We start from the raw sequence: 63,987 nt of genomic DNA, 5'->3' as shown, positions 1-63,987 counted from the left end.
TTTTTACACCCACATCATGGGGACTTGTCTTCGTTATGGGACAAAAAATGAAGTTCACCGTAATATAAATGATTACATTTTAAGAAGACAAAAAATATCTATCTATCTATCTATCTATCTATCTATCTATCTATCTATCTATCTATCTATCTATCTATCTATCTATCTATCAGTGAAGTGGTTTGGGTTTGGATTTGAAACACTGGCCTTAACAGGACCAGGAGTCCTCATGGAGACCAAAACCTGGTCCATATGAGGCCGTTCTGAAGAACTGGTTAACTGTTTACTGGTTATTGTAAACATTAGGGATAATGCATTGTTTAGGCTGTTTAAATTAATGGAAGTCAATGCAGTGTCCTTAAAAAGACAGCTGTGCATACACATGTGTGCGTGTTTGTGTGTGTGGTACTGGTCTTACTCATGTTGCGGGGACCTAAAATTGTTTTTACGCCCACATCATGGGGACTTGTCTTCGTTATGGGACAAAAAATGAAGTTCACCATAATATAAATGATTATATTTTAAGGAGACAAAAAATAATTTATAAAAACTGTGGTACATGTACCACCAGTGGTACGCAAGCTTCCTCTGGTGGCACTTGGAGGAAAATCAGAAATACTGTTCTACTGTTTATAACGGGGATTGTGATCAGAGTGGAGCTGAGGAATTTTGACCGTTTAACGATATATATAATGAAATTTTTCTCGGGCGGTTCTTGGTGTAAAAAGTTTGCGAACCAGTTTGCGGTTTTAGTCCATAAAGGAGAAGAAAAACATTAGCATCACCAATGGTTTTTCCCTCTTTATTTCCTCTGCTGTAAAGTGCAACATAAACTCAGTCTTGCAGTGGCTTTTGCTTTTGCTCGTGAGTGTAATTGCTCTCTTCCTCTGTTGCCAGGGTTTTTCTGCAAAAACAGAAGTTTGTCATCTCTCTCTCTCTCTCTGCTGCAGTAATCATGTTCCTCTGCTGTTGAGAAATTACAGTTTCCGAAATTGTCTCAAATATCTTCCCTTTCATGTCAGACTCTCTCTCTCTTTGCTCGTTCCCCTGTTTCCTCACAGCAGCTCAGGGACAAAACCTTCTGTGACCCCGCCCTTTTTTTTTTTGCTTTTGGGAGGCGGCTTGGTTGGGTGTGGGGGGGGGGGGGGGGAGGGGCGGGGCTGTGGGGAACGGATCCTGATGAGGGAACACAGCTCCGTATTCTGTAAACAAAGGCTGTGTGCAAAGTTGTTTCCATGTGGAACTTGAAAACCCAAAAAGCAGTGAAGAGACTGTTTCCACTCTGTTACTTCTTCCACATGTACAGAGAATGATACACACCACCACCACCCCCCAGTGCAGGATTTTTCTTTAAAGGAGCTGTACGTAAGAACGTTCTTTTGAGAGATCTTATCAATTTACTGAAGGAACGTCCGTCCATCTGTGTCCATATTTGTCTCTTAATCACATAACTGTCCAACAGTTGACTTGACAGGCTTCTTCTTCTTCTTCATCTTCTTCTTCTTCCTCCAATCATTTTGAGCAGTTAAAAGTTTGTATACCGTATTTTCCGCACTATAAGGCGCACTTAAAAGCCTTTAATTTTCTCAAAAAACGACAGTGCGCCTTATAATCCGGAGCGTCTCATATATGGATCAATTAGTTTGACTTTATCTGTTTTGTTGACATTCCCTTTAGCACAGCTCCATCTAGTGGATGCATAACGCAACCCCAGTCAAACGATTGACTGCAATATCTTCTATTCTATGCGCCTTATAAGCCGGTGCGCCTACATCGCAGTTCATAGTTAATCAATACCTTTTTTTCGCCATCTTCTTCCAATAAGGTATGGTAGTGGCCGAAAGCATGTTTGCAGGAATAAGACAGGAAGAATGAAATTAAGATTTTTGAACTGTAGAGGGCAACACAAATTATTATTATTATTATTAGAAGAAGAAGAAGGAAAAGCAGGTATTCCAACCAATCTCTATTCTATTTCCATCTTATTTTTAGAGCCAATCAGTCCACAGTGATTGCCCCACCTACTGGCAACAGCAAGTATGTCTACATTTGCTATGGGCAACACGATGCTTTTTGTTTATCTATAGAATTTCAGGACTTTCTTGCATTTATTTGTCCCAAGGGGAAAAAAAAAAAGTATAGTCCCTATTTATAAATACATCTCGCATATAAAAGTCTTAAGAAAAAGGTAGAGATAGTGCATAGAATGCAGAGTCCGAACAGAGTGTATAAATGAGTTTTACACACGCGGATGTGGATCATATTATGTGGTTTCCTGGGAGCAGTGCTTATAAAACAGTCGGCAGCAGCAGCAGCAAAAGCCTTGGACTCAGTCTGGCTGGACTTCAGACACTGTCCAGTGCTGCGATGGTGTCCTGCAGTCCTGAGGGTGAGACTGCAAACACATTTTTAGGCGTTAGCTCTTTCCGTATTCAAATTAGAGTCCAAAAAAATGTATTTATTTATTTATCAAACTGATTATAATTTAGATTTTGTGCTCGGATTAAATATATGAATTTTGATATTGAATTGCGAGCCAGAATTTGTTGTTTCTGTGTGATTTTTGATGTGCAAAGACTGCAGAAGATTCTGTGTACAGCAACACTTTAGATGCAAAAGACAACAAAATAAAATGAATAAAAGTCACATTTTAATTGGAAATAACCTTCAGAGTAATCAGTTTATTCCCTTGCAAATATTGAGCATCAACTGACGGCTCTAATGTGAAATTAAGTTCATATCAAAAACAACTAAAATCCCTTAAATTACAGTACAAAAAGTACAGAGAAGAAAATTTAAACAAAAACATTTTTGGGAGTTTTCTGTGTCACGTTAATGAATAAAATAATGAAATCACTTTTTCCATCCATTTTTTCTTCCTTCCCTTCTTCTTCACATTATTTGGCCGTTTATTTGAATATGGAAAAGAACAAATGATGCACGGAGCGGCGTCCATTAACGTGAGATAAAAGAATTATCTGGACAATGTTACTCTGGGTAAACAAGAGACAAATACGAGAGCGACAGGACGGCAGAGAGAGAAGAGAGAGAGAGAGCGAGAGAGAGGAGCAGTGCTGACCAGATGGGTCAGTGACGATGTCCAGACCAGGTTCTGGTCCACGGTTAATTCAATTGATGTGTGCTACAGGCCTGTCTGAAAGTGTGTGTGTGTGTGTGTGTGCGCGTTCTGTTTGGCCCCTGGCCCTGTGTCTCTGGCCCTAGAAATAAAAGTTAACTGAATTTAAGATGTAATTGATGGATCCTCTCTCTCTTTCTCTGTGTGTGTGCGTGTGTGTATATGTATGTGTGTACGAGTGTGTGTGTGTGTGTGAGAACCTTGGAGGTACAGATGTACACTAACAGATGTTGAAGTTCCGACTGATTGTCTCTCACCGTCTTTGTCTCTCAGAGTTCAGGACGGTGGGTTTTTTTCCGCGGGCAAAAAAAAAGTGCATCTATTATTCTAAAGCTAAAGCTGCAGTATGTAACTTCTGTTGTCGTTATTATTATTATTATTTCTGCTGCCGCTTGGTTTTTGTGAACCGACGTGAAGTCACGTTATTTGTTTGCTGCGTACTCCGTGTGATTTAAAAAGGCTCCGTCAAGCAAAACTATCAGACCTGACTGAGGGATAGATAGATAGATAGATAGATAGATAGATAGATAGATAGATAGATAGATAGATAGATAGATAGATAGATAGATAGATAGATAGATAGATAGATAGATCTGATCCAATCCAGTCCAGCTTTAGCTATATTTTTTAGGACTTAGAATTAAAGTAGAAATAATTAAATAATTAAAATAATTAAAAAGAAAAGCTAAAAAAAAAATACTGCATAATATTGGAAATTATTATACATGAAGTTAGAGTTGCAACTAATGCTGAAATGCATTAATTTGAATGGGGGGCCATTTGTGGCCCACGGGCCGCGAGTTTGAGGCCCCTGGCAAAGATAGATCGTAGATATATATTGACATACTTCATTAAATTCACTATATTGGCGAGTGTTACCTTCTCAAAAACTAATTTCAACCACCACCAAAAATGCTCATATTACTAATTCTGCATGTGCTTATGTCTACGATATCCTCAAAATGTGTTCCCCACTGGAGCTGCTGGTCTACCGCTGCCTCGTGTGGTCAACTTTTGTCACTGCGGTGCTTTTCGAAACCGCATCGTTGACCCACTGCTGCCTCCATCACTGATGTAAAAATGGTTGTTTTTCTCTATGGGATTTAGTGTGGCAAAGTAAATGGTTTAAGTAAACATCTTTTTCAGATTTTATTAGTTAACTCTGTTTAAATTAACTTTTTTTTTTACTAATTAAAGTTATTTTTTTAATCTTAACTAACTGAACTATCCCTTTAAAGCAGTAGTATCGGTTTGGTTAGCAGCTGCGTGCAGGAAGCAGCAGCAGCAGCAGCAGCAGCAGCAGTGCTGGTGGTTGTTGTATGTGTGAGCAGTGGCCAGATCAGAGCGGGGGAGGAGGGGACGTCTGGTCTGCAGTAGCAGCAGCAGAGCTGTTGTCCTACGTGACATCATAATGCAGCAGTGGCGGCGGCGATGGGGGGGTGGCGGGGGGCGGGGGGGTCCACAGTTTGTGCTGCCCTCTGCTGGTCAGAGAGCAGATCCGGCAACATGTGTACGACGACCTCTCCACATGAAGCCAGGAGGTTAAAAAAAAAAAAAAAAAAGACGATCCGTCTTCATGAGGCCTGAGCTAAATGTCCTCTAATGTCCCGCCAGCACCTGTGGACACATAATATGATGTTTTAGGCCTTTTTTTTTTTACGGACGGGAAAACAAACAATAATTGTTTTAATTGTGACCTGATGAGTTTATAATTAATCACCACATTAGTGGCTAATTATTATTAGTAATATTGTAATTACAGGTGCACGTTTGGGAGAAGGTTAGAATATTACAGGAACTGGTTAATTTAACCACAATAATTTGACGTATAGTTTATTCTTTGCGTATAATTGTCGGATGGTTTTTCTGGGGTTAACCCTTAACACTGAAATGAGAAGGTAAACACACGGAACAGTCAAACATTTAAATGTATTAATAGATATACTTATAGTACCTTGAAATTAAAGTATATTATTTATTTATTACCCTAATTTGAATGAGTTTTTTTGCAGATGATACAAAACAATACGTCAAATGTGTTCCAAAAAAAGGGGAATTAAATTTTTAAAATAGGAGCATCTTTGTGACTTTTTCAGTCCAGTAGTGTATTTTTATAATTGTAGTTAATTTTACCACATGAATTAACTTTTTTCTTCATATAATGTTGATTTTTGTCTCTTTAAAAACACACTTGTACATTTCCAGTGGTTACATTTCTAAACCTAAAGGTAAATCTATCCAATCTAATCCACTTTATGATAATATATGTCCTAAATTAAAGCGGTACGTTTTTGATAAATTACCAAAATGGACTTTTAATAATGGTTTAAGAATTGTTTTTTGGGATTTTATATATATATAAAGGTACTGTGTAGCCCTGTGTTTAAATAGTAATGGTTAATTAATTGAATAATTGTATATAACTAAGTATAAAGTAGATCATTTATTTGAGTTTATTATATATTTTTAAAGAAAACTATTGTACCAATATCTCAACTTATCTTATCTCAAGATTAATGAATCTCAGCATAAATTTACAAAGAAAACAACACAAATACACACACACACACACACACAGGGGAATTCTTAATTTAATTTGTGATATAAACTCATTGTTTTTACACAATTAATTTACAGTTTCAATGTAATCTGGGATTATTTTAAAAAAAAAATCCCAGATTACATCAACAAAAAGTGAACTTTTAAAAGGTTAATATTTTTATTTACTTTACTTTTCACCATTCTACAGTGTTGGCAGACACACATTAAATAAATGCATAGTGCATATAAACAAACAGAACATGCATTAATCTGGCAGATTATTTAGAATTATATCCGAATGAATGAATGAATCTAACAAACTCATATATATATATATACATTATTATATGTATATATATTTATATATGTGAATATGTATATATATGTATTTATATTTTTATAAATATATATATTTATATTATATATATATATATATAAACTCTGCAGAGCGAGACAGATGTGAGACACTAAGGAGACGTCGTCCAACATCGTGAAACACAATCCGTCTTTGTTTCTGCGTCACATTCACAAAATCATTACACAGATTTTACGCGTCTGCACTTTATCATATTCCGCATTACATGCACGTACTCGTGAGTCGCGTATATACACAGTATTACGAAGTAGTCTGTATATTATACAGACAGATTGTAGTATCTTTTCATTTTTTTTTGAAAACACCGTTTGTTATATTTCTTCATATAGCTTTGTAAAAATGAGGCTTTTATTGTGAAAATATCTGAAGAATTGATGAATACGTACTATACGTTGATTAATTAAATCCTCTGCTTTTATGGGTTGTTGTTGTTTTTTAGTGATGTTTGGTTTAGTCACTGCAGAGTCCTGAGAAGAGCAGTTATGTAAACGCGTGTGTGTGTGTGCGCACGATCTTGTATGTGTATCTTTGTGAGGACCAACTTATAAACCATATGGAGTGAGGACATTTTTGATAGCCCCTTGAAATTGCTTTTTTTTTTTTTTTTTAGGGTAAAGACCTGGTTTTAAGGTCCTCACAATGACTGGTGCTGAAACGTGTGTGTGTGTGTGTGTTCCTGTATTTGGGGACCAAAAATCTTATTTTTGTCTGGTCCTAAAGGTTAGGGACAGGCACTTAGGCCACCTTTAAAGGGCTTCTTTGAGGGTGAAGACCTGGTTTAAGGGTTAGATTCAGGGTTTTAGTTGTGATGGTTAAGGTTACGGTAAAGTGTGTGTGTGTGGGGGGGGGGGGGGGGTGTGTTAATGTGAGCAGGAATTCAGAGAGAGAGAGGAAGATCTATACTGCAGTCTGTTTTCTGTCAGTCTGTGGCACACTAATTTTTTTTCCCAAGGCCAAGAGGATATCCTTTACACACACACACACACACACACACACACACACGAACATGAAACACTGAAACGAAACACAAGCTGAGGGGAAACAGTGTGACCAGATATCAGCAGCAGCAGCTTCAGTCTGGCTCATTATTCCAGATTGTTAATCCTCACTCGCTGTTATTCCCAGTGAGAGCAGATTATTATCGTACAGTAGCTTCCTCTTCTCCGTTTACACGATCTGTTTTCTTTTTGTTTTAACCACGTTTTATGTTAAATCACTTCATAATCGTGGCTGTTTTGTTCTGGACTGTGTTATAGAATCACTTATGAACTGAGTGAATTTGTTTATGATATATTTGAGTTGCTGGAGCCAGTTAGTTCATTATGTACCTGTTTGTATGTATTTTATGTGTTTATTATTATTTTTGTTTGAATTTTCAGGTGTGGGATTGAGGCGCGGAATCCCTCAATTCAGTAAATGTTGGGGGTGGGGCAATTGTGAATGGGCGGGGCCAATGAATGGGCCAAAATAAGTCTATATTGTTATATTTTTCAAAAGATTATTTATATATGTATATGTTTATATATAATATATATTCAGAATTTCTTTATATATAGTCAGACTTTACATATACTCAGACTTTTGCTATATATATTCAGACTTGCATTATATATTTATATATGTATACATATTCAGACTTTCATTATATATATATTCAGACTTTCATTCAATATATTCTTAAATTAATTTCCTAATATATATATATATATATATACATGTACACATATATAACGTATAAATATATACATACATATATATGTATATATTTATATATGTGTACATATGTATATATGTGTACATATGTATATATGTGTATATGTATATACTTATACATATATGTATATATGTGTATATGTATTTATTTATACATATGTGTATATGTATATATTTATACATATATGTATATATGTATATATTATACATATATGTATATATGTGTCGATATATATATATATATTTATACATATATGTATATATGTGTCGATATATATATATATTTATACATATATGTGTATATATATATATTTATACATATATGTATATATATGTATATGCATGTGTGTGTATATCGATACATATATGTATATATGTGTATATATATTTATACATATATAGCCTATGTGTCTATATATATTTATACATATATATGTATATATGTGTGTATATATGTGTATATATATGTATACATTTATACATATGTATATGTGTGTGTATATATATGTATATGAGATTTCTCATGAAGAGTTAGTGACACACGTCTGTGAGGAATAAACAGAATGTGACTTTTATTGGCCGTGTGCTTCAGTGCAGACACACATGGAATTTCAATGTGATATATTCAGTGTTTACACACATATAAAAAAAACAAAGGATGTAAAACTGAAAACTGAACAAATAAGTTCAATCATTGGACAGAAGGTTCAGATTCTGCTCGGATGTTTATATTCATTTTATTGCCATTTTCTTATGTATTTTATTTGAGTCCTTTTTGATGATGTCATTATTTATTACCTTTACCTTCACTGTCTTTGCTGCTGTGACATTGAAAATGTACATGGACAAATAAAGGGACTGTATCTTATCTTATATATACTCTACATATATATACAGTACATACACATGAATAAGAACTGTGTGTGTGTAGTGTAGTAGTAGTAGTAGTGTGTGTGTGTTTAAACAATGACGGATGACTAAACAAACCCCAGAATCAGTGTGTGTTACAGTGTATTTTACATGAGTGGAGACTGTGACTCGTGTGTGTGTGTGTGTGTGTGTGTGTGTGTGTGTGTGTGTGTGTGTGTGTGTGTGTGTGTGTGTGTGTGTGTGTGTGTGTGTGTGTGTGTGTGTGTGTGTGTGTGTGTGTGTGTGTGTGTGTGTGTGTGTGTGTGTGTGTGTGTGTGTGTGTGTGTGTGTGTGTGTGTGTGTGTGTGTGTGTGTGTGTGTGTGTGTGTGTGTGTGTGTGTGTGTGTGTGTGTGTGTGTCAGTTTCTCCAGACTTCTCTCTCTCTCTATCAAAAGTTGAGCTCTGGCTCCAGCACTGACTCAGTCTCAGGACAAGAAAAAAGAAGGTAAGGCCCATTTAAAAGAAAAAGAAAAACAATATATTTTCACTTTTAAATCTAAAATGATAATAAAAAAAACACAATTTATTAAAAACAGACACACAAACATTAGTATTAATTTAGCATGGAATTAATATATGATTTGGCTGCTTGTTTCCCATTTTCTCCTCCTGTTAGTTAATATTATTTTCATCATTTCATTCATCCTCACTCACATCTTCAGCTTTCACACACACACACACACACACACATACAGAGGGAAGTGGTGACGTGATGAATAACAGCTAAAAGTGACTTAATAACTAAATCGCAGCGATTACTTTTAAACGTCCGCGGCTCGTGAACGCGTCGCCGCGCGTGGAGCCGAGTGGACACGCGGCAGAGCTGCTTCACGGATCCACGCGCGTTTAAAACACTGGTGTCTGCGCATCAGCCCTGAAACAAGGCGTTAAATAGTGGATTTAATTCAAAATCAATTTTTAAAAAAAGAAACAAAAACATCTGTTCTGTATTTTCGAATATATATATTATTATTCAAAGAAAACAGGGGAAAATATTTTTGATCATATGTCGAAAACTTGACAGAAATCTTTCATTTATTTTACCGATTTTAAAAAATTACTGAATAAAGTTAAAGACAAAACAAACGCGCTGTTATTAAATGTAACACATCAACTTTAACATTCGTTTGTCAACTGCGGCTTTTAAAATTATTACACATTTATCAACGGATTTGTCTGTGAAAAAATCGATTAATCAACTCCAAAGAAATAATTAATTATTTTTAATAATTTAATTAACGAACTTTCGATTAAATCCGTGTCGAACATTAAGAAGCGGTCCTTTCTGAAGGGTATAAATCACAAATGCCGCGGAGATTAATTTATTTACAATTTCATCGTAGTCATACTGAAATGTTTTAATTCGTTTATTACGATGTGTATTTGTATTTATATATTTGTTTTGAGAAGTGCTATTTTAATCAACATTATTATTATTATTGTTAAATTAAAATCTCTCAAACACACAACTGCAATTCACGTGACAATCTGTAGAATCGAAATAACGATAACGTTTTCTTAAATATTTAAATATTTTATCAAACAGGCTAACATTATTTATTCATAAACCTTTTTATAATTTTATTATATATAATCGAAAAACTTTTCTTTTCTTCCGTGTATCTAACTTTTTTCACTTCACTTATATAATTTCTCATAATTAAAAAAAAAAAAGAAACACATTTAACATCACAAAAACAACCCAAAACAAATTAATTAACGAAAAATGATCCCCCCCAAAAAATATACACGTCAAACATAAATTCATATGTAATATATGAGAATCATAAATGTATATTAATCAGTCGTATTTGTTGTTTAAAGGACCGGTCTGTGATTTAACTTGTGTCTCAGTGAAACGTTTGAAATATGAAAGTTTGTCTACGTTTGTAATTTTCTCATAACACCGTGATGATGATGATGATGATGATGATTGTGGCGCCTGTGATTAAAGCGAGTTAAGTAGCTGACCTGTGTGTGTGTGTGTGTGTGTGTGTGTGTGTGTGTGTGTGTGTGTGTGTGTGTGTGTGTGTGTGTGTGTGTGTGTGTGTGTGTGTGTGTGTGTGTGTGTGTGTGTGTGTGTGTGTGTGTGTGTGTGTGTGTGGGTGGGTGGGTGGGTGGGTGGGTGGGTGTGCGTGCGTGTGTGTGCGCGTGTGCGTGTGTGTTACCTGTTTAGTGATTGTAAAGATGATAAATGGTCTCCTTTGGTCAAAGTCCATTACAAATGAAACTGTGAAAATAAACACGACGAGCGACAGGCGCGCGCGTGCACGACGAGGCACGTTTGCGCGCGCCCCCGCGCAGGTAAAGAGAACCATAGTGTTGGGGACATTTGGGCTCATATTCTTTCACACCTCAAAAGTCCTATTTATTGGTTAAGATCTGGTTTAAGCAATTAGGTTAATTATAATTTAATAATAATAAATAAAAAAATATTGGAAATGTAATGGTTAATGTTAATTCTTTCCATTGTATTACTTTGTTTATTATATATTTATATGTTCTGTTGAATATGAACCATTCATTCTGGTCCGCACATTTATTTATTTCTATAACATATTTAAAAAACAACCGAGTGGAACAAAGTGCTGTACATCCCATAAATACATAAAACAGATAGGATATGAAACAATGTGAACTAAAAGCAATATAAAACAAACAATAAAATATGTAGGTCTTAGGACCTGGTTTTAGGTTAAAGGTCAAGGTTAGGCTCTTAGTGGTGATGGTTAAGGGGTTTTAGGGAATGCATTATGTCTACGATGTGTCCTCACTATACGAATGCTGCGCAAATGTGTGTATTTTCTTGTATTTGTTACCTCTTTAGGACCTTTTTCTGTCATAAACATTGACCAGTGGAGACCAAAACCTGGTCCTAATGAGGTAGAACCTCATGTCTGATGAAGTGGTTAAGATTAGGACTAAGATTTAAATTGTGATTAAGGTTAAGAGATGAGGGTTTTGTTGGCTGTTATTATGGTGTGTGTGTTCCTGGTTTTACTCATGTTGTGAGGACCTAAATCTGTTTGCAGTCACATTATGGGGACTTCAGTCTAATGTCCCCTGAAGTCATGGAAACCAGACTCTGTGTGTGTGTGTGTGTCCATATTCAAAGCCAAACAATCAAAAATGCCTCTTTTACTTCTTTCATTTTATTTTAATATGATACGGGAAAGGATAAAAAAAATTCAATTTAAATTGTTACATTTAAAAAAAAAAAAACAGATTTACAGATTTACCGCAGCACATAAAAACAAAGACATACTATATTAAAACAGCGAATAAAAAAGTCAATAAAACAAATGAACAAGAACAAAGCAACTACAAAAAAACAGGGGGAAAAAACACATTTAATAGAAAGACAAGGTCAGAAATACATTCATGAGAAAGACAGACATTTAATTAAAATAATGTTTGGTTTTAGCTTTATTATACAGTATAATGTGAATTATTTAGCTCGTTCGCTTGGATAGATAGTAGTTAGCTTGTCAGCTTAGATAGATAGTAGTTGGTTTGTTAGCTTGGATAGATAGCAGTCAGCTTGTTAGCTTAGATAGATAGTAGTGGGTTTGTTAGCTTGGATAGATAGCAGTCGGCTTGTTAGCTTAGATAGATAGTAGTTGGTTTGTTAGCTCTGATAGATGGCAGTCGGCTTGTTAGCTTGATAGATAGTAGTTAGCTTAGATAGCTGCTCATTAGCTTAGATAGATGCTCATTAGCTTGGATAGATAGTAGTTAGCTTGTTAGCTTAGATGGATGATAGTTGGTTTGTAGTAGTTACCACACATATCACATAAGTACATTGGTGAGCACAGAAAAATAAGCAATAACAACATTTAAATTCACTTATTTCATTTTTGGAAGCAGAATAATTGTTACACTGCTGGAAGCATTATATTTTCAAAATGGCGTTTATGGCTCGAACAGCTCGTTAACTTAAGTAAGTCAGATGTTGGTGTCGGAAGATTCTCAAAATTGTGATATCACTATCAGTTTCAGGCACCAAAAAGTCAAATCAAACGTCTCTCTGATGTTGGGGGAACATCAGACTTCAACACTCGTGAGATTTCAAAGAGCGACTTCCTGAAGACACGCGGCCAAGAAAACACTTCAGTCGTCTTCAGAAAACGCGAGCGTCTGTCCGACTGTCCTTGAGTGGCCCAGACAAAGTCCAGACTTAAGTCCTCGTACAACATCTGTGGCGGAGACCCGACGATGGCAGTTCACACCCGTTTCCCATTGGATCTGACGGAACCGGAGAGAGAGGACGTGCCAGGAGGAAATGAAGACACGTCCTCAATCTGGGCCAAAGAAGCTTCGACGGAGGAAGTGAACGAAAGCTCGGAAGGAAGTGGGAGATTTTAGCGTCTCATCGCGAAAGAATGTCCCCGAGAAAAACACGTGTTTTACTTTGTCATTACAGAGAAAATGGTACTTTAAACAGTTATGCTGTAGTTTGTAACATTTCAGAGTTCAGAAATAGCATTTTTGTTTTGTTTTCGTGTCCACGATAAGCTATGCGATACATGGTCCACGATACCAATAATTACTCGATACAACAATTCTGTGATATAGCGATACATCATTTAAATTGTACCGTAAAACGTACAGTTTATGAAATACCCATCGCAAACTTTGCTACAAACTGGTTTTACACATCGATGTCACTTTGTCGTAGATAGAAAACAGTGGGCTCGGTATAGCTTGGATAGATAGTAGTTGGCTCGTTAGCTTGGGTAGATAGCAGTTTGCTTATTAGCTTGATAGATGGTAGTTATCTTAGATAGATTGTAGTTAGCTTGGAGAGATGGTAGTTAGCTTGGATAGATAGTAGTTAGCTTTTTAGCTTGGATAGATGTTAGTTAGCTTGGATAGATAGTAGTTAGCTCGTTAGCTTGGATAGGTGTGACACCTATATGTTGATATATGAAGATTAAAACGTACAGTTTATGAAATACCTATGGCCAACTTTGTTACAAACTGGTTTTACACATCGATGTCACTTTGTCGTAGATAGATAGCCGTCGCTCGTTAGCTTGGATAGATAGCAGTTTGCTCGGCGACCTTGAGTGTCTTGAAAGGCGCCTTAAATATAATGCATTATTATTATTAGCTTGATAGATAGTAGTTAGCTTAAATAGATGGTAGTTAGCTTGGAAAATGGTAGTTTGCTTGGATTGATAGTAGTTAGCTTTTTAGCTTGTATAGATAGTAGTTAGCTTGTTAGCTTGGATAGCTGTGACACCTATATGTTGACATGAAGATTAAAACTTACAGTTTATGAAATACCCATCGCAAACTTTGTTACAAGCTGGTTTGACACATCGTTGTCACTTTGTTGTCGCTAGAAAGCAGTTTGCTCGTTAGCTTGGATAGAAAGCCGTCGCTCGTTAGCTTGGGTAGATAGCAGTTTGCTTATTAGCTTGACAGATAGTTATAGACCTCATAGATTCCACACATGGAAATCCAATATTTGAACATACATCACATTTGCGTCTGTGCGCTGGCTGCTCTCTTCCTCCCCCGCGTAATGTTTCAGTCAGAAGATCCAGGGATTTAGACTCGATAATCTTCTCTTTCCCTCTTCTGCTTCTAACTGTCTTTAAACGTTGTTTGGCAAAACTCCACTCGTCTTGATTCTGTCTCGTTGTGCTGCTGCTGCTATAAAAAAAAAAAAAAAAGCTCTGATTGATGGAGTGCTGCTGTGTACTTCATAATATAAATCCCCTCAATCCCAGCGTCCCAAATGTTCAGTGTATATAATGATATAATGGTTATGTTTTTGTGTAAACACACTTTGAGACGGAGCTTTGGACGTTTTAGCGCCGACGTGTGAAACTCGGCTGTGCGTTCACGCACATGTTTGTTGTTATTTTACGGTTTTACAGCCACAGAAAACTGGTTTCGTCAACTTTCACACTTTCACTTTGACGTTTATGGCGATAATGATGCACCGTCCTCTGCTGAACGCGATGCAGGTTCTCGCCGACGTATAACATTGTTGGAAAAAACTAACAATTCGTGAACGGCTCCATTCACCACAAATCACTTTGCGTTCAAAGGAAACGTTTGTGGTGAAAACCCAAAACAGCAAACAAACAAACATTTGTTTTTATTTAATTCTACTGCAATTTAACCTAAATCACCCCCAACATTGCGTGAGGTAACTGGCTTTAATGTCGTGGCTCTGGGTCCAGTTCTGAAAGACGTCATTCTGAAGCGTCAGTGATGTGATCTTTCCTCGTAGGTTGATGTTAGCGCAGAGTCTGATCCGCTTGATTGAGTCACAAATGCACAGATCTGAGACGAAGGCAAAAATCCAGTTACCAGCTCTAATGCTGTGGCTGATCTGTGTTATGTCACATTTGTCACTGTGGCCAATAAAGTGAAAAGGATTCTTCTGTCCACGACAAATCAGTGCAGCGACGGCTCCCACGTTAAGTTCAGTACATGTTTTGTATTTTTCTTATAGAGTAGAGCGAGATAAAGCAAAAACAAAAAAAATACTGAGTACTGAAAAGCCACTGAGTATTTGGACTGACTTATAATTGTTGAACAGATTTGTTGCTCTAATTTATGTTGGAATAAAATATACATGTATTGGTATATTATATAGTATAAATTAGTATCTTCCATCATCAGAATTTATGAAAATGACGTTTTCATACATGTGAAATTTTGGATTTATTTATTTATTATTAATTATAGTTTTTATTACATGTCAAATAAAATAAAAAATTTAAATACAGGACTTTTAATTTGAAATCTCTCTTAAACTGTACAGTAAAAATGACTGACAGTTGGGTACTGTATGGCGTGAACACAGAATAGCAATTCCCTCGGCTCATCGCTACGAGCAACTTCAAAAACATTGGCTTGTCTTATTGGAAAACTGTGCGAGGACTGCTACCAATTCGGGCTAGCGACATCTTTAACACACACGTTATGTGACGTAAGCTAACAGCGTCTTCACATTACTGTCCTCACCGTCTTTGGCTAAAAGTAGCTAAGGGCTTCTTCTCTCCTAGCTCACCGCTCGCTCTCTTCCCCTCTCTCCGTGTTTAAACCGACAATAGTTGTGTCATGTAAGCTAACAATAGTTTAATTGTCTGTTTTCTTGCTGTTGGTGGACTGCTAAGTGGGCTACCAATTCGGGCTAGCAACATTTAAAGTCCACAAGTTGCTATGTGAAGCTATCAACAATTTCACTGTCCACAGACACCACCGCTCCCCAAAAGAAGCTAACTGCAGCTACGACTTATACTTTGCTGTATTTTTCTTTTTTTCCCCCCTCCTTTTGTCAAAGCTAGCATCTCTGCTCCTCTTAGCTCACCGCTCTCTGTATTTAAGGCTAAAGGTCAGATTGAGTGAGACGGAGTGAGACATCATTCCACAGCTGCTCAACAGATGGAGGAAGCTGATACACGCTCATATGACATTTTCTCATCTGCACTGTATATATATCCATGCAGCTAGCAGGCCCGCAGCTAAGCGAGCCGCTAACTCCGTCCACTGTTTGATTAAAAATGTCTGATTATAGCGTAGCACGTTGTTCTATTCGTGTCGCCACAGAGAAATATAAACACGTGTTAATGTGTTTTTGATCACCTGGTTTTCTTTGATCTGTTCGCTTCATCGCTCATGTGTGGCACTTTAAGGGAAAGTTCAGGGGGTTTTTTAAGAGTAAGTCGTGGACTGCTAAACATGTGTCCCGCGCCGAGAACCAGCCGGAAAATGTATTTTTATCTATTTTTTATTTTATTCATTGAGTTAATGGAGGCAAGTGTACATTAATTAGCATTACCGTAAATGCAGCAGAATTAGCCAGAAGGCTGTTTTTCCCTCTGTCGTCCCTGGACAGATGTTCATATAGTCAACATGAAATGCAATGTTTAAAATGCAAAGTCCGTTGAAAGTTAACAGAATTAACACAATAAAGGCACACAAAAAACACACACACAACTGACGACAACAAGACGACATGTGAGGACAAACTGCTAGCTCTACCTAAGCTAATTCACGCATGCTAAAGTCTTCAATATCTTAAATTATCTCCATTACTTTATTTCACCACTAGGCTTTATTTGAACTGTTTCCTTTTCAAATTCAAAATTCACACAACTTTATTGGACAGACAAAATCAACGCATATGCTGATGATTTACTGTTTAAAATAAATGAATTTAAAGGTCTGACAGTCGATATTTGCTCAAATCCTTGAACCAAAGTCCATTGAGAAATTTGACGATTTTAAATCTCAGCACACGGGAGTTGTTGATTCACTTCTGCCTCCACATGTAGATTAAAATGTGTTATTTTGTGACTTTAGTGAATGAAATAAGTAGTTAAGCTAACGAGGCTCCTGTTAGGCTCCAAGCTAAAAAATGCTGGTTTTGTCATGGGCTTTGTTGCAGGAGAGTGAGCCGTTTATAAAGTTAAAGGTGGCCAAAAAACAGTTACTACATTCAAATTCAAAATACCGAGGTCTTTAAGGTTTCGTTTTCTGACGTAAAACTGGCAACCCCGCGGTTGCTCGGCAGCTGAGACTCTACTGACTGCCAAAACGTGATTTGCAGTCTGCAAAATATATTTTTTTAATGCAAATATTCTGTCTGTACTGTTGTTGTTGGTGAGTTCAGTTTGTTATATGAACATTATTCCTGAGTCTCTGTGACATATTAGGAGGATTTTATGGCCAGTTGATTTAGATTTATTACATAATGCACCTTTAAGTTTCCAGTGGCAAACGTATGAGATTAAGATTTCGTAGACTTGTTAGCTGGGTTATTAACGGGATTATAATCTTCACTTCTTAAAGTGCTTGTGTGGTATTAGCCATCTTCTTTAATGTGAGTCATTACACTTTCATATTTACACTGTGTGTGAAGTCCAAGGCACGTGTCTTGAAGCTAAACAGCCATTTTTTTTTTTTTCCCCCGTGAAACGACTCCTTGGCGAGGTCGTGCCCGTCGCCACTTCCTCCTCGTTTTCTGCCTCACAGAGAAACCGTTTCTTTTTTTTCCCCCCGTTTCACATAATGCTCAGCGCTCACCTCGTTCAATTTCCTCCTTCCTTTCCTGTCCGTAATGAAAACATAAGCTCACAGTTGTGTTGCTGTCCTGGAGCTGCACCAGCGGCAGTAAATCTGAGCAGCAGACGGACGCGGCGAGACGCCGAGAGGAGAAAACATCTAACGGTGGTCGTGCTTTTGTGTTTCTTCTTAAGCAATAAATCATCATTGAGCGTGTCTCTGCTCAGGCTGTAATGCTCTGCAAGCTGCTGCCGAGTGTCGAACATCATCTGACAAGAGCTGAAACACAGGCGGCATTCTTCTTCTTCTTCTTCTTCTTCTTCTCTCACACACACACACACACACACACACACACGTGTGGACGACAGAGTGGGTTAAAACCATTTTTATGTGGTTTCAGGCAAATTATTCTCAATTTCCTTATTGCAAAACGGGCAGAAAAAGCCACAACGGGAGATAAAAAAAATGGTTTTAGAGTGAAAGTGAAATATCGGATTATGCATTTTCTTTTCACAAGGAAATGCTGGATTATATGATAATTCAGTGTAATGTCGCATATTTTTCAATTTTGTTTCCACTAACTCTTATTTATGCTGGAATAAAATATACATATATTAGTAAATCTTCCATCATCAGAATTTATGGAAATGTTGGATTTATTTATTAATTTTAGTTTTTATTACATGTGAAATGTTAAAAAAAAAAAAAATGCAAATATGGGACTTTTAATTTGAAATCTCTCTAAAACTGTACAGTAAAAATGACTGATTTGCAGTATGCTAGTAGTCACTGATGTCCTTAACACTACGTAGGCAGAACTTATAGACATTTTTGATTATATTATATCACAAACTTTGGAGAAAAAAAAATAATATAATTATAAAAAGAGCATTTAATTTGAAATATCTCTAAAATCAAGAGAGAAGACCAAGAATGATTAATATTTCATGATCTATACTTTCATGGCCAATGATGAATTGGTGAAATTGGGGGTTTTGTCTGTGTTTTACTGTGAAAAATGATGGGAAATCCATTTGTCGATATCCTGTACACAATCATTTGAGGGATGTCGCAGCTAAAATAAATGCGCGCGTCATCAGCGTATAAAATGACCCTACTTTGGTGCTTTTATTAGCTGATATTTAATGTTGTTGTTCAAGACACACAGATTTTAATGGCTTAAATAAAGCGTAAATATGTCTCTCTGTTGTTCTTCAGTTTTGGAATCCAGACATTTGACATTTTTTAAAGGCAAAAACCTTTAATATTTCATGGCTATTGACTCATATTAACAGTAAAAACATGCCGTTTCAGTAATTAAGACCTTCATCAGAGCAGACAGGCTTTTTATATATATATATACCTAGTGATCACGTGACCAGTGCAATCTTTCTGAATAAATGCTTCCAAGTGTCCAAATGTGCCAAAAATGTAAAGGCTAATAAAACGAATGACTTTTGACCTCGAGGTGATGAACAAGTGTGATAATTTGCGATGTCAGATGCGATTGTTAGCGTAATAAAACGGTAAAGAAATAAACGTCTCTCCTCTGTGATTTTCCTCTGGGGTTTTACAAATCCAACGGCTCGAATCGTTTTTCGGATTCTTCCCTAAACGCGGCTACTAATCATCATGACAAAACGATACGAGCGTTATAAAAATTATATTTATTGGACAGTAAAAGGTCCGTCAGGCAAAGGGCTGACAGCAGCGGAACCAGAGCAACAGGCCTGAGAGATAGAAAGCAGAGGTGGTGTAAATCCTTCTGTGCTTTCCAATAATTACGCTTCTGCGGCTCCATCTTTGATTTAACGCACACTGACAGGAACAGCAGCTAATGGGCCAAAGGTGTGTTTGAAATCTATGAGAAATAAGCCAACCTTGAGTTTTCTGCACTCGCCGGCCACTTTATTAGGCACACCTGTTCACAAATATCTAGTTAGACGATCACGCCGCGGCAACTTAATGCAGTTAGGCATTTCTTCTTCTTCTTCTTCACCTCCTCCTTCCTAGGGGTCGCCACAGTAGATCATCTGCCTTACACCAACTGACCCGATGTCCTCCTTCACTACATCCATGAACCTTCTCTGTGGTCTTCCTCTTGTCCTCCATCTTCAACATCTCAATCTTGATTCTCACACTGAGCAATCTCTTGAGATACTTGTTCTTTTACTCAAGGATCACTTTTCGACTTTGTTCTTCCATTCATTTCAAGAAACTTCCTCCACGGAGCTCCGTTACCAGATCGCCATCGCTCCTAGAAAAGTACAACAAACACATTAGTTGATGTCTTTTCCATCACTCTGTCATCCATAGCATTGGTCTGATTGGTTGTAGACCTATCCAAGTCAAATGTATAGAGTCATTTGCGTCCATTTGGTCTCGCTAGAAAGTGGGAGGTGACCGACTACACCCTTTCAAAGCTCCATCTGAAACGAGATTGAGATGCAGTCCAACTCCAGTCCAACTCCAGTCCAACTCTAGTCCAACTCTAGTCCAACTCCAGTCCAACTCCAGTCCAACTCTAGTCCAACTCCAGTTCAACTCCAGTCTGACTAAGGAGTAACCAGACTATGAATCGTGTTATCCCGGTTTGTTAGTCTGACTAAGAACTACCTCGTCTTAGATGTGTTTAGATGACATTAAGAAAACAGAATTGTTGTCATAGTCGGACTAAAATCAGACTTTTAAAGGTGCATTATGTAATAAATCTAAAGCAACTGGCCATAAAATCCTCCTAATATGTCACAGAGACTCAGGAATAATGTTCATATAACAAACTGAACTCACCAACAACAACAGTACAGACAAAATATTTGCATTAAAAAAAAATATTTTGCAGACTGCAAATCATGTTTATGTTTTGTCATGTGGCGCCACCTACCGCCGTCTACCAATCATTGCAGTCAGTAGAGTCTCAGCTGCCGAGCAACCACGGGTTGCCAGTTGCGTCAAAAAGCGAAACCTTAAAGACTTCGGTATTTTGAATTTGAGTGTAGTAACCGTATTTGGCCACATTCTTACATATGGCACCTTTAACTATAAAAATAAACAACCAAAGTATGCAAATGATCTCTTAAGTTAAAGCACAACACGTCAAACGTTGAAACGTTGACACCAGGAGCCGCTTCTGCTGCTTAATTATGTTTCCTGGTGTAACTAATGAAATAATGAGTGTATGAACGCCCGTGTCACTTTAGCACTTATTAAACGCTCGTTTGTGAGCGTCTCTCTGTTCCGCGTTAACCCCGAGTGCGAGTGGAAAACCGGTCACATGACGTCGCCCGTGAGAATCTGAACTCCTGGTTTGAAGCTTTGAGATTTGAGACGCGGCCAAGAGAAATTCACAGATGTGAACGTCGTGTGATTTGATTATTCACACCTGTGTCGGGGTTTTTTTTTTCTTTCCGTGACCTTTTCAAAATGGCTGCTGTGGAAAAAGGAACGATCGGTCCAATAGGAGGTGACTTCATCCAGAAAATGTATCGTCACAACTTCAAAATCTCGTTTCCCTGCAGTGGATTGATTGATTTTAAAGTGTTATTTTTGACATTGATGTGCTTTACATCAGCAGGCCTCAATAAACTGTATAGAGCAAGGATTTTACTAACGTCCTACGAGCATGGGCGCCATCTAGAGGACGTGATTGTTTTCCAGGATGTGTTATTGCAGCATTGGCCCAGAAAACTCTGGAATAAGAAAAATGGGGAGAAAAGCTTACATCTCCATAAGTGTAGGGCTGTAGGGCTATTCAGTTGATTATTATTTTAATTAATTTCTCCATTAATCGGTTTTGAGTGGGGTTTTATTAATAATTAAGACAATAATTTCATTGTTTTTAGCTTCATAAATGTGAATATTTGCTGCTCAAACATGCAGACTTCTCTACTTTCACGTTAGCTTGTTCAGCAGAAACATCCGTGGACGCTGAAAATCCACGTCTGTTTTACGTTTATATTCACGGAGAACGATGACGATGATGAAAACACACAATCCTGATTTGGTGTAACTTACAAAAACACATTTCATATTCTATGTATTTATTTTTTATCTAAACACAAATCCTCGTTAAACGTATAATTTTGTGTAATTCGATTAAATCATGTGATTTAATGGATTCATGCATGTATACATATATGTATGTATATACGTCTTAATACTAAAAGAAAAATTATGCAAAAAATATTCACACAGTGCTTTTCTGTACATGAATACTTATGGCTTCTTGGATATAAATAAATAAAATAATGCGTCTACTAATTTCATTACGCTCATGAAAATAGTCATGTATATTTAGTACAAACTACATTAAGCTAAATTAAACACATGAAACAGGTCATCCATGTAAAAACATGTTAATTTTAAATAAACTTTACAATGGAAAAATAACATAGAATAATCAAGGATTATAGGATTATAATTCATACTAATATTGGTCTTTTTCCCCTTTTTTCTTACTTTTTTATATTACTGTAAAAATATATATTTTTTTAAAAACTTGTGCTTCAATTAAAAATCTGTAAAAAAAAAAAATGTCTTTGCCAAAACCAAAATAAATGTATGAATTTATTTCTCACGTTTTTGGATTAATTAAACAATAACTAAAAACTAACTAATGGTTATCTGTTTATTTATTATGTTAATTTCTATAAAGATTTCTATTATTATGAATAGAAAATAAAATATAAATATGAAATAATAATGGAATTTTTCATAATAATTTTGCAGTAGATTCTAGAGTTTCTGTACAGTCTTTGTGATCCAGCCTGAACACGATGTGTGTTTTCTTGTATTTGTTGCCTCTTTAGGACATTTTTCTGATATAAACACTGACCTTGTCAGGACCACAGTCGTCCTCATGGAGATACAAACCTGGTCCTAATGAGGCCGAACCTACATTTTGAGGAACTGGTCCGTGGTTATCGGTTAAGGTTAGCAAGAAGGCTTTGTTTATACCGTATGTATGTGTGTGTGCGAGTGTGTGTGTGTCGTATACCTGCTGCAGTGACAGCTGCAGTGGCTGCTCCTGCTGATGAAGTACAGAGGCTCTGGTGCTCAGGAGGCCATCCATCATCTTCATCAGGCTTAAGTGAGCCTCTCTCTCTGCACTGGGACAGCAGCAGACGAGACGATGAGCTGAACCCAACAGTCCGAGCTGGAACAAATAAATGCCAGCCCCTGCCTTCACCCACTCAAACCCACTCAAACCCACTCAAACCCCGACCACCCTCTCCTGCTGAGACCCAACCTGGGTCAACATCATCATCAGCAGCAGCAGCAAAAGGAGGGCCGGGATACTATGTGTGAATGGTCATTACTTATCAACATATTCAATTAACTTCAATTTAATTCAATTTTTAAAAAAAACTTTACATACATAACACACAGATGAGTTAAAAATAGATATAAATATAGTGCATAAAAAGACCGAATTGTATATAAAAAATATATTAAAGAAGTATATGATATATTTTTTTTATGTTTTGTCCCTTTTTATATATCCATGTATTTATATTTAACTCAACTAACTTCATTTATTACATTTATTTGATAGGGACAGTGCAAATTACCATATTACAACTCCAGCCTGCTGAAATAACTATTGATTGTTTCCTACTATTATACTATATTTACATATAAAATGTTTCAATGTTATAAAATGTGAGTAGTTTCACGTAAATGACAATTAACATGTTGCTCTATCTGTCTTTCTGAGCTAGTTGGCCTTTATTTATCTGTCTTAGCTAGTTAGCGTCTATCTATAGTGCTAGTTTTAGCGTCTATCTGTCTTTTTGAGCTAGTTGACGTCTATCTTTCTGAGCTAGTTAGCGTATTTCTATCTGCGCTGGCTTTCTGAGCTAATTAGCGTATTTCTATCTGAGCTAGTTTGCGTCTATCGATCTTTCTGAGCTAGTTGGTGTGTATCTATCTGTGTGAGCTAGTTTTTGGCTATCTATATGCTAGTTGCTATCTATCTGTCTTTCTGAGCTAGTTGGCCTTTATCTATCTGTCTGAGGTAGTTAGCATCTATCTATCGTGCTAGTTGGGGTCTATCTGTCTTTTTGAGCTAGTTGGCGTATTTCTATCTGCGCTAGCTTTCTGAGCTAATTAGCGTATGTCTACCTGAGCTAGTTGGCATCTATCTATCTTTCTGAGCTAGTTAGCATAATCTATCTGAGCTACATGGCGTCTATCTTTCAGAGCTAGTTGGCCTCCATCTATCTACGTATATTGACATTTACAAATGATTAAAATGAAGTAACTTGTGGAACTTTGTGTGTAAAAGTTGTGTATCTCTACACTCTGCTCACCTTTCATTTGTACGACATAAACACCACACAGGAATAGACTAAATTAACACACGCAGGTCAAATGTCAAAGGTCATATTGTGTCTGGAGAGGATATAGAGTTTTTTTTTGTTGCCTGTTTGATCTCAAACATGCACAAGCTCACTCTCTCTCTCTCTCTCTCACACACACACACACACACACACTGGCTTGTTTCACTACCATCGTGGGGACCCCCTTAACCGTAATAACCCCCGAGTTTTAATCATCATAACTAAACGGCTAACCCCTAACGTGACTTTAATCTGACCTAAACTGAACTGTGACCTGAGTAATGACCTCAGTTTGCCACCAGGGGTGACATTAGACCTCGTGGTGAGTGTATTAATGAGGATATTAAAGACGACACACACAGACACACAGACACACACACACACAGAGAGAGACAACATTTCAGCGTAATAAAATGACTCCACGGTTCGTTTGTGTAAGAAATGTATTACTACCCACAGTTTAAATAGTTTACGGAGCAGCTAATTGTGAGTAACTGACCTCTAGTGGTTTTGAGCGGGAAAAGCATTTAAGGTCAAAATTACGTGAATGAACTGAAATATGATGATTCTACGATTCTAAGATGGCTGCTACTTGTACAAACTGCTACTTTTACTCTTAATTGTACTTCTGTCATATTTGCGTCAAATTAAATCAGTCAAACACGGAACTGTTTGATTATTAACCGTAGACATGTTGCTACGCTACGACGCTATTATCGACTGGTATTGCTAACGATGACTAGCCAGAGAGTTTCCCCCCCCCCCCCCGACTTCTCGACTGGAACGTGTTATTTTCATATTTTACACACGGCCCCTAAAACAGGTTGGTGTTAAACAAAACTAATTTCTCTGTTTATCCACGACTGTGCTCCATTAGTTATCCCTAAGTGCTAAATGGAACAATGTTAGCAATTACGTCTCCTTGTTCAATCATGAAGAATGACTCCGTCAGCCTATCTAGCAGTGGTAGCAGCGCAAGTCATTACACGTGTATAAAAACTGCATGTCTAATTTAAATTGATGGATTGAGCTATTATGTCATGGCAGCTGTGGCAGTGTTTTCTGTTTTCATGGGCTAATTTGGAGGAGCGGAGTGGAAAATCCTTGCTTTTGTTGACTTCTGCGCCATAGATGAGCTTTGTGCAGAAGTATTAAATATTTGGAACGCAATCGCACAACTTCGTACTCCGCGTGCCGTTAGCCACTGATTTGAGTACTTGAAGTTCTTTAAAGTACTCAAATCTTTAAAGTCGTGGTCCTATTGTGAGCGATTGTATTCAAACCATTCTTTTTAAACATTATTGTGGAAAAAACAAAAACAATGGAGCTGTGTGTCGTCGAGTTGGTGTAGCGTACTTGACCCTGGGCTCAGGTTGGGTTTGATCAATCCAGTTGACCTTATGTTCGGGTTAGCGTGGTTTAAACTCATGCCAAATTTCTACCCTTTCCAGACTACCTGGGTACTAAGTCCCATCTGGGACCTGGTGGGGCCACCATGGAAACCACGGATAAACCCACTTGGGACCCGTATTTCCAGCGTGAATATGGCCCACGTTGACATTCTGGCTGGGTAGTGACCTGGACATTCATGAAGAAGACTGATTACCAACAAATGACATTGTTTTTCTCAGAATACTGAGTTCATTCTGGTCCTAATCCTCTTGCGTACATCAGATGGAGGAAAAAAAAGAAAATTGGCTAACTGTATGAGCCAAATGTATAAATGTATGAGGCATTGATTATTGGCCTGGGCACATAGAAGAACTCATATTGGTCGGAGCTCTACCTGGAACCTTTTCTGTGCTTCACTTAGCTCAGCTTTTTCCTTTGTTAAAATGCAAAAGTCTTGGTCCGTCTCCAAACCATGACTTAATCCTGTATCTTATTTAGTTTTACAGTTTCCTCATGAAGCGCAGACACTCAAAACAGAAGCTGCAAAGTTCTGAACTGCTGCGTAACAAAGCCAGTTGCATTAACGTTATTTAAATATATTTAAAAAAAATAATAATAATCATAGCTTCAGAATAAGCCTTTAAAACATAATTTGGCCCAAACCAGCCTGTCACTACCCGAACTGTACCAGAAACCAAATTTATATTGGAAAGTGTGGCTACTTCCTGTAAAAAAAAAAAGTCTGGAGTGTTCCATTTAAATCGGAACTCTGAACTGGGAGTGACCACGGATCTGAGTTGACCACGTTACAGTTGAGAAGTCTGAAAAAAAAAAAAAAAACATGGATGCAAATGTACTGTATCTCGGGCTAGCTGTTGTTAGCTAATTGTTAGCAGTGCCAGCCGGTAAAAATGCTACACTTACACATTTCTACATTTTTTGCGCACACAAACAGCACAGCAACATGTCTATGGCTATGACTTTCCTATTTGGAAATCAAAGTTGAAGGGGCGTTCCAGCCGAAGCAACGCCCCCTCGACTTGGAAATTCCGACTGCCAACTACAAATGGAATGCCCCACTAAGCTAGTAGTCTATTTTTGCTTCTTTGTGACAATTTAAGAACCAAAAACCACAGAATGGAACCTTTGTTTCTGCAATTGACTTCAGCCATTTCCTTGTAGAACTTCCTCCAAACCATGATTTTCCGACTTTTTTTATTTTTTACCATTTTGTCATCAAATCTTCAATTTCCTGCAACAAAGAAATACAAAACGTGGCTTTATCAAAGCAACTTTTGTTAATCCAAGTATGAAATATTCAAGTTGAATGTATGACTGTATTAAGAGTCAGCATTTATTTGACAGCTTGTATGACAATTAGCCATTCTTTAGAAAATTCTCTAAAAGGTACAGGAGTCGTATGAGACTACAGTTTGTCATTTTTCACAGGAAAAAAGCAAAAACCCCTGACGATTTATACGCTCGCAATTATGGTGAATTTGCAGCTTAAATATTATTCCAAAATTAAATACAATAAAAATACACAACTAAAACATGGGATGCAAAAAAGCAACTTTCCATTAGCCTTTCATTATTATTTGTCAGTATCATTTCCACATTCAACGATTCCTTCTTGATTTGTGAGTGCACAGCTCAATGTTTTCTTTATCTCGTCACTCACTGGCCACATATTTGTGTATTAAAAGTTCCAGTGTGTAACATTTAGGCAGATTTATTGGCAAACATTGATTATCCTACCCATAATTATAGTGTATATTATGGCGTGGTTTTTGTGCCACACGTCCTTTGCACGTGCATATTTTCGTCTCTTCGCAGACTCTGTTGTGCACGTGCACAACTGTCTGTCAACTTGCTCAACTCAACACAGCGATATAAAATTCACACAATTCAAATCCAGCCAATCCGAACGCTACACAAATGCAGTACGGGCTGGTTTTCCGAAACCATATTTAAAAAAAAAAAAAAAAAAAAAGTATAAATCATGTAGAGTTGCCGGACAACCAAAATGGATTTCGACACATTTTTTCGCATTTGTTTTTTTTGTTGAATTACGTTACATTGGTGGCTACACTTCAACAATTTAAAAAAAAAAATCCAGTTTGTTGATCCGACAACTCCACAACCTGCAAAGTGCAATTAACAATAAAGTAGCAGAGTGTTTTTACGATTAACATGAGTGGCAGCCATCTTGGAATCCTATACCGGGGTTTCGGTGAGGTTGGAAAATCCAACTTGAGGGGTGTTCTAGTTGAAGAAACGCCTCCTCAACGTAGAAATTCTGAGTACAACTGGAACGCACCACTAGCCATTGTTACCATTACCAGTCGATTGTATCGCTCTATAAAATTGAACGGTACTATGTCAATGTTTGTGAGGTTGCTTCGACTTTCCAAGTTGGAAATCCCACTTGAGGGGGTGTTCCAGTTGAAACTTGCTACTAGGAGCTTGTAAATTCCGATTTCCGAGTACAACTGGAACGCGCCACTAGCCATTGTTAGCGTTACCAGTCGATTGTAGCGCTCTACAAAACTGAACGATACTATGTCAGTTTGTGAGGTCGCTTCGACTTTCCAAGTTGGAAATCTGACTTGAGGGGTTCCAGTTGAAACTTGCAACTTGGAACTCGGAAATTCCGACTTCTGACTACAACAGGAATGCACCTTTATTCACACAGCATCTATCTTCAACTTCCTCTCCACTTTCAGCGTCTGTCTCTCTACTACACAACCTCTGTTTTTCTTCTTCAATGGTTAAGACGAGTAGATGGTGGGGTTTTTTTTTTTGGTTTGGTAACATTCGGCCTTCCTGACCCACAGCTGCAACTCTGCTAACTGTTCCAGCTAGCTAACGTGTTGCGAGCTGCATTTCTGAGTGGTTGACAGTGGGTGGCGCAAAACAGACAAAAACATCAAACACGGCCCCAGAGTTTTCAAACGAAAACAGAGCCAGCAGCAGCATTTATAAAACTTCTAAAACGCCGGGGACGTGCGAACGACCGGCGAATCCGAAGCAGAATTTAGGCATTTTTGAGTAGCACGGATATAAGCTGACATCTTATTAGTGATTTATGCAACTTTGTGCGATGACGAGAAAATCTGACTTGGTACATTCGCAAAGAAACATACAAGGTTTGAATCTTGATACTTGGACATTCTGGCTTTTACCGCAGGGCAAACGTATAAAGGTTTAGCTCCAATGTAGCTTTGTCAGTAGTTGCACTGGTAAATACTATAGTAGTGTGTGTGATCTTCAGCTAGCCTCGGTGCCTTGTGTCAGTTCCTTCGAGAACGGCCGGGCCAGTCTTTATCCGACAGGTCAAAGTTCAACAGGAAATCAGACAAGCTCGTCTCCGTAGTCCCCGTCTGTCAGTGCAGTGTCAGACCTTGTCTTCATAATTCCACCTCCTTCTTCTTTTGCTTTCGCAGACAACGCTGCGAACATTACAAACATATGTTCGGCGTCAGAACAGTGAATTTCGTCCGGTTCACTTTCCTCAAAGTAAGATTACATTCCTCGACTTGACTCGTAAAAACAGTTTTCATTCATTTTTTTTCCCCCAGAGTTCTGGATACTTCGTGTACTTCAGTGCAGAGTGAGGATGTCGGCGGGGGTCAAAGTGCAGCTCACGCGGCGACATGGCCGATCAGGTAAATGTTGTCGTAGAGGTGACCGACGAAGTCGTCCGAGACGTTGTGCGCGGCTCTGCGAGTGTTCCTGATGAACTCCCGCTTGGACATTTTGTTCTTGACGTGAGGACTGGTCAGGTCGATGGACAGCAGGATCAGACTGTAGCACAGCACGTACACGGCATCTGCACACAGGAAGTGGAGGTGGTGGTTAAAAACCGGTCGTAAAACAGTGGTAACAGGAAGTAGCTACACTTTGGCACCTGTGTAGCAACAAACTGGGTTTCAGGTACAATAAAGCAAACCGTGGTATAAAAACTTCTTTAATAGAAAGAACTCCATAACAGTTGAGGCATATGAATGTTTAAGCCAATTTGAAATAGATAATGAATAAATATATATTTTACACAGAATTTAATGCACTGGTGGCTTTAAAATCTAGTTTTTAGAATGTTTTAAGGTTGGTCGTGCTCATGTTTTAGTCTTTTTATTATATAAATCGGAATATATTATGTATTTTATTTAATATTTTCCATTTATGTTTATATGTGTAACATGTTATACCTCATTTTTAATTTATTTTTTTTAATTATACACATTGAACTCATCAAATGACCAATATTATATTATATATAAGTTCTTTCTTGATGCTTAAAATTTCAACGTTCAATTAAATTCTAATTATTTATTCAACTTTTTCAATGTTTTAGGATTCCCTCTTTTTGTTTTCTATTTAAATATTATTATTATTCAACGGTTTACATATTCGGAGGTTTAAAATGGAAATAACGTGAATAAAGTGACAGTTGATGGAGCAGGTAAAGGTGTTTTTGACCGTGATCTCTTTTTTTAGTTGATTTTTTTTAATATTTCAGCTGAAAATGACTGTTTTTACTCAATTTATTGATACATAAACGTGACGCCAAGCCAGGTATCATGGAATGAAGTAAACGTGTACAGTGTGACTAATAAAAATGAGTCAAAAGGGGGGAAATAAAAGCCCGACTTCAGAGAGCAGCCATACGTCCATGTGCAGCCTCAGGCCTGGAACCATTACTCTAATCCTACTAGTGCTACTAATCATCGGAGCAGGTTGTAGGATTTACTAGTAACAGGGTCGGGGATTGGTTTTCTGAACGCTCGGCTGACACTGGCAAAGCCCTCGGTTGATAAATGAATGGTCCACTGACTAAACCGAAGCCGGGGATTACGGCAAAGTCGAGCCTCGACCGTCCCGATGGTTATTATTTTGCGGTTCAGTCGCACTAAGTGCAGACGCGCCTACTGTAACGGCGGCTAATGGTTATTTAGCTACGGGGGTTTAAGACGTGTGGCGGCGGGCTGTGGATCAGTGGGTACAGTGGGGGTCAATCTTCGAGCCACATTGTTGGCGGTTTGATCCCCCAGCTCTTCTAATCTGACCTGAATTAACCCCTAATTCCTCTTGGCAACTGTGGCAGAGTGTGTGTGTGTGTAGGGCTGGGCAATATGGTTTGGGGTCACTTAGAAATGTCCTTATTTTTTAAGGAAAAGCAATTTTTTTCAATGAATATAACATTAAATGAATCAGAAATACACTCTATACATTGTTAATGTGGTAAACGACTATTCTAGCTGCAAACGTCTGGTTTTTAATGGAATATGTACATAGATGTATAGAGGCCTATTTCCAGTGTGCTGGAATGGTACATTGTGTTTGCTAATCGTGTTAGAAGGCTATTGGATGATTAGAAAACCCTTGTGCAATGACGTTAGCACAGCTGAAAACAGTTAGAAAAATCATTATTTCTAATCTTGTCAATGTCTTGGCTATATTTTCTATTCATTTTGCAACTCTTTTGATGAATAAAAGTGTGACTTTTAATGGAAAACACCAACAAAATTGTATTGGTGACCCCAAACCTTTGAACAGCAGTGTATATATGACACGTATAATAAAAGGAAAATCATTAAAACTCATATTTTTGGTTTGTGGACAAATCAAAACCTTTTTTACAGATTTACAGATTAATCGATGACCATAATAATCGTTATTTGCAGCCCCACTGGATATAATAGATTCAAAGAGCATCAATTCAAACTTTTAAGAACTTATTAGATTATGTACAACTTAACCTGTACATGAGAAACATTCAAACCTAAAACTGGATGAATGTCTTCAAGTTCTCCAGCCACTTTCAAGCAGGACAATCCATTAACTTGTCCTCTAGCACCTCCTAGAGGACAAACTCTTACCCTACACCACTGTGAAACCAAACAATTGTACCGTTTCTGATCGCATGCACAGTAAATAATTTTTCGGTTAAAAAGTGGAAATAATATTCAGTATTCTATATTGTTTCATTATTGTTTTTTTTATATTCCTGATGACCTGTTTCATGTAGTATATTATTTCATGCATTATTTTTATTATAAATACTGTATAACTATGCTTGTTTAGTGTCTTCTGTGGTGCAGCTGGTATTAAAGTGCATGTGAACTCACCAGGACTGAGGCCCAGATCTCTGACCAGACCTGGATTACAGGCGCAGAACCTGTGGCTGAACTTGGTGATGAGCGTCTCCAGATACTCTCCTCTCTCCTCCGGAGCGTGGATGTGTCTGAAGAAATCCCGCAGTGCGTTGGGGAGGAACTGGTTGCTGAAGTTGTGGAGGGTCACCAACTCGTCCAGGACGTCCCTCCTGCAACACACAAACGCGCACCAACACGGTCTTTAAGGGCAGTATACACACACACAATGTTTTTATTGTTCTAACCCTAAGTCTGTGTTTACCTCTCATCCAGGTAAATCCTCAGCATCTTCCAGTTGAGGCGTCTGGTGTAGAAGATGAACTTGGCCAGCTCGGTCGGGTGATCGACGAGTATTCCTTTGGACATAAAATAACTGATACCCTACACAGAGAGAGAGAGAGAGCAGTAGATCTGGGTCAGTGTGTCTTTATACAACAGGATGTGTGAGATCTTGGATGTTTACGACTGTGTGTGTGTGTTACCTCCTGTGCGTTGGCGTTGAACGTCAGGCTGCCTTCATCCAGTTGTAGGTAAAGTCTTCTGTATGAGAAACCAGCAGGTAGTCTTCTGTTGTAGAGGGAACAGTGCCCCCATGTGGACTTACAGAGTCTGGTGGATTTCCAAAAGAAAACAGGACTTCAATGTAAACATGTGGTTCACAAAAAAACAGACAAAGACGGAAACAAGTATTTAAAAGATGAGTACAGGTTTTTATGAAGTGTGTTTTTCTTTTAGCCATTTAACAAAAGACTCACCTAAGAAAATGTATGCAAAGTTATTGCTCTCCCACACCCATAGAGAGAATAAGCAAATTGCAAACTGAATCATTTTTAAACAGGAGCTGCTAGTCTCCTGGTTGGAAAAAATGTTGTCTTAAAGGGGACATTTTACGCAAAATCAACTTTTTAATCATTTAAATCCTTATGTTTGGGACTCTGGAGGCCCCCATCATGTTTTTGTGGTCCTCCTCAGTCTAAGTACAGGAGATAAAACACGCTAATGTTGACTTCCGCGCTCACTGGGACGTCACAATGCGCTAAATTCCTGGAACTGTTGTCTCACGGAGCTCCGCTTTGTCCGTAAAACACACGAGAGAGCTAGCGAGGGCAACGGTGTCCGAAAACCGGAAGTCCGCAAAAAGTTCTATTCTTGGCTCCACAGTGCAGCACAGAGTTCTACACAAACTTCCAGCCCCATCTGTCCAGTGGATACATGTTCTATATGACGGCGATGTGCCTGCGTGGGCCTGCAAAAGATCACTTTTCCAAATGCTAACTTCTGTTAGCTCCCAGTAGCCTCTGTCGCTGATGTCATTTCCTGTCCCTTAAGTTCCGTTTTACTTTTTTTTTTTAAGGTGGACCTAAGGAGATACTACTAATTATTTAGTACGATTTTGACTAAAGCTATGGGGGTTTCATTAGGACACCAGGGAACTAGTTTAACTTGGAGAAATAGGCTATAATATGACCCCTTTAAAGTTGGGGAGCTTCTGGTTAGTGTCTGTTTGTCCTTGTGTGCTGTTTTTAAAGAAACTGAGCGTCCATCTTTCACTCACTTCAAACCAAAACATTAGAGTAACCGACCAGTGGTGACGCTCCTCCTTACCCCTGCCATAGATACTCGTCATTTCCCAGATCCTGCCACACACAGCCGGCCAAGCACAGGTCCGTGGCGTTCAAGTACGACAGTATGGTGATGCCCAACTCGGGCGGCAGCGTCTCCAAATCTATACACCCACGCTGCACATGACCTGCGGCCACAGAATTTATATATTGAATTATATCCAAAATCATATCACATTTGCAATATTATATCAGAGGAAAACCACAAAAACCGCAATAAACCCTGACAGTAGCTGTGTTCATACCTCCTCGTCGTGTTCTCAGTAGATGGTAGATGTCAGGACCGTGACAGTGTTGAGGAGGAGCTCTACTCTCTCCTCCATCTTTACCAAGAAAAAAAGAAATGGTCAAGAAGTAGCAAGAGCCGCCTCATAGAACGATCACTTCAATGTTGGAAACTACTATTATTTACTCGTATTAAAAGCACGACCTTGCTCTTGTCCTCTGCCTCGTTGGTCAGACAGTCGGTCGGCCAGCTCTTCCTGAAGCTGCTGCTGTTGTCTGGGAGGCAGCCTCCACAGTGCCTGACCCATCTGAGTATAAACAAACACACAATGTTACCAAGGCAACGGGATACAGTGTTCACAGTCACAGTCTGACTCTGACAGTGTAGTACACTGATTTTCATTTTTACTGATTATGTCATTGTGTGTGTAAATTGATATAGTTGGGGGCTGGTTTTACGAAAGGCTGTGATTATAACTGTCATAAGTGATTAATCAGGTGCTTGTTTGGTCCAAAAAATGACATAAAATCTCAAACCTGGAAATTACGATGTTCTCAAATGTTTTGTTTTGTCCACAAACAAAAAACGATTTAGTTTTAACAATTTATTTGTTCTATGGAGCAAAGAAACTGGAAAATGTTCATATTTAAGAAGCGGAAAAATAGACAGAAAATTACCAAACAAGTACTCGATTAATCGATTATGAAAATAATCGTAAATTGCAGCCCAAGAACTGATTAATTGATTATCAAAATAGTTGCTGATTTATCTAGTAATCGATCAATAATTATATTATAATAATAATTGTCGTTTTGTCCACAAAAACATTGATTTTTTTTTTGATTTTTTTTACCTTAAATGTGAATATTTTCTAATTTTTGTGAACAAGTCTGGCCCTATTATTTGTTGTTGGGGTTTCTTCCACTTTGTATTGATTTATTTCACATCTGCCTCTATAAAGCACCTTGATTCAAAATCTGTGTATGAAAAGAAAGGCGCAATAATAATAATAATTGTAATAATAACAATAAAGTAATAAACGTTTTGAACTCGCATTACTTCCTGTGTTCTCGCTTTTATGACTTTTAAACTCGGTTGAAGTGTCTTAAAGTGAGTAACCTTTAAAAGCGCTGTTTAAATTATATGCATTATTAATATTATGTTTATTATCATAATAATATGTACAGATTAATAATCCGGTCAATCCAGCACTGGCTGTCAGACTCTCTTGTCAGCTGTGTTACGTAAACAAACCCCTTACGCCGTCATAAACATCTCAGTTGGAACTTCCAGCTAAGCAAGCTAGGTTGACCGGACGCCCCGCCCTCCCTGCAATGCCATTGGTCGAACACAAAATGGCAACAACCAGGAGAGAATCTCATTGGACGAGCTGGTTTTCACTCATAAACACCCGAGTTAGCTTCCTGAGCTGCTTAGAGTTGTGACGATTACCGTGATGACACGTAAAACGAGACTTTTTAATTTCACGAACATGCTGAAATGTTGCCCGTTCAGCCCCGTATGTCTGTCCACGTACCTGAATGTAGTGGAACAAGTGACGGACGGACGGACAGCACAGTCCAGCCTGCAGCGCGAGCACACGTCGCTGCTAACACACGACTCCCGATGTCATTTCACTTCGCCGCGTCCAAAACAAGAGCGAGAAACGAACACAGAACCGATGTCGTCACTTTGGTTCTGACGGAACCCCCCCTTTAACACCGCGGTACCATACTGCGAACACGGTTCTCATGTGGGGTTAACCTTCCTCCTCCTCCTCCTCCTCCTCCTCCTCCTGCTGCTCCCACCTCTGCCCCTCCTCCCCCCGCCATCACACAAACTGTTGAACCGAAAAGAAATTAAAAAATAAATACATAAATATATACATAAATCACATTAAAGCGTCTTAAACGTTAATTTCACTACACTTATACGTTACAGGCTGTGACGCAACAAGAAAGCAACAAAGCGTTGTGATTTTTTTAACATGTGACGTCATGACGTACGACGACGTGCGTGTCCTGTAGTCTCAAACATGAACTTCAGACCTAATAAACTTTTACTGAAAAATAAATGAATAAATAAAAAAAACTTTTACTCAGCCCACTTCCAGTCATTCCTGCACACAATCATACTATATATATATATATATATATATTTGTTATGTTTGTTCCTTTTAAATCTATTTCTCTCCATCAACAAAGGATAATTTGTGTTTCTTTGTACATTTTATTCAGGATTGCACAATGGCACCTTTTGTCTGATATCACAAACTAGAGCATGTACCGATACTGATATTGTACAATCATTTTAGACTCTTTTAAACTAGGAAACTGTTGATAACAACACATTTGTGCCGAGTCATTTCAAAGACATTATTCTCCAGCAACAAAAAGCCCACAACATGACTCACTCACACACACACACACACACACGTACACATATACATGTACATATCTGTGTGTATATATAGAGAGAGATAAATCACAGTGAGAAAACCTATTGGATATAATAATGTTTCTGACTTTTTATTGCACCTAATATTATTTTGATTACAAAAAAGAGTGTGTGTGTGTGTGTGTGTGTGTGTGTGTGTGTGTGTGTGTGTGTGTGTGTGTGTGTGTGTGTGTGTGTGTGTGTGTGTGTGTGTGTGTGTGTGTGTGTGTGTGTGTGTGTGTGTGTGTGTGTGTGTGTGTGTGTGTGTGTGTGTGTGTGTTTTATATATTCTTGATACATTGCAAATTAGATTTTTAATCTTAATGAGTTTTATTCCATTGTATCATTATTATTATTCCTATTAGAAGCAGATGTTTTTTAAGTGCAATTTTCAAAATCAAATTTTTATTCTTATTATTACTTTTATTGTATTTTTAATCTAAATTCTCTATTATATTATATAGTTCTTGTGTTTCCTGATGTTTTTACAGCTACTCACACTTCAGTCCAATAGGTGGCGGTAATGCATCTGCTACACTGATTGTCAACAAGAAGAAGAAGAACGAGCCGAGGGAAAGTCAGGAAGTAAAAAGAGAAGCGGGATTTTAGAAAGAAAAAGCGGCGACTACAGATTAGAAAATACGTTTGTGCTGTTTTGTCATTTAATCACATTGCGTCGTTCTTTTGTTCGCCGAACAGACGTAGCTCATAACGCTTGTGTCGCCGCTTCAGTAAAGTAAAAAAGAGCGAGTTTCTCGGCGTCCTCCGGTTATAAAATGCTGTCCACTGGAGATGTACAAGGTTGTCTTCGTAAACTGGAAAGTCTCCTGCGGATGATTAAGTTTCCAGGACACGTCGACTATGACAGGTGAGTCTGAAACCACCTTATTTACCTGCAAAATTATATTTTAAAAAAAAGATGAAGAATCCTGGAGTCACAAATGTCTATTTTAAAGCTACAGTATGTAACATTTCTGCATTAAAATGTCCAAAAACAACAAGGCTAATGTTTATGTATTTTGTCGAGTAGTGAGCCAAAGTGTTTCCTACACTTGTCAAAAACATATTTATCTTATTCAAGGTAACTGTTCACATTTGAATGTTGTCATCTGCTTTTTCGTCTCCGCTATAACACAATCATTTGTTATTTGGCTTTAAAACTGAATATATGTAATGAAATATATTAGTATTTTCTAATCTCTGAATGTGAATATTTTCTAATCTCGGAATGTAAATATTGCGTCATCTCTGAATGTGAGTATTTTGTAATCTTTGAATGTGAGTATTTTATAATCTTGGTACGTGAGTATTTTGTAATCTCTGAATGCCAACGTTTTCTAATCTCGGTATGTGAATATTTTCTAATCTCTCAGTGTGAGTATTTTCTAATCTCTGAATGTGATTTCCATGTTTGCTAAACACTGATCGGCATTTTTCAACATGTTCCTACATTTTATGTACAAAAGAATATCCAGATTACGCATTTAAAAAAAAAAAATCATTAGTTGCAGCTCTCGTGCTTTACAAATAAATAAATTATTATTGTTGTTGTTGTTGTGTTTTTTCTGTCAGTCTGTCCAAGGGAGATCCCTCTGCTTTTCTTCCCATCGTGAGCTTCACCCTCACATCGTTGTCTCCGCCTCTTACTGAGCATCTGATGGCGGCTGGATTAGAGCTCACGGGCAAAACTGACCTCCGCTTCACAGACACACTTTATAAGGTACAATAACTACACACACACACACACACACACACACAGTCTTGTTTAATGAAGCTTTGTGTGTTATAAATCGGCTACTTTGAAGTGTAGCTTGGTGCAGGAGAGTGCTAAATACGTCAGCGCTTTAGTTGATGTGTGCTCTCTGCTGGTATAAAAACAGAATTACACACCAAGTGATGTCCAGAGAAAATGACTTTTTTGACATCCCTAACATAAACGTGTATATTTTGTGTGTGTGTGTGCGTAGGTTCTACGAGACATCTTCCAGTATAAGCCCATATTGACGAAACAGCAGTTTCTCCAGTTTGGTTTCTCTCAAAGGAAAATCTCCGTCACCTGCGACATCATTAACTTGGTCATGCAGAAACACAACCGACTGAAGAAGGTACAGACACTGCTGTTATACGGTTTATATTTCTTTTAACGTACTTGAAATGATCTGCCTGTTTGAAACATAAACATAAGTCTGTGTTTTTTAGGTGACCGGAAAACCATTTGTCGTAAAACACAAAGAAAGTCCTTCATCTTTTACCACAATCTCTTGCCACACGCTGACATCAACATCTCACAATGACGACGTCGTCCCCTCACCGCTTTCTCCCGAAAATCTCATCACAAACTCGGCAGAATGGCAAGATGACCAGGTTTACACGCGCGAAGACGCAATTTATTCTCGTTTAAAACAGATTGTCCTCAATCGTTCATTAAATCAAGTAATTGTGCAGTCCTTTTCTTTATTTTACACACATTTACTGAGGAAACTCTTGCTTTTCAGTTGTCTGAGGTGAAAGAAAGACTCTCGGCGGTCGAAGCTCAGCTGGAGGATCTTCAGTCTGGACCGGATCGACTCAGGATCCTGGAGAAACGTCTGCAGGACCTGGAGGAGCAGAGACGGCCAAACACAGACGAGGTTGATAAAGTTTTAATTCACAGAGAACGACGGTCATTGAATAATATTTCAACTGACATTTTTACCTTTCTTTCTTTCTTTTTTTTAAGAGCCACCTTCACGACGACTGTATTCCATTCCGGGACGAAGGAGGAGACGTCGTGACCGTTTCCAGACAGAGCTGGGAAAATCTGATGAGCAGAGTTCTCTTACTGGAGACGAAGCTGGAATTAAGCAGCACACGGGTACGAGGGGGGTGAATCACGGGCGGAACCTCGCGATCCGATGCGCAAATACGTGGTTTATACTTTTGTAATCAGGGTTCGAGCACGAATGTGCAAGAAGTTATTATTATTATTATTATTATTATTTTTCCTCTCAGTTAATCACATTTTGAGGGCCTGAACATACCTGAAAATTCCTGGATTTTTGCGACCACATCAGACCAAGTGAAAATTTACGTCTGAAAGTGGCTCGTGGAATGTGCGTTAAAAAAAAGTTAAAGTGGGCGGGGCTTATGAAAATGCTAAAAATCTATCTAGTTCGTCCTTGAGTTCAGTGCAGTGTGTTTTATTCTTTGCCGTCTCCACCACCTCCTTCAGGAAAATACTGCGCCGTCGTGTAGCTGTAGCGCCTTCGGCTCCTCGCCTCGAATGTCAATGGCGCCACCGAACCAGGAGCTGGACTCTGCTGACCTTTCACCATCGGTAAATAAATCTCTGCTTTTCAGTTTTATTTTTTAGCTTCATTACAGACTCCCAAATGCACCAAATAAATTGTATATCTTGTTTATTTTTTTACGTACTTTTATTGCGTCATGTAAGCGCTCTCCGTAGTAGAATGAGGGAAAGTTTATCAGAAATGCTGCAAGTCTGGAATAATGTTAGTCACTCAGGCTGTTTCTGTACCTGTGAAAAGCACCAGGGGGCAGTATAAGTATAATAAATATATTTTTTTAAACCTTATGGATGTTCTCTTCTTTTATTCCAGGACGACCTCAGGGAACGACTAGAGAGCATCACCAATATGTAAGTCCTGTGTTGCACTAAACTGAAAATGAAAGAAAACACTGTCCTCTCTCCCAAAAATGTATATTTATTTACGAATATTTTTCAGTTTTCAGATTTCTTTGTTATATGGAAGCAAAGAAAACTGAAAATATTCACATTTAAGAAGCTGAAAACATCAGAGAACTTTCTTTTTATTATTTAAAGAAATATAATAATTGAACAGATCAGACTCAGTCTGTTTTGTTATTTAGCTTCTTGTTTATCATGGTTCTGGCACTTGGTGTGACCTTGTTGTATTTTCCAAGTCGGTGTCAAAGTTGATGTATTGTGTGTGTGTGTGTGTGTGTGTGTGTGTGTGTGTGTGTGTGGTTAAAGGTTGAAGAGCACGTCCAGTCTGTTGAAAAACACTGAATCCTCCTCCTCCTTCCTTCAAATGAGCGATGAATGATTTCCTGGACCTTCTGACAAAGTGAGAAACACTTTTCATTTCAATCAAGACACTACAATCAACACATTCTGCTTTTTTTGTTCACAATAAAATGTTTTATTCGTCACAACTGAGTCATATTTTGTTGTTTTTTATCACCTATATTAGTCGGTCTTTAAAGCAAAGTTACTAAAATCTTTGGGTGTAAATGAAAGAATTATGAGTCGTCAATAACCTGTGCTTCAAACAACTTTTTATTCTGTTTATAATTGAATCAATACCAGTTTTTAGAAATTAGTGCAGCCAATGGCTGATACTAGATGCTGTTTTTTTGTTGTTTTTATGCTCAGATATCACTTTTTTTCCTTCAATTTGATCAAATATAGCTCATCAATGATGATAAATAATGCAAAAAAAAAAACCGCTGCGCAATTATATACAGTATTTAATTGTTTTTAATGAATACAACGTGTAAACCAAATAAACTAAAGATAATCCTGTTAGTCGCACGATGGGGAAACTCAAACTCAAAAAGCATATTTTTCAGTCTTGTATAAAGTAGTACAAGTATGTACGTTGGAGTCACCTTTTTTAAATTAATATAACTGAAGTAAAAGTCTTAAAGTATATGTATTTACTGTACTTAAGTATCAAAAATCACTTACCCCATGTTGCAGCGTGTGAATGGGTGTAAACTGTAGTGTTAAAGCTCTATATAAATGTAGACCATAATACCAACTCTTCTTCTTCTGATTTTATTTGGTAGTAAATGTATATGTGACCTTGTTAGCTCTTGGTGGTGTTGCACACTCAGCCCAGCAGGGGGCGCACACTCACACACTTACACACACACTCAGTTGTTCCACATCCTGTTGGAAAAACTTGCTCGCGCTTCCTCCTCCGCTGACTCTTTTTCTTTCTTTCCTCTTTCTCTTACTTTGTTCCTCACAATAATTCCTTCTCACCATGTTTCTTCGCACACGGTCGCGTCTCCTCGTCGGCAGCGTCGCTTTGCTGTTGCCGCTGTTTTGCGCGGTTGTTTCGGCGCAGACCGACACCGAGAGTCGCTCCGGGCTCATCCAGGAGCTGCGGACGGCGCTGGCGGATCTGGCCGGGGAGGGGAGGACCTACCTGGGCAGACTGGCCGGGGAGCAGACGGTGCTGTCGGTACAGAAGGTCAGACATGGAAATACTTATTTAGAATACTTATTACTTATTTTTTAGTTTTATTAAGTATTTATTTTAATGTGAGTGTGTGTGAGACACTGAAGACACATATAGTGTGTTTCTATACATGTATGTGTTTTATGTTTAAAGGTTAAACAAAGGGAAACTATAATTATCACACATTGTACAAAAAAATTTTTTTATGTTAGAATATACAACAGAGACTAGAAAATAACCATATGTTCTTAAAAGTACCACCTTTTTCAGGTATTATTGTTATTCTTATCCATTATCTTTGATATAAATGGATCTAAATAAACATAACAGTGTCTTGTAAGATTTTTGGGCCTGGCCATATTGTTTATGTATGGCACAATATAGAAGAAAAACAAATTTAAACTTGTTTGTTTTACTATTGATGTTTAAACAGTATTTATTCATGTTTGAAGCTACAAGAAAGAGACTGGAAAACTGCCCTTTTTCACGTATTACTACAATTAGTAATTGTATTAGTAGAATTGTGGTAGTGGGTTTGTTGAAAAATGTCAGTTTTTATTTGTTTACACATTTATTGTTGCTGATTTTTGCTTTTTGGCATTTTCATGCATTTCTCGAAAAAAAATTCCACTTTTTTTTCACCATTTACATGTATTTTACAGTAAGTATAATTTTGTCTCTTTCTCTCAGGCGTTCTCTCAGGTTCTCGGTGTCGTTGCGGAGAACGTGGCCAAAGGTCTGAACCTGCTTCTGCAGCACATCGCACGTTTACTAAAAACTGCTGGAATCCAAGGTACAGTCGAGTAAATGCTTCATAATTCTCCTCTTGAATGGTGAGGAGTTGGTGTAGAAAGAGCCATAATTGAACATTTCAAATGTAAAATACACGTTAAATGACCCATGTGCAGCCTTTATTTTTCCGCAAGTGCGACTACTTCCTTTTATGACTATTGTTTTAGACGAGTTGTGGTTGCCACCTGCCATGAAATCAAATAAGAAGATGACATGTGAAACATTTTTTATTAGAAGCGGAAAACGATAATCCCCAAAACTTAGGAGCAGGTTGTGTAGTCGCAGTGTCACACAGACCACAACCACAGCTTTGGTGGAAGAACTGGTTCTCATGTCCTGCAGCGACTTGTTTAATGTCGATGAACTGATGAAGTTCACGTGTATGGAGAACAGGAACCATGAGAACAGGAAACCAGGAAGTGGAAAAGAAAAGAAACAAAAGTTTATTTGTTGTTTGATCTTTAGTCAGACTAAGACAATAATTCGGTTTTCTTACAGCCACAAAATCTAAATAAATCGGCCTGAATGTCATGATGGTCATAAAAGGGTTAATGTCATGTTCATGCGTTAGTCTGACTAAAATCGAGCTAGTCTTAGTCAGACTAAGACAATAATTCGGTTTTCTTACAGCCATAAAATCAAAATAAATCGGCCCGAATATCATGATGGTCATAAAAGGGTTAATGTCAAGTTCACGCGTTAGTCTGACTATAAGCGAGCTAATCTTAGTCAGATTAAGACAATAATTCGGTTTTCTTACAGCCGTAAAATCTAAATAATTCGTACTGAATATCGTGATGGTCATAAAAGGTTTAATGTCATGTTCACATGTTAGTCTGACTAAAATCGAGCTAGTCTTAGTCGGACTAAGACAATAATTTGGTTTTCTTGCAACCACAAAATCAAAATAAATCGGTCCAGAATATCATGATGGTCATAAAATGGTTAATGTCACATTCACATGTTGGTAAAATAGAGCTGGTCTTAGTCAAACTAACATACCTGGACAATGCGATTCATAGTCTGACCATCCTGCGTGTGTACGCTTAGTCGGACTGGAGTCGGGCTCATAGTCGGATGCATAAACTGCGGCGACGTCTTTCTTCGAACAACACGGCAAACACAAGAGAACTTTCTTTAAAAACGTAAAAAAGGTAACATCTTGAGTTGAGTGATTTATTGAAGTAGTCTATCGCGCCTTTTGCCTCCACAGCCGTCGTCCCCGTCAAAGTGACTCCACAGGGACTCACCTTCGTGGCTCAGTGGTTCCTCGTGGCCCTCGTGGCGTACTGGCTTTTCTCGCTGGCCTACCGCTTGGTGGCGTCCACCCTGAGGCGGGCCCTGTGGCTGCTGAAGGTGGGCTTGGCCTTGACCGCCTTCGCGTTCATCCTGAGGGACCACAGCGTGGGGACGGAGGCCATGGCGGTGCGACTGGCCGTCCTGGTCTTCGTCTGCGTGCTGCTGGGCGTCGGGTCGCCGCGGGGAGGAGGAGCCGACGCCGGCACCGAAAAGACGGCCCACCTGGAGGAGCAGGTGAAGGTTCTGGAGAGGCGGCTGAGGGACATGGAGAGGTGGACGAAAGCGGAGTGACGCGCGACGGTAGGACGTGAATCTGTAGGACTGACGGAACTTTGAGACTCTTGAGATTTATTACTGACACAAAGTTTTTGGGAGTGGCCTTAAATATATACGTGGGTCTTTCTACATTTCACTCGAGTGAAAACAAACATTCCAAGATTTGTTTTGTTAATGCGCCACAAGGGGGAGCTGCATCTTCCCTCGTGACTTGAGAGTTTTTGGACTTTGGTGCAGAGAGAAAGAGATTCACAAACGTCAATTGCTTTGCAAGAAACAATGGAAACAGAAATCCATGTTTCTCAAACTGGGGTTCGTGTACCAAAATCAGAAATACTGTATATGTGATCGGAGTACGTAGAAAATGTTGTTTTGTTGTGAGATTATCTTTGCTAGTTTTTCTTGTAGCTCGTCGGCCTTTTCCACCCGAACACTGATGTTTTAAGCTGGGATTTTCGGGGCTTAAACAATTACTCGATTAATTGTCGGTTTGAGTGTTTTTTTAAAAAAGAATTAAAACAAGTTTCTCAGATTTTTCACCTTCTTAAATGTGATTATTTTCTATGATTAACACTAAATGGCGACACACACGAGGTGGCGTCTCCTCTAAATGCAGTTTGCAGGAGTCGGTAGAATCACAGAATCAGAGTGGCTCATCAGGATGTCACTTTATTTATACATGGATGTTTTTAGTGTTCGTTTAGTTGCACGTACACACACTTACAAAAAAAGTCTTACAAATAAAAACGCCACATCATGGAGTCAGTTTCAGTCTAATCTCCCAAAACCTGCAGCGATGAACTACATTTCGTAAATAACGTCCATTACATTTTCACACACATACTCGTACTTCTATCTTTGTGCGGTAGCTTGTTTGACGTCGTCAACCCACACACACCAAAGTCCATAGAGAAAATCTACGTTTTTAGCTCATGGAGAGACACAGGTGCTGCTGGTCCACTGCTGCCTCGTGTGGTGAGATTGTGTCACTTGGTGAAATCCGAACAACGGTTTTCAAATGCCAAATTCACAAAATGACACATTTGAAGTTATTGATGGAGGCACAAGTGGATCAACGACTCCTGTGTGCCGGAATTTTCTCTATGGAGTTTGGTGCGGGGTTTCACAAAGTGACACGAACCTTCATTTCCAGTCAAAAGCAAAGGCTATAGATAAACTTTTAAAAATTTATATTTAATACATTGTAGACTGAAGCTAGCATAGCTTTTTATTAGTCGGGTCCCGTGCTGACTACATATCGTACAAGCACACTTCAAGAACCGTACATTAGCGCCTTCAAAGAAAATCAAACTGCTCCTTATAATGATAGAAGTACACACACTCGCACACAAAATAAAAAAATAAAAAAAATAAAAATTCTAGTGTAATATAAACAATTTGTTGCTCCAGAAAAAACAGGTCTAGGAGAAACTTAAAAAAAAATAAAAAAAGTTTTTATTTTGTTCTTCATGTAAAAACATCTACTCAAAGACAGAGGAGGAAACACAGGCCACCGTCACGGTACAAGCTGCACTGTTGAACGTGATTTCTTCTTTTTTTTTTAGGTGTTCCTATTATTTGGACTACAGAGCTACATTGTCTTGCTTTTTAACCAGAACTTGTGAAAGTGGTGATACGAGTGACGACGCACAGGTATCGAAGGCTGCGGGGTGGATGAGGAGTAGTGATTTGTTTAAGAAAAAAAAGGCATGATGGCACCTTGAAAGGCAGTCAGAAAAGTGTTTCTCCTGGTTTCGCTGTTTTGAGCTCCTTACGACAAACAGAATCAGAGAGAGGGCGTGTGGCTTGGCTGGAGTGATTTCGGTTCGACTCGGACGTACGAAATTCGTAACGTCGACCAAACGGAGCTCAGTTGGCAGGAAAAGCTTTGGCACCACGGAGTCTGTGCTCTGGTCATGCAGGAAGTACTGAACTGACTCGAATCTTTTCAAATGAGCTGATTCTAATGATTCACTTACGCCCCAAAACGACTGCTTTACAAGTCACTCGTTTGTGTCGCGTATAAAACCACGTCCCGGCAGTTTCACGCTGTTGCTAGGACGACCCCGCCCACGCTGAGGAGGTACTACGAAGTCATGGAAAGACAACGTGCCTGGTACCAAACGGAGTAGAGCCGAGTCGTGCTAGAACTGTATAATGGAAAAGCGCTGCTAGTGTGCTAGTCTGGGATGCTTCCAAGTCGGCAGTTAAGGGGACACTTGGCTTCCGACGTGTCCTCAACATTTACGTCCCCCGCGCTTTCCATTTAAATTACAATCCAATAAGTTTCCCCTTAACTGCCGACCTCCACATTTCTCAAGCTCTTAGCCTGTCCCGTTAGCCTGTCCACGATTGTTCCGGCATCCTGGCCACACAACGAAATCTATAAGAAAACAGCCACTTCCTGCCGAAATGATGTCGTTTCGGTTGCGTAAGAACTTGCCTTGACTGTATCAACCTATGTAGAGAGGTATTGGATCCAAACAAAGTGAGGTAGTTTAGAGTTTTGATGCATCTGATATGCCGGAGCACACGTTGAGGGAGAGGCACCGCTGGACTTAGAACTTCCCGCCCCCAACCCCGAAATACCCGGATCTATGTCCGTCAGCCGGACGGTGATTAGTTTAATCTAATATACACCTCAAATTCTAGTTCTGTTATCTGATGTGACTGGTTTGTGTTATCAGTGTGTTCCAAAGACCCCCCCCCCCCCCCCGACCTTTTTAGTTTAGGTTTATGTTAACATATATTTTACGTGACGTGCATACAGTGACATTCATTGACCATGGATCTCGTGGACATTTGTCGTTTTAAATATGGCTGTAAATTAGTCGCCATGTTCAGTTTGGCATCTTTACGAATTGGGTTTCGGTATAGATCGTTTGTGGCAAAAAAAAATTTTTTTTTTTTTTAAAGGATTCTCTGCTGTTTTGTGTAGTTTAACGCAGGGAAGATGGACCTGGGTTATGCGGGGGGGCCCCCTGGTCCCCCCTCACAGACTCATTATTCCACATTTAGCATTAGATAACTTTGTATCTTTCTTTGTTATTGTTATTTATATTTCTGCATTTTAACGTTGACACGTGTCTGTTATCCATCTTTTAAATTACGGCAGATTAACTGCTAAGCTGTATGAGCTAGCCATAACCAGTGTCACAGGAATTTATATATTTTTTTATTCTGTTTTGTTGTTGTTTTTCTGTTGACTTCTGTTTATTTTTTCAGTGTACGGGGAATTCATTAGTATGCAAACACTATAATAAATGGTTGATAAACAAATTCTTGCCTTCATTTCATTACATTAAGGGTTTTTTGTCAACATCAGGGATGTGGTCACACCTTCTATGCCGTTCTTTTTATGGTGTTGTTTGCTTTCACAGGCAAAATGGCCACTGCAGCTCTTTTATACACTATTTTTTTCCAGTGGGACAAAGAGAACTAAGTCCTCCCTGATTTAACGTGAGTCTGTGAGGAAGGACGGGAGGAAGTTGCCTGAAGAGGCGGCGCCCCTACAGGAAGTTGGTGGAGTTGGCCCCTACGTCGAACTTGTAGGCCCCATCCGTGGTGAGTGCGGTGGTGGTGGTGGAGGGAGGAACTGGAGCAGCGTCTCCCTGAGAGAAGGGAAAACAAAAAAAACATGTTGATTTTGTTTTCCTTTCACAGAAGTCGGTACGTGACGGCAGTAATAATTCGACCACCGTCCTTGTCCTGACGCAAGTGTCTCTACGCTTACCTGTGGTGCAGCAGTCAGCAGGGGCTCGGCCGGAGAGGAGGCGCTATTGTTCAAATTGAGATCCTCTTTCACAGGTTCACCGGCTGTTGGAGGAGGAGCGCTGTACATGACTGGAGCGTAGCCCTACACACACAAACACAAACACACAAACACACATTTTTATCATTACAGGCATTTTCATCCAGCGCCTGAGCTGGTTTCTACAACAGTTAAATGACAAGTGTCTCCTCAAATGAATCAAAAAACCTTTTTTACATTCAGATAACTAGTGATAAAACATCTTTCTCTGGCCCCTTTCTGTCCTACATTTTTCCTTTCACCCCAACCTGTCTAGGCAGATGGCTGTTCCCTCCACTGATGCATTTGGACAACAATGTCATAGTGCGCTTGTTTTTGCCGTTGCCTTCTTGTGTTTGGTCTCTTCTAGAACTGCAGCTAACGATTATTTACATAATCGATTAATCCGTCGATTGTTTTAACGAATAATCGTTTGGTCCATAAATGTCAGAAAATGCTAAAAAATGTTCAAAGAAACTAGGAAATATTCACATTTAAGAAGCTGAAATAATCAGAAATATTGTTTTAATCATGAAAAAAAACCGATTAATTGATTATCAAAATAGTTGACGATTAATTTAGTAATCGATTAATAATCTATTTTGGTGTATTTCTTCTCCCCGATGCTAATTGTCCAAAAAAGGGGTCAAAGTTCAAAAAGACAGCATTGCTCTCAGAAAGGTCTTTCAGTTCAGGAACATACCATTGGCGCTCCAGGTCCTGGAGGGTACTGGCCTGGTGGTGGACCGTTCCAGTGTGGGGGCTGGGCCATGCCGGGACCAGCTGTAGGATAGCCAGGACCTGCAGCAGGATAGCCAGGACCCGCGGTAGGATAGGTGGGGTTGGTGGGAGGGTAGATGGGGTTATATCCCTGCAGAGATGGACACGAGTTAACAGGAAATCTGGAGACTTCTACCAAATGGTGGAGGTGGTGTAACTGATCTGTACCGCAGAATAACAACATTTTAGTGCTTAAATAAAGCAATATTTCCAATGTTCCCGTTTGATTTGAGAGTTTTCTACGCCCTCGAACATTTTCATGACTCGTGCGATTTGATGATTGTTGATGAAGGCACTCACTGGAGACGGTGGAGGACCGTTCCATTGTCCAGGGCCAGCAGGCGGAGGATGGACTGCAGGACCCTGAGCAGAGTAACACACACACAAAATACATCACCAATAATTATGCATTTACTGGAATAATCTAAATGCACACGTGTGATATTTATATATATATGTGTCTTATGTAATGTCTTACCATGCCAGGGGTGGGTCCTTGGTTGTAACCCTGAAACAGAGAAGACCAATCTTCAGTTTTGTGAGTAAGCGAGCATCAAGAACAAATCACAACCAGATTCTCTGTGAGACGTTTATATAAACACACAGCGTCTAAACACAGCTGGGTTTTATGTGGTGACTGACGTTTTTTGTGGTTTCACAGTGAACCAGCTTGAGTCACGGACGCTCACTCTCACCTTTCTATCTTAAGGCCGTCTAACTGTGAGATAGCTGTGCGATAAAGCGGCAAATATGTATATTTAAAGGATTGTAGACCCACGCAGGATTAAATGTAACTAGGTGAACTTACCTGTTTTACTCTGTGTCTCTGCAGGCAGGCGTGTTTTGTGTGAGAGCAAGTGTCTGTGTCTGGTTGTGACCACTGGGTGTGATCGAGAGACCCACAGACCCATTTACACTAACCCTGACCAGGTTAGATTCTGTGTAAAGACGTGACTGTGAGGTAAAAACCTCCGCGACAACTAGAAAGTGATGTAAACTTTTCTGACCGCTCCTGGTTGTCCTGGAGCGTTGTACGGAGGAGAAGGTCCGACGGGACCACTGGGTGGAAGATGGATGGCATCTGGTGTCATCTGCAGACATCATTAAAGGTCAGTAAGAGTGTAATTAGTGACATGGTTCAATGGTGAGACTCGTCCGCTCATTCTGGTGTCTGTGAACTATACTGCACCTGATGTGTTGCAGCAGTGGTGGCTTTCTTCTTGAAGATCTTCTTGCGACAGCAGCAGCAGATTCCGGCCGGGATGCCCAGCAGCAAGAGCAGAGCCAAGAGAGGGTTTCCGTCTGTGGTCTCACGGCGGTCTGCAGTGGGAGGGAAAAAAGGACTGAGGTGAGGACCAACGCAGCATCAGAGATTCTCAAAGCCCACTGACGAGAAATCAGGTCAAATATCATACACCCTCACATAGGTTTTTCAGATTACACCCAGATTACTTGTGCAAGATTGGCTTCAATACAATGGCTTGGCTAAGCTTTTCTTAGCACACGACAGCAGAGTAAACCCTCTCACCTGTGAGGTCCATCTTGGTGATAGACACCTCTCTGCCCTTTCTATCTTTCAGGAAGTAGCGTCCCTCATCAGTGGTGTTCACGTCTTTGATCTCAAGCCTCGTGCTGTGGGTCTCCACCCGGTTCCAGTAATCTGGATGGTTTCTGCCCACTGGGGCGCCATCATGCACCTGAAGAAGACAAGACCGGGTACTTGGTAACCTGGTGCTTGATGATTTAGTTCTTCCAGTACAGTACAGGTTTATTAGACAACAATCCTTCGTCTCACCAGTGTCACGTTGGCGCTCTGTCCGGTGAAGATGAGCTCAGCGTCAGCCAGGTCGAGGCCCTCGAGCGGGATGTAGAGACTGTCTCCCGCCACGCACTTTTCAAAGTTGAGTTTGGCTGCAAAAGAGACGAGAAGAGTGAGGCGAGTGAATCAGATCTGGAAGCAGCGCAACTGAGACCACCACGCCCCTGCCATTGGCTCTTCTCTTCAAACCACCACCAAAAACACAGTGAGTCATCAAAGCTTCTCATACTTGTTGGAGGGAGAACAGGCAGAGCTAAAGACACTATATTGTTTTCTCGATATATATATACACGTATATATGTATATGTGTGTGTATATATATATATATATACTTTTATATATGTATGTATGTATATACATGTATATATATATATATATATGTATGTGTATATATATATATATACTTTTATATATGTATGTATGTATATACATGTGTATATATATATGTATGTGTGTATATATATATACTTTTATATATGTATGTATGTATATACATGTGTATATATGTATGTATGTATATACATGTGTATATGTATGTATGTATATACATGTGTATATGTATGTATGTATATACATGTGTATATATATATATGTATATGTGTATATATATGTATATGTGTATATATATATGTATGTATGTATATATATGTATGTATGTATATATATGCATGTATGTATATATATGTATGTATGTATATATATGTATGTATGTATATGTATGTATGTATGTATATATATATATATGTATGTATGTATATATATATATGTATGTATATATAAGACGCGCCTCATGTCCTGTTTGCGTGCCGCGACACAGGAGTCCAGACACCGTTTACCGGTTAGCTGCGTTAGCTCCTTTTAGCGCCGCTAGCGCGCCTGCAGTCGAAACTGGGGCGGTCTGTTTATTAAACGAAAAGAGCAGCGCTGCAAATAACCGGCGTGAATGTGTACTGCGTATGTGTGCCTCTGTTTTTAAAGTTTAGCGTTACTTTACAGACTCATTTTAACAATCCGAAGTCACGTAAACATGACGTCACACGCGTCTTTTTCCACATTTGACAGCACTAATATATATGTACATATATGTGTATATAATATATATTTATATATACACATATATGTATATATGTATATGTATGAGATAAAGCGGCAAAGATATTATTGACTGAAGCTGGTATTGATTTCATATTTAAGATGAGGAGCAGTTTGTGTAAAGGTCTTTGCCTGGAGTCCAATCTTCTGAAGACTCCGGAGACAAAAGGTCGTTTAACTCACTTGTCACAGCCACTTTGATGGTGGACACCTCTTTATTCCAGAAGTCTCTCTGAATGTACGTCCCCTGGTCCTCATAAGTCACCTGAGAGAGACGGATACGTACATTTCTCTCTCCCATAGAGCAAAGATATAATATACACATTTAAGAAGCTGAAAATTGGTATTATTCGGAAAAAAATCCATAAATTAAACTCACTGAATTGAATTTTTATTATCCGACTAATACACAAATAGTCTTCCTGCAGGTTTTGGCTTATATATAGAAAACGTGTCAATTACCAGCTGTCACATGCTGCTGTTAACAAACATCAGCATTTGTCAAGCTTCCTGTCTCTCCAGTAAAACCAGAAGTGCTGCAAAACCTGTTGCCTCACAACTACAAGGTCATCCAATTAAAATGAAGGTTCATCTGAATGAGAGTGAAAAGTCTTTGTTTACCTTCTCGATGTACCATCGTCGATCGGAGCCCGTGCCAGACACGCGACCCTTCCTCGCCCTGTAGATGACATCGGTGTCAAAATGTGAGTCTATTGAAGGAGCTTCACCCGGGGTGTCCTTCAGTGAGTCCTCACCTGCTCATGAATTTGTCCCAGTACATAATGGAGTTGTAGGGATCATCTACTGGGATGAACTCCAGCTTATCAGCGTTCTTGTTCAAGTAGATCTTCAGCTGGCGACCGTGGAATAAACGCTCCTGACCATGCATGCCGTAAGACTCTGCAGGAGGGAGGAGGAGAACATTGAGGAACCCGACCCGTGCTCGGTTGACCTTTTCTTGGCAGAAGTTTCATTTCATTATTCCCTTATTCACCAACAACAAGCAACAAGAGCATTTGCACAATTTACCAGTGTGGAATGCAGTGATTGTACAACACAAGTTGTTACGACTTGCATCGCCGACTCTTGCATCTGACTCAGTGGCGGTGTTGTGTTCATTAGAAAGAATTTGTAATCAATGGTGACTCGTTCTAACTCGCAGCGTTTCCTGGTTGTTTTTGGCGATAAATCAAATCTGTTTAGCACTGGTGTCAGTCTGTCACAACCCTGAACCTTGACCTTTGGAAAGGTTGGGTTTGGTACAGAACGTACATTAGGAACCGTACCAAAATAACTGTACCCAATCGTTCCATTTTTCAGTACACCTTCTCTTAGATTACCAGAGTAAAATGGTACGGGTGGTCAAAGTCAGCTGTTGCAAGGGAGTTGCGCATTAAAAACATGCATGCACCCGCCTGCCAAAATAAAGGTCCTGTTCTTAAGGCTGTCCCAGGGCCCAAACCAAAACCGTACCATGATGGAAACATGGCTATTGATAGTCCTAATTTGGTGGAGCAGAAACGGTGATGATACTCACCCACATGTAGAGCAGCCGCCAGCAGGATCGCAACAGTCCACATCATCTGCAGACAAGATGCGAGAGCGTGTAAATCCACAGTGTCCTCACAGTGTTGGTATAATGTTTACAACCCCCAACCCTAATGGTGCGTTCCATTCGTAGAGAGAACTTGGACTTGAACTCCGACCTGGTACGACTAGTCTCTGCGCGGCTTTTTTGGCTTGTCCATTAGCGACAGTACCCTGTACCTGCTCTGCTTCATCATCAGAGACACGCATTCTGTTCTTATCCGTCTACTCCGACACTGATCTCTTTCACCGAAGGCCGCTGATAAAGTCCCGAGGTTCAAACACTCGCACACGCGACGCTCGCGCGATAAGAGATAACCTGCGTGACGTTTCGCAACACTGACGGCTCCTTCTGATTCCTGCACAGTGGCATCCGAGTCAATCGAGATAACGAGAGCGACGGAGTATATTTGAACACAACGTGAAGTGAGTGGTGTTTGTCTTCTGTGACCTCAACCCGACACTTATCAAAAGTATTGAGCAATTATAGAATTTAGCGGAGGTTGTTTTACAGAGGGATGCAGCAGTACTTTGCTCTTGCCCCCTCACAATGGCTACATTTAAACACCTTTTTTAAAGTTTATGCTATACTGGAAGTTCATTAGTTGCCTTATATTTATAGCAGATTTTGCAAAAATCCATTGTCCATTCTATAATTCATATAAATAGAATGCATCAGTCTAAATTTCGGAGCCAAAGAAAAGTTCTGGAACAAGAGAATCTCAGTAGGTTATTGAACTTTAACTTGACTGTACATGGCGTTCACGTGTTTGCCCTCAGTCCGCGCACCTGTCTGCACTTCAGCTGCTCCTTTTCTATTCTGAGATGGCGCTTAATTTAGCAGAACTGCACTAATAACGTTAAACGAAGGCTCTCTGCAAACTACTCTATAGTATACGAGTGTGCACACATGGAGCAATTCATCAATAAGCCAATTTGTCAGCTGACAGAAAATCGACTTCAAAAATTCAATGGGAAGCGCGTTGATAAATGTTGCCATTAGTTGTAACTGATGTAATACAAGAAACCTCCCAACCTTCGTATTTTTCTGACAGAGCCTGAAAGCATCACCAGCTCCCTGACCAGGAGAGGGAGGAGGAGCAGGAGGAGGAGGTTCACCCTGGTGGTATGTCAGACACACAAAGGGGCCGCATGGCCACTGGTGCATACCTCTGTGTGCGTGCTTGTATTTTGTCATCCTCATGGAGACCAAAATCTGGATCTGGTTAAATCAAGGGCTGAGATGTTTTGAATTGGCAGTGTCCGGCGAGGAATAGCTGCACAAACCTGTTTTGGGTTTATTTTACCTCTTTAACCCTAGAACACTATCGCCCAATAAAAAGTACTTGTTGGAAGCGCTGTGTGAAGACTGGCCGACTAATGCCAACCCCTGCGTCAGGGAACCCCGCAGCAGTATAATCTAATACTGGATACTACTATATACTACTACTACATCAAAATATATCAAAACATGACAGTACATGACAAATTTGAGTAGTGTTCTTTTATTTTATTTTTATTTAGTGTCATGTCTAACAAAAGGAAAGAAAAGCATCATGAGGGGACCATATAAAAATACTCCAAAATTACTGAAAAATTTGGAATTTGGGATCAAAAAATTTCAAAATTAAAATAAATAATGAAGATGAAAACTTGGTTTTCATAAAAACTTACATAAATGTATTTGCGCAGGTGAAAACCACCCGGCAATGGTGTTAATGGTGCTAAGGTTAAGACCTCAAGGTTAAGACCACAAACACAGACCTTCTCAGGACCAGTGGTCGTCATGGCGACCAAAGTTGAGGGGACATTCCTCATGTTGCTATGCTGTTTGCATGTGCTAAACCTTGTGGGTTGGCTAATGGTCTGTTCCAGTTACAGTCGGAAGTCGGAATATTCAAGTCCTATGTTGCTACGCTATTACAGGTGTAAAATACTGTGTGTATCGCTGTTATCAACTGCTATCGCTATCGATGGCTAACGGTGCGTTCCAGTATTGGTCAAAAGTCGGAATTTTCCATGTTCCAGTTGTATGAACGTGTGGATGTGACATGTTGGATTTCAAACTTGGATAGACGGAGCAACCTAGCGTACCCCTACAAAGGATTCATGGATAGCTGCCCTTCTCGTCAATGGAAAAAACACTGCTAATTTTACATTCATTCGCACTTCTGTCGGATGTCGGAATTTTCACTGGAACGCCCTCACGTGTTGGATTTCAAACTCAGACATTCATATCGACCTCACATATCCCGACAAAGAATTTCGAGTTTAACATTAAAGGTGCCATATGTAAGAATGTGGCCAAACACGGTTACGACATTCAAATTCAAAATACCGAGGTCTTTTAGGTTTGGTTTTCTGACCTAACTGGCAACCCGTGGTTGCTCGCCAGCTGAGACTCTACTGACTGCAATGATTGGTAGACGGAGGTAGGTGGCGCCACATGCCATAAACATGATTTCAAAACATAAACATGATTTGCAGTCTGCAAAATATTTGTTTAAATGCGAATATTTTGGCTGTACTGTTGTTGTTGGTGAGTTCAGTTTGTTATATGAACATTATTCCTGAGTCTCTGTGACATATTAGGAGGATTTTACGGCCAGTTGCTTTAGATTTATTACATAATGCACCTTTAAGTCGTAAATATAGTACTGTTCAATTTTGTACCCATGTGCAAAATACCGCGTAGAATAACTAGCTAGCCCAAGATACGTTCGCTAAGAATGCTTTACAAGAATGTGTATGTGAATGAGGGGTTTTTCAATGGGACGCAATTTCTCTAGAAACGCCCCTGAGAGCGGTGTGTCCGCGCGCACACGTTCACGTTAATAACAAAATGTACATCTAGTTCCAAAAGACGCCGAGCGCGCGCAGCAGCGGTATGGAGGGCGTCTCCTCGTTCTGTTGTTAGGACTCACTCATCCACACACCGGATACCGGAGGAAAATATCCATTCACTTCTATTTAAACCGAGTCAAACCGGTTTGCTTGCTTTCCCCACCGTAGACAACAGATACAATCAAATCTTGTCTGCGTTAATTTCAAAGCTGAAAATAAATTAATTACATAAAAACCCCGACCGCACCCCGCTCCACCACCCACCACACCCCCGCGGCGAGTACTTTTAGTCCCGCTCACTCACCTTCTCTGCGGACGCTCCGTGTGTGGAGGGGCTCGGTCTCTGGGTCGGTACGCGGGTTCGGAGCTCCGTTGTCGGCTAGTGTGTCAGTGAAGTCACCGCTGCTGCGTCTCAGTCTCTACAAACATCCACCACAGAGGGAGTGAAGGACGAGGATGATGCTGCGTTCAGGGACAGTCGGAAATCTGAGTGATGCCGCTTCTGTAAACATTAGAGTAGGGTTATCATGTAAAAAAAGAAAGAAAGAAAAAAGAAAATTTAAAACAGTTTTTCTTAGAATTCTGATTTTCTTTTTTCTCAATCTCAGAATTCAGACTGTAATCTCAGAATTCTTTACTTTCTTAAAAATATATATTTTTTTACATGTGGCCCTAATACTCTTCCGTATGGTTGTTAGGGTTAAAATGTATGATAATTTTAATAAAAAGGTGAACACAAACTGTTAATTGTGTTGTTAAAACGGCACCAATTTTAAGCTAACGGTGTTTGCATTAAAAAGCAGTTATATAATAATATATATATATATATATATATAATAACATTTATAACACTATAATATACAATAATGTCACAATATTTCATTACTCAATAAGTGTGCGTGAGTGGTATAACTGGAAGGTGAAGTTTGTAAACCGATCACTCTCCTGCACCAAAGTCCATAGAGAAAATTAGAGCTGAAACAATTATTTGATTATTAATCGATTACTAAATTAATCGCCAACTATTTTGATAATCTATAATCGGTTTGAAGCTTTTTTCGTGATTAAAACAAGATTTCTGATCGTTTTAGCTTCTTAAATGTGAATATTATCTTAGGTTTCTTTGCTCCACATAAACAAAGAAATCATTAAAACCTAATCATTTTGGTTTGTGGACAAAACAAGACATTCGAGAACAAAGATTATTAATCGAGAAAATGATCGACAGATTAATCGATTACGAAAATAATTGTTAGTTGCAGCTCTCGAGGTGGCTCAACAACTCCTGTGTGCTATGATGTTAAATCGCTGACTTTCTCTATGGACTTTGGTGCAGGGAGCGAGCAGTTTTCAAAGTGTCTCAAACTTCAGTTTCCATTTAAAATAGACTTTAAAAATGTTATTTTTTATTATTATTATTATGCACTTCCACAAACATCCTTATGAGACAGTTTCTGCAATAAACTCACTACTCTCTCTATAGAAAAATAAGACGTGTGTAGCAGACTCATTGTAAAATGCTCCGTGCAGCAGTGGGAGGTGACAGGAAGAGCGGTTTATCATCCTGAGTACTATTGTCCTAATCCGTTCTTAGAGGCTTATTGGAGCCTCAGGTTGGTTGACCACACATATTAGCTCGGAGAGGAGCAGTCAACCAGCTATAGAGCCTTGTGGTCTGCTACTGTTGTTAATATTATGATTAATATTTGATATATTCAACCTCATTTTGCTGCCTACGTGTGGGCCCTCTGTCTGCGTCTCTTCTCCTCTGGCTTTTTCACGGCTGACCCCAGGTCAGATCTCCTGGATTAATTGAAGGAGCTGTTCATATCCTGGGCCGGGCTCACTTGGAAGCCATTTTAATAGCTTCTTCTTCGTCTTCAATTATCGGTCCATTGATCGAGTTAATCTGCGTTTCTCTTCAAACTCGTCAAGATGAAGGACCGACTGGCTCAGCTGAAGGAGGTGGGCACAGTGTGTGTGTGTGTGTGTGTGAGTGTGAGCACCTGTTGTCACCACAGGCCTAATGTACTACTACAATAAACTAACAGTTTACTCTGTACATATGGAAACATTACATAATTTATATTGAACTTTATAATTTTCACATAATTTCTGCATTTAAGGATGGTGAAATATTACATTTAGAAAAAGTTTGCATTAAATGTGAACTTTTTCTAATACCAAATTTTGGTAAAAACAATATAAAAGCTGATTTCACATTATTATATTAAGGTCTATTATTATTTACGTTTCAAGGACATTGCATAACTTAACCAATTTTAGTCCAAATGCCCATCTCATCTACAACAGGTTGTTCAGTTTGATTTTTAAACATTTTTATTCACCAATCTAGTCAAGAAATACAAACATAACAGGACACAGACAGACAGATTTCGTTTTTCATATTTTTTGATCCCATTTGTTGTCTTATAATAACAATTTTAATGAATGTAAAGTGTGTGCGTGTGAGGCGTGTGGAGCTGTGCGCTCATTTAACCTGCAGGTGGTGTCACGTGACGGCAGCACGCAGCGACCTGCAGATGAACTGAGGCTCAGAGATGAGATACAAGGGTGTTACAAGGGAATTTGGGAGGCCCAAGGCAAAGGCCCAGGGGGGCCCAGACTTTCCCGACAGGAACCTAAATGTTATTAACTCGTCACTGTGTTTCACAGACGAGCGATGCCGCACCTGATGATGTTGAGGTTTCCATGGAGAATGAAGCTTTCATGGATGATTTCTTCGCTCAGGTATTCTGTTTATACTAAATAAAAAATGTTTAAAAAAATGTCAGATTCAGATGAGGGAGAATTTAACATAGTGTGTGTGTGTGTGTGTTCCAGGCTGAAGATATCCGAATCAGCGTTGACAAGATTGACGGGAGCATCGTAGAAATCAAAAAGCTCTACTCCACCATCTTGGCGGCCCCTACATCTGAACAGAGTAACTGCACTTGACGCTGAGATACAGTATATTACCGATGTATTGCACTATAGGCAACAGCCAGTCCACATTTCACACTGCAATAACATATGTAACAATGCAATACTTGTGTTTATCAGTCATATAAAGAATTAAGATACAGAAAAGATTATTCCTTTTTTAGTTACTGAACTTGCTTCTTGTCGACTTTCGACATGAATGTAACCAAAGTAATATTAATTCATTCATTCATTCATTCATTCATTCTTCCAGAGACACAAGATGACCTTGAAGCGCTAACCAATGAGATCAAGAAGGCGGCCAACAACGCAAGAAACAAACTCAAGAGTCAGTATTTCGTCCGTTTACTTTCTTTTCAAGCTTTTGCTGTGTCTGTTAGTTTATTTACCTTTTAAAATAACTATATCTATCTATCTATTAGCTTAAAGTTAGCTAGAAGACATTGCTATCTATCCATGTATTAGCTTAACGTTAGCTAAAAGAAGACATTGCTATCTAGCTTAAAGTTAGCTAAAAGAAGACATATCTATCTAGCTTAAAGTTAGCTAAAAGGAGACATGTATCTAACTATATATTTAGCTTAAAGTTATCTTAAAGAAGACATATCTAGCTATATATCTATTAAGTTAGAGATTGTCTGGAAACATAAACGTTCACAGACTCAAAGTACGATATTTATTGTGGCCCATGTGTCTCCGATCACGTCATAAAATACCCTGTGAGATTCAGTCTTTGTGTACAATACAACATAGTCAGGGATCCATTTTCACGTTCACTTGCGTCATAGATACTACGTTTGTGTGTGTGTACTCACACTGTGTACCTGACCCTGGTTATAGACTACCGTTGATTCATAAGTGTCATGTTTCTCTCGTGTTGTGTTTGTTGTGCGTCAGGTATCGAGCGGCAGCTCGAATCAAACGCAGACGATCGATCCTCGGCTGACCTCAGGATACGCAAATCACAGGTTACATGATATTTATTATTTATTTAAGAGTATTTTCTTTCAATGACAAAGCACAATATTTTTTCACAAAGAAACAGTGAGCATATATATTTTATCTAAAGGAATTGTCTACATGGTTATTTTCCCAGCATGCCATCCTGGCCAAGAAGTTTGTCGAGGTGATGACAAAGTACAACGAGGCTCAGCTTGACTTCAGAGATAAGAGCAAGGGAAGAATCGCCCGACAACTGGAGATCAGTGAGTCACAGTCGATTTATGCATGACCGAACCAGACCAAACAGCAATGTGTCAACAAGATATTTGTGTAAAACTGTCCCGTATATAATGTTTGTTTCTTTCTACGTCACAGCGGGGAAAGCGACGACCGACGAGGAGCTGGAGGAGATGCTGGAGGGAGGCAACTCGTCTGTGTTCACTGCCGGGGTAAGAATCACTGTGGAGATAAGGCCATGTTCAGATTACCAGGCAGAAGTGACTCAGATTACGATGTATGTTGATGCGACTTCGCTGTATCCACTAATAGTCAAATCAGATTTGTATGTGTTCCTGTATGCTGATGACACAATTCTGTTTATACCTGTGTGTGGTATACTGCTAACCGCTACACCAACCGCATGGCCCGTATTTCCCGCTATAATATGAAGCTGACTTCCAAATATGGGCGTTTGAGAGGGCAGTAGCATTTACGCAAAAGTCATATGAATGTGAACCATCAAATCTGATCTGTGATGAACTGGATAGAGATTCTCGGGCAAAAACGGGGAAGTTAATCAAACCGGAGCTATCAAACTGTCTGTCCAATGTCTTTCTGTGTAATGCTAATCCTGCTTTTGTGTGTCTCTATTCCAGATAATGGCGTCCAACATCAACCAGCAGGCTCTGAACGAGATCGAGGCTCGCCACAAAGACATCATGAGGCTGGAGAGCAGCATCAAAGAGCTCCATGACATGTTTGTGGATATCGCCATGCTGGTGGAGAACCAGGTACTCGAAACACAACATTCTCCTCGTTTAAAAAACACTGGGCTAGGTGCAGTGTCATGCTGTTGCCATCTTGGACTTTCCATGTCTCAGATAAAGGGATGCTAAGTCCATGAGGTATAGGTATAGTGAGGTATAATGTCCACACAGGCCCCATAAGGGTTATATAATAGTGGTAATTAAAGAGTTCTAGCACTACTCAGCTCCACTTGTCTCAAATTCCATTAGCGATTGTACCTGGTGCTTTTATTTTGGTACCTGCTCTAGCGAGGTTCCAAGCAAGCTGAGGCAATTTTGAGGTTGACATTAAGTCTTACTGTGCTTCTGTGATTTGTTCTGCCTTGTAGGGCGGCATGATTGACAGGATCGAGGGCAACATGGACCAATCGGTGGGCTTCGTAGAGAGGGCGGTGGCCGACACCAAGAAAGCAGCAAAGTTCCAGCAGGAGGCGCGCAGGGTGAGTGGATCCAACGCTAACGCGGATGTTATCACGTGATAAAAACGAGCCATGATTGCAGCTTGATTGCTCCATTTAAATGGATGACTTCGGGGGGAATTCGGGGAAACTAGGTTGAAGTCACAGACGACAGCAGCTAGTCTTTAGCATGACGAGGACCATTCAGGGTCTTTATACCCTGCATTGACTTCAAAATATTGAATTATTCAAGCTAAATTCATAATCCGTGTCAGTCCAGAGAAACACCACTTGGTTTTCAAGCTTCTTCTTTGGCTTCTTCTATTATCATCAGATCAAACTTGGGGGTAGGATTTACACTCAAACCTTTACATGCTACTTTAAAATTACCTTTATTTAAAGGTACCATATGTAAGAATGTGGCCAAAAACAGTTACTACATTCAAATTCAAAATACAGAGGTCTTTTAGGTTTCTTTTCTGATGTAACTGGCAACCCGTGGTTGCTCGGCAGCTGAGACTCTACTGACTACACTGATTGGTAGACGGCGGTAGGTGGCGCCACATGCCAAAACATGATTTCAAAACATAAACACGATTTGCAGTCTGCAAAATATTTTTTTTAATGCAAATATTTTGTCTGTACTGTTGTTGTTGGTGAGTTCAGTTTGTTATATGAACATTATTCCTGAGTCTCTGTGACATATTAGGAGGATTTTATGGCCAGTTGCTTTAGATTTATTACATAATGCACCTTTAAGGTAGAATCATCCAGCATTTTGCTAACATCATGTCTCCGAATCCTTTTCTCCCCACGTTCTGCAGAAACAAATGATGATCTTCTGCTGCTGTGTGATTCTAACCATCATCCTCGGTTCGTTCGTCTACAGCTTCTTCAAATAGAAAAGCATCACGTTTTATTTATTTATTTATTTACTTATTTATATTTTTATTTTATTAGCTTTTTTTTTTTTTTTTAAACTAGAAAGTAACATTGAGGTTAAAATGTCTTTTACAAAGTGAGTAGAGGATAATGAGGTAGAGAGGAACATCACATCATTTCTCACATGGTCACATAACCCTGTGGTTTTGGCCTCCACTGTTTGAATTGGAAGGCTTTCAGGTCCAGGATTTGAGGAGGGTTGGCGTTAAGATTATCTAAATGTGATGGTGCCACTAGAAGACAGGTTCAAAGTTCAGCGGGTTATTTAAAGCTCTTTCTCCATGAGCACATCTCACGTCAGTCTGTCCTCGTAGCTGCATTATCTCCATTTGTTTTTGTTTACTTGTTGGTCGAATTTTTTTACTCTCGATATCTTCCTTTTTGGGCCGACTGTGTCCCCGCTCTCTGTTTTTACATCAACGCTGTCAAACTGACTGTACGTGATGCTGAAGTGAGTCAAAGGTGACTGACAGAGGCGCAATGACCTGAGGAAATAGTAGAAACTGACACTGCCTTGGGAGTGTTTACTGCTTTATTGTTTGTGTATTTATTTAAATTCATTTTTAATACGTGTATGGGTGTTTTTCCTAATTCTTTTGTAAGATCTACAACTGTATGCTGTGATCTGACTCACTGCCTGGTCTTTAAATCAATTGTTTCCACAGGGCAAAAAAACCCAACTCAATTTCAAAGTGTTAAAATCTTAAAAATTCAATAAAACATGGTGGATATTTCGGCTCCAAAGGAACAGGTCAGAAATAAGTCAGGTCAACTATGGCTTCGTCACTTGTTAGTTTGTGTGAAACTTAGGTGTTTTGTTGTTTTAAAAACATGTCTTTTATAGCTCTGTCCGAAATAAACAGTTGTTTATTTTTGCTTGTGAGTGATAATTTGCATCGAGATGCTTTCACTATGATAATTCACTTGCTCAGCAGAAGTTTGCTGGTTTAGGCAAACACGAAGGACAATATATATTGAATAGCCACCAGGGGGCGACTCCACTGGTTGCCAAAAAACCCAAACAGACGCAAAAGGCTAAAAAGTCAATTTTGTCCTCCACATGTTTACACGGAACTTGAAAGATCGTCTGTCTTAGTCGGACTAAGGCCTTAGCTAGACTAAGATGTGCATGTAAGACTGTTACTATATTTTTCCTCCCAGATACCTGCATTGTATTGTATATTTTCTCATTTTCGGACCATTCACTATAAACCCTAGAACTGCTGAGCATGAAAATCCCAAAAGACCAGTAGTTTCCAAAATACTTGGACATTGGACAACAACAAAAAACGCTCATGTGACGTTCAAAATCACTTAAATTGCATTTCCTTGTCATTCTGTTGCTCAGTTCAAACGTGAGCAGGTCGATTTAAAACATCTCTAAACGCCTAAATGTATTAAGACGCTGCTTTGTGATTGGCTGATCAGATATTCGCGTTAATTAGAAAGTCGTACATGTGTACCTAATAAAGTGGTAGGTGAGTGTTGCTTTGTCACGCTCGCTGGTTTGACTGACACGCCGCCGCAACCAATCAAAGGAGCCGTGCAACGTCTACTAGCCAATCAGCGGCGGCCTGCTCCGAGTGCACTTCCATTAATGGAGCTACGGGCACTTCCTCGTTGGGATGAAGGCAACAGAACGTGTCCCTGCGATGTGAGCCTTCAGCGGGGGAAATACGGGACGCAGAAGACGTCACACGTCGCGGATAAGCACGGGCGGACGGAGGCGGAAGGATTAATGTGAAAAAATGGGGGTAGGTGACGTAAATTGTGTTATTTTAACGGCGTTTTGTTATTACTAAGGGATGACTTGTTATATTGTAAGGAGGCGGTCGTTGCTCTGTCGTATCAGCACCTGATTGGCTGTCTTCCTTGACTGATTGTTTGTCTGACCAGTAAAACACGGTCTTTAGCTCTATAAACCAATGAGGTTTGAGGTCGTTCTCCCATTGTGTAGCTATTGGTAGCATGCTAGCTTCTTTGTGAACGCCCACTGGCTAATGTGTGACCAATCGCAGTTTACAAATCTGCTGCGTGAGTGGCACTGCTCTTGTCCAATGAATGCGTCGCATGCCCGTCTGTGATTGGTCCAATTTACACACGGGGGCGGGTTTTGTTGATGTTTTGTGATGGGAAGGAAAATGGCGGCTGTTTGGAGACCGTACTAACTTAGTACAGTGGGACTTTTACTTGTTGCAAAATATACGCAATGTTTTCCTCCGGGAATGGAAAAATATCGTTAAGTGTGTATTTTAAAATTCGAAACCGACGCCGGGTCATGTTTTAGTTAACTTACATTAGATGAACGCGTTTTTTAATACAGAAGACGAGGAACAATCCTGGAGTACTCAGTCAGTGAAGAAGCTAT

General features: G+C 39.2%; 6 protein-coding genes across 7 annotated transcripts in view; 4 read left to right on the top strand and 2 right to left on the bottom strand.

Moving 5' to 3' along the window:
- Positions 1 to 26,824: 26,824 nt before the first annotated feature.
- Positions 26,825 to 35,190, bottom strand: fbxo8 (F-box protein 8). Of its 2 annotated transcripts, none has more exons than XM_083905953.1 (8): positions 34,982 to 35,190; positions 33,631 to 33,751; positions 33,464 to 33,541; positions 33,202 to 33,346; positions 32,079 to 32,205; positions 31,859 to 31,977; positions 31,570 to 31,766; positions 26,825 to 29,270 (listed from the first exon to the last, which is right to left on the bottom strand). In XM_083905953.1, exons 2-8 carry the CDS (start codon positions 33,749 to 33,751, stop codon positions 29,083 to 29,085), a joined length of 975 nt encoding a protein of 324 aa, XP_083762079.1. In that variant the 5' UTR covers positions 34,982 to 35,190; the 3' UTR covers positions 26,825 to 29,082. The 2 variants fall into 2 exon arrangements, with proteins under 2 accessions (XP_083762079.1, XP_083762080.1); XM_083905954.1 differs by having other exon boundaries at positions 33,649 to 33,751.
- A 1,466-nt stretch (positions 35,191 to 36,656) lies between these two features.
- Positions 36,657 to 39,947, top strand: cep44 (centrosomal protein 44; the record flags this gene model as incomplete). The annotated part of the gene is made up of 9 exons (XM_083905619.1): positions 36,657 to 36,748; positions 37,453 to 37,600; positions 37,848 to 37,985; positions 38,080 to 38,244; positions 38,376 to 38,510; positions 38,648 to 38,734; positions 39,092 to 39,196; positions 39,480 to 39,517; positions 39,875 to 39,947. The coding sequence occupies 9 exons, from the start codon at positions 36,657 to 36,659 to the stop codon at positions 39,945 to 39,947; spliced, it is 981 nt and encodes a 326-aa protein (XP_083761745.1).
- Positions 39,948 to 40,892: 945 nt separating this feature from the next.
- On the top strand, positions 40,893 to 43,472 carry tmem109 (transmembrane protein 109; the record flags this gene model as incomplete). Its single annotated transcript, XM_083905617.1, has 3 exons — positions 40,893 to 41,102; positions 41,781 to 41,883; positions 43,096 to 43,472. 3 exons carry the CDS (start codon positions 40,893 to 40,895, stop codon positions 43,470 to 43,472), a joined length of 690 nt encoding a protein of 229 aa, XP_083761743.1.
- A 3,340-nt stretch (positions 43,473 to 46,812) lies between these two features.
- Positions 46,813 to 49,667, bottom strand: LOC310940627 (uncharacterized protein). The gene is made up of 8 exons (XM_083905616.1): positions 49,556 to 49,667; positions 49,217 to 49,347; positions 49,035 to 49,118; positions 48,506 to 48,535; positions 48,328 to 48,390; positions 47,951 to 48,118; positions 47,191 to 47,313; positions 46,813 to 47,068 (listed from the first exon to the last, which is right to left on the bottom strand). The coding sequence occupies exons 1-8, from the start codon at positions 49,566 to 49,568 to the stop codon at positions 46,967 to 46,969; spliced, it is 714 nt and encodes a 237-aa protein (XP_083761742.1). The 5' UTR covers positions 49,569 to 49,667; the 3' UTR covers positions 46,813 to 46,966.
- Positions 49,668 to 57,304: 7,637 nt separating this feature from the next.
- Positions 57,305 to 61,579, top strand: stx3a (syntaxin 3a; the record flags this gene model as incomplete). The annotated part of the gene is made up of 10 exons (XM_083905962.1): positions 57,305 to 57,334; positions 58,046 to 58,120; positions 58,214 to 58,313; positions 58,566 to 58,640; positions 59,210 to 59,280; positions 59,409 to 59,517; positions 59,630 to 59,703; positions 60,130 to 60,264; positions 60,609 to 60,719; positions 61,502 to 61,579. 10 exons carry the CDS (start codon positions 57,305 to 57,307, stop codon positions 61,577 to 61,579), a joined length of 858 nt encoding a protein of 285 aa, XP_083762088.1.
- Positions 61,580 to 63,245: 1,666 nt separating this feature from the next.
- The window catches only part of kdm2aa (lysine (K)-specific demethylase 2Aa), a 13,961-nt gene continuing 13,219 nt past the window's right edge, over positions 63,246 to 63,987 (top strand). Inside the window, exon 1 of the mRNA XM_083905922.1 lies at positions 63,246 to 63,373. Coding sequence (XP_083762048.1) covers positions 63,368 to 63,373 — 6 coding nt within the window. The 5' untranslated portion in view covers positions 63,246 to 63,367. The remainder of the gene's footprint in view (positions 63,374 to 63,987) is intronic.

This window comes from Microchirus variegatus (assembly GCF_963457635.1).
Source record: "Microchirus variegatus genome assembly, chromosome: 19".
NCBI classification, from domain to species: Eukaryota; Metazoa; Chordata; class Actinopteri; order Pleuronectiformes; family Soleidae; genus Microchirus; species Microchirus variegatus.
The sequence above is the reverse complement of the archived record's forward strand: the minus strand, read 5'-3'. Positions and strand labels throughout refer to the sequence as shown.

Bases quoted from the DNA above. Each gene is read 5' to 3' on its own strand.
- fbxo8 (XM_083905953.1), bottom strand. From the start codon at position 33,751: ATGGGTCAGGCACTGTGGAGGCTGCCTCCCAGACAACAGCAGCAGCTT. The intron at 31,767-31,858 runs GTAAACACAGAC...TGTGTGTTGCAG, and splicing joins AGGATTTACCTGGATGAGAG to GAGGGACGTCCTGGACGAGT. The intron at 29,271-31,569 runs GTGAGTTCACAT...TCCTGTGTGCAG, and splicing joins AGATCTGGGCCTCAGTCCTG to ATGCCGTGTACGTGCTGTGC.
- LOC310940627 (XM_083905616.1), bottom strand. The intron at 49,119-49,216 runs GTGCAGTATAGT...TGATGTCTGCAG, and splicing joins CCACTGCTGCAACACATCAG to ATGACACCAGATGCCATCCA. The intron at 47,069-47,190 runs GTAAGCGTAGAG...CCCTTCTCTCAG, and splicing joins TGCTGACTGCTGCACCACAG to GGAGACGCTGCTCCAGTTCC.